The sequence below is a fragment of the Rhea americana genome, unplaced genomic scaffold (genome assembly GCF_003343005.1).
Source record: "Rhea americana isolate MKP2758 unplaced genomic scaffold, rheAme1 scaffold_33, whole genome shotgun sequence".
NCBI lineage: Eukaryota > Metazoa > Chordata > Aves > Rheiformes > Rheidae > Rhea > Rhea americana.
The window spans coordinates 3830616-3899660 of record NW_028186457.1 but is presented as its reverse complement, the minus strand read 5'-3'; the positions used below and the strand labels follow the sequence as shown (position 1 = coordinate 3899660).

The window sequence follows — 69045 nt, the reverse complement described above, 5'->3', positions numbered from 1 at the left end:
AACACACAAGGCTTGACTTTTTCCCTCCAGTGAAAAACAGATATTTTAATAATTAAGCAGTTTCATAATGTTTGTAGAGGGAAATGAAAGTTTATTGCTTCTGCTGTTTCCATAAAGCTTCTGCTGTGGGGGCTTGCAGCGTAGAAGACTTAGTGGAAAGGAAGGAAAAAGAGTGAGGGTGTTGTAGGGGGCAAAGGAACAAATCGCTAATTCCCTGGATGATATTTACAATATTTCAGCAGGAGTTTGGTTAAAGAAGGAATGAGTCAGGGTTTGAGGCCTCATTTTGTAAATCAATATTTATTCATGCAGGGACCTTGGGTGAGCATGCACTGGACTGTGGTTAAAAAGAGACCCTCCAAGCCTGACCCAGCGAAAGCTGGATTGTGCAATTCTGACTCATATTTTAAGATTCCTCATGCTCTAATTTAAATCAATGGGAATTTTTTTTTACTGACGTGAATGGGAACAAGATTAAGCCTTTGCTCCATTGTGATTTCCTTGAAGAATGTGGGACTAGGGTAAAGTTAGCTGATGCTTGTTAGAAGTAAAAAGTTTGGCCTCCAAAGGCAAGCAGTCACATCTTCCCTTTCCTTCAGAAAATGTATGGGAATTAAGAGCAAAGCATTTATTTTTCTTCTCTAGACAGACAGAAATTTGGATTAAATGCCCTCAAAGTTAGGAGGATTATTCTGCATTTGTACCCAAATAAGAGAAAATCTAATTGAAGACAGAGCTAAGAGATTTAAACTGTGCCAGCTCTCTTAGAAAATGTTGAAATGATACAATATGGCTGGGATTGATTTTTTTCCTTTGGATGCTGCAGATAGACCTCAGTGAAGTGTTGATGCCTGCTATGTAAGTGAGGGAGGACTGGAGGGTTAAAGGTAACTGGTTTGCGTTTGGGAACACAGAGTGAAAAAAGAGATACAAAGCAGGCGCAGCGTATCGCATGAAAGGCAAGAGCAACACAGAGCTACTGTTGACAGCTGTACAGCAAATGTAAGAGCCTGGTCCTACCCCTTACACAGTGGGAATACTCTGCCGCCCAATATCATGTGGACTGAAGTAGGACATGACATGAGTGAGGAACAGGAAGGAATTTAAATCAGTTAGAATCTAAGAAATATTGCTAAAGGATAAAATTTACATTTTCTTTAGTATTAGGGTTTTTTGATACCATAATTCCACACAGTGGGAAAGACCAGCAAATGCCAAAGTAAAAAGGTGTAAGTATTTCACATTCAGTAAAAGTGAGGGCAGATCCCAACAACTCGCCTGCCTGATACATAACTGTTTGTAAAATGCCCCATTCTCCCACTGAAAGTCTTGTATTCCGCTGCTACGGGGGTGACTTGCCTGCCTGAGGACACTGGCCGGGTGGCTGCCAGGCATGAGGTCAGGTGCAGCTGTGCTAGCAGATGGAGCCAGCTGTTCAGCTACATCTCATGACAGTGTCACCTAATGTATCTCAGGTATTATCAAGGTGGGAGAGGGTGAGCTATGTCTCTGTTAGGTCTTCTTCTATCCCGTCTCTGCTTCATAAATGTACACTCTAGTCTAGAAAAAAGGATACTTAACTATAGAGCAGGGAATATAGGAATAAACCYTGATTTAGTTGGATCAGCTCTTCTTCTCTCCATAGAAACACAAAATGATGCAATGCTTTTACTTATTTTCTGTAATTACTTTGCAAGTTCATTTTTCATTGCCTTTGTTAATATTTCATAWCATACAGAAGGAGGCACACATCTGGCAAGAGTGCTTGAATCTCTGTGTAGCACGCTGTTACAGCTTCTCCAGTGGCWAATCTTCTTCAAAGAAGTTTGATGGCATGACCACAGAAAAGGTTAAGATGTTTTAAGGGGTGGGAGCACCCATAGGTGGGACTTGAACTCAGGTAGACCTTATACTGACTTGCTTCAGAAGAAAACTTAAGGTGGAAATCCTTAGATATAGAAGAGCGCTGTAACAGAGGGTATTATGAACTTTCTGCTGCAAATCGGGATGGATAAGGTGACAAAGCTGTAAGGAAACACAGGTTCGCTTGCCTCGCAGCCTTGGTAAGTGAGATGATGCTTCAATTGCACTGCCAGATGTCAAAGCAATGGCAGGTTACCAAGCAGAGATAAGTAATGCATGGAGGGGAGGGAAGTGTCAAGTGTTAGCATGTATGAGCATCACAGAAAATGTACTTGCTCAGTAAAGAATGGGTCCCCAACGGCCCATTTTGCATATGCACATAACTGCCTGGACAACATAGTCTGCGCAGGGATGTGCATGCTCATGCAGGCACTGCTTAGACATTTTCCTCATAAAAAGGGACTTCTGGTAAAAGAATATATGGACATGTCTCTGTAAGCATAGACATATATTTGGGATTAGAGGAAAGAAGGGTGGTACAAGTGGGCAACTCACAACGTTCACTGTGTTTACACTCCCAGCAGCTATGCAGTAGGAAAGGGAGGAGTGAGCAGGAGACCTGAGACCTAGAGGAACAGACTCTCTCACTCACAGTCACRTCGGTGACCTGCGGAAATAATAGAGATCACACAGGGATATCTTCTCAACCACTAAAGTTAGGTAGGATGGGAAGAAAGCYGTGCACAGAGATATTAAAGCTTGGGCAATGAAACCTTGTCCCCAGCAGGTCAGCATCTCCAGGCAGAAGTCCAGCATGGCCTCTCCCAGGTTTAGGAAGGGTCACCTCCATCACATCCTTCTGTCCAGCCAGTGTGGCAGCTTAAGGTGCTTAATAGCATTCATCCTCTTCACCTATTTCAAGAAATCCTGGAAACTCATTTCAGATCTCTATTTCTCTCCCCCTGCCAATACAGATGCATCTGAAAGTGATGGGACTGGAAGGAGAAGAGCATGGATGACTGTGCGCAAGGCTGTTTCCGAAAGGCAATCTGGCTAAAAATGGAACAGTCTGGTGTTTCATACTGCTAATTATCAGACGATAACATCAAAAAACTGGCAATGAGGAGTCTGATAAAAACGTGTTGAAACAGTGTGCTTTCATCAGCATAAATATCAATGCGTAACAAAGTAGTTAATCTAAGAGTGACTTCAGGTTATTTCTTTGGGATATYAACAAAGCTTTTGTGTCTCTGTAAGCAAAGAGATCATGCTTTTCGTTAATTATTAAGCCTTTGYTATGCTATGTTTCCTTTGCTATGTAGTCATCTTTGCAGAGAGATTATTGCAAAAATATTAGATATTTTGAAGCCTCATAACGATAACTATTTTTCACACCCTAATTACCTGGCCAAAATCATACCCTTCACTGAGTCAGTCTTCACTGAGATTAGTGGAAGTGCTCTTGATTTACAGAGAACTATGAATTTGCCAGCATGTACCCTGAGGAGAGACAGAATGCTATTTAATATCATTAGACAATGAGAAAGAGAAGCCAAAATATCTTTTTTCTGTGGCTTGACACTATTCCAAAAGAGGTATAACGTCTCTGCAGCTCCTAGGGCTAGAAAGGAGTGGTATTTTGATATTTGTTCCTTCAAAAATCTGGTGACAACTTTTTTTTCTAGGTGCTATGGTAGCTCCATATCCAGTCCAAAGTGTTTGAGAGTTACTGCAATGGAAACCACTCTGGATGGAGATGGAGCCTTTGAAGCACTTCCTTCGTCGGCAGTGTGGAGATCCTGGCAGTTTAGGGGTTAACTGAGGCCAGGGCTGCCTTACAGAAAGAGCTGGGAAGGGCAGCACTGAGGGGGCCTTGAGGAGGAAAGGGATTTGCTGTGAGTTTTATGATCTTTTTAATATAATTATGCCCTGGCAATGAAAGGCATGAAATGGATAAAAACACTGAGAAGCAAGAGCGTGGAGGAGAAAATGAAAACAGCAGCAGCGTAGATACGATAAGGATCCATGCCACGAAGCAGYGATACCAACAGCTAATTAATAGCAGCAATGCTATTACTACTGCAGCAGAGCCTGGCAGCTCGGATAGATGCTAACTGGGCTCCCAGCTCCCCGCCGTGAGGTCGTCGCTTCGTGCTCACGCAAGCGCTGCATGACACGCGCGCGCAGTCCCCAGGTGCCTGTATAGCCTAGAGAGTCTGTAGCTCAGGAACGTCACATGCAGGTGGCTAGCAGGCAGGATCAAAACCGGACCAGAGGATTTCAAAGCTCAGCCGTTCCTCGCAACACACGTAATTTGGGCCTCATAGAGCAGTTTGTACTCGGCTTGCACAGCTGTGAGCAGAATCGCAACTGCTTTAATTGCATTAAAAGCAGGATGGAACGAGGATCTTGCAATATGCTTAGCTGCACGGATTTGCTTGCCTAAAAGTAGAAGACAGTGAAGAACTGGGGCCAGAAGCCCTCTAAAGAGCTCACGATCTGCTGCCTTAATTAAAGACAGTATTGATTTGAGCAATAGCTGCTCGCTGGATGCTTGCCTGGCATGTGTGCGTTGCCTACGTGATCCCACAGCTGGACTGTCTTGTCTTCTCTATAAAAATACAAGCTGTCAAGGGATGCATTCCTAGATGAATCCATGGTGGATTGTGTTGCTGGGCGTTGAGGATGTTACACGAAAATAACTAAGCTCAGCTACTATCACTGCCAGGGTACTGAAAGCAGCAGTTAGTGTGAGTGATAGCTAGAGAGCAAAGGAGGATGAGCATGTGGAGGAAGAGCTGGTTCGAGCGGGAATGGGAATCCCAGCTTCTCCGTGGAGTGTCCCACTCCATTTTACGCCTGCCCTGGAGCGTGCAGCTTTGTTGTTCTTATATAGRCATTTTTAAAAGTGATTGACAATATGCTGTTTTCCCGGGACTGTATATGTGCGAATCGCACTCTCACTCTTTCCATGTTACACCTGAGGCATCTCATGGTGTCCCCACAGTTCATGCAATTACCCAGTGACAAATTCAAACACAGAAAAAAGACCCTGGTTTTCTGTGCCAACTGCTAGGATGTGCTGCCTTGTTTCAAGCAGTCAGTAAAGGCAGAAATAAGAATTTCAATCAATTCTTAGGAAAATTCTCTAGGCTTTTCTGCTTTGTATTTACTTGGATACCTCTGCAGCACCTCTGCGCTCTGTGCCAGCACGAATGCTTTTCCTGAAGTGAAAACCCACYCCAAATGGCTGCTCTCTCTCACACATACACACACATAAAATTATTTGTTTTCTACTGTTTGTCGCTTTCTGGGAAGAAGGGGAAGACAGTGTGGCTTGGGTAACAGCAGTCAGTCCAGAGTTTGCGAGATTTCCAGGGCTAAGCAGAAGCAGAGTTGGAAAMCCCCCAAAGAGAGCAGCGTGGTGTAGCAAAGGGGACTGGCGGCGGCTGGCACAGTGGTGAATTGACGTGAGATGAGARTCACAGCTTGATGACTTTTTACCTCTTAATAGTTTCCATGTGAGAGTGTGTCATAGAAATGGATAAATAACAGAACACAATAGAAACCACTACTGAAACCAGTAAGTACCAAAATGATATGAGCTGCTGCTGTGTGATTTGCCCATGAACATGAACTGTGACTCTGCTTTGCAGGCATGAGAGCATCTTGCATGTGGGAATGTCAGAAATTGAATCTTATATCTTTTACATAAAGTATTTGCTCTGGAGGAGCTACTGCTGTTATTCACTCAAAAAAATTGGAAAAATACCCTATATCTTCTGACTGCTTGGTACAGCTTAAAACTGCCTTTGAAGGGCTCTTAGCAATATGTTACTAGAATATTATACTTCTGAATAGTTACAGCAGCTTTACCTAGTACCAACATTAGTATGGCCATCAAAAAGTTCRTCATGTTCTGTATTTCAAAGCTCCCTCTCCCACCCCGAGGTCTTAGCCAAACATCAGACACCAAACACCAGTGACCACACTGCACCTTCTTGCACGTTTCTCTGCTGTCTGGGAAGCAGCACCCTTTCCCCTCCTTCACTCGTTCAGATTCCCCAGGGCTGTCACCCCTTCCTGCTGCTGTAACAAAAGTGGTACAAACAAAGCTAGACTACCCCGAGCTTGCATCGAGACTAACAAAATTATGCTAATGCATCCACACAAGAAGTTTTCCGRTAGGAACCGAGAGGAGCAGGAATACGGAGTGCATTTTTGTTCTTTGCCGGATAAATGTGGGGGGATGAGGAGGATATCAACAGGCAAAAGGAAGAGGAGCTTTTCTTTCAAACATGATCTGTAGTTACATTTTGAACAGTAGCAGAGCCTAAAGCAAAGAGCCTGAGCCACTAACCAACCCGCTCAGTGCTCCTCAATGCAGATGCGTCAGAGCAGAGTCCAGAAAAAAACAAAACAAAACAAAACTCACACATCTGATCAGTCCTGCACTGAATGAAAATTGTGGCTTTGGGATCCAAGCAGCCAACTGATTGCTGGTGCCTTGTATCCTGGGCAAGCRCAGGTGGAACCCCTGCAAGGTGGGTACCCCTGCACCCAGATGCTACATGTACCAAAACTGAGGTACAAATAGCTTTATTGTCCATAGCTACTGAGAATATGGATGTTTTGTATGTGGGAATATCGCTGCATATGGTAAGAGACCTTAGATAAACACAAATTTTAAATAATTTTTGCTTTAATGACATTTAAATGCTATAAAGAACCGTGGAGGAAATAAATAGAAGAAAACATCTTAGGAGGTACAAGAAAAGCTCGCTCACGTTTGATCTGTCTGTTGTAYGCTTTGGAACTAGTTATATTTATTTACAGCACAATCTAAGGCCCACTAAAGTCCGTGGGAAGTCTGCCACCAGCTTTGCAGGCAGCAGGCTGGTGCCTTGAAGGGGTTGTCCTGCGAGCCCGCTCGCTGCCTTCSCTGCACAAGGAGCCACTAATGCGTGCCCTTTGGCTGCCTGCTGGGCTAAACCCATTTATCCGAACCATGACAGCATAAGAAGCAGTTTTAGCGATTAACCCAGTTTTGCTGCCATAAAATTAATCAAGCTGCTTCTTTTTATTTACTGCAAGAGTCTGTTAAAGTTTCCAGACGCTCAACTCCAGGGGAAATAAAAAGGATGGTGGTGGGGGGAGAGCGTTTTGCACATTTAAAATGGAGTATTGTTTTCGTTTAAGAAGCAGGAGGGGGAGAAAAGACGACGACTGACAGCCGGGCGGCCCCCGAAACAGAAGAGGGCTTTGTTTCTGCCAGCCCGGCCACGGCGCCGACAGCTGTCAGGTCGGCCTCTCCCGTGCGGGCCCGCTAATAACATCAGGAAGAATCACTGTGTCCAGTTCAACAGGGAAAGGCTGAACACAGTCATCAAAGCAGCATATGGGAGCTGAGCCAACAGGTTGGGCCACGTCCCAGGCTGCAGATATCTGGAAATCAGGGTCCAGGACCAGGATCTCCCTAGAGATTCAGGAGCGTTTAGATATTCTGCACTTCTGYGAGGTGGTGGAACTAATCTTTGGGGAAATTGCAATGTAAGAAACCTGTCAGATACTACCRAGAAGCATGGTTGGAAGGTACGACTTCTCTTTGATGTGAATTAACAGGGTTAAGTGTGTGCTTTGAAGATCAATTATAATCTGGAACCATGATGCATCCCATCTCCCGCCTGCTAATCCTGGCCAGGGGCAAGGACCAGCAACTCCTGTCAGCAAACCCGATGCGGGYGGATGGAGAGGCAGGCGACTGAGGAAGCCTTAAACCAAGGGCTCAGTTCACATGGAAAAGGCCTGAGCGCCGCTGATCCGGGAATGGTCCAGGGGCCTCAGGCAGCCGMGAGTTAGACAAGCAGCCAAGTTGCCTCACTTTCTCCCTCACCGCCCTGTCCTGCTCCCCTCTCGCTGACCGTGCTGCTGGGGACCCCCCAAACACAGAGCCCTGGAAGGGCAGCACAGCCCCAACCCATTTCATTAGCGATGGCACCTTGTTACTGTGCGTTGTCCCTGGTGTTTCCTAAACCACAGGCCACATCTCCTTTCTCCTTGAGCTCCTAGCAGCCATGAGAAGCTGCTTAAATATATAAACAACTCCTTGTCCACCAAGTTGCAACTCTACCGCTGTTGCCAACTATTTTGGCATATCGCTTCCACCAGCCCAGATGCTCCAGCTCTACCAGATCACCCTTGAGCTCATCCAGGGTTATATTTCAGTTGGGGGACTAAGGGAAAAAAAACAACTTAGGAAATGCTACCTTGAAAGCATTAAGCTTTGTACTGGTACCGGGACCTTTCGGAGGCGCTGCGGCAAGCAGGCAGAGGCTGGTCGTCCTGCCAGGCTGTGTTACATGGGGCCAAGCAGCTCGCGCTTAGGCAGAAAGGCCAACCTCAGGCATGGCTGCGGCAGCACTGGCAAATGGCATAAATGCAGATAATAGTCTAAGTGGAGCAATGGAGCAGTTAATAGCCYGCTTTGATTTGAAACTCTGGAAATGTGGAAAACAACTGGCTTCAACTCTTATTTTATTCTGCCTCCATTAGTAGCAAGTACCAGCAAAACTAATTAAGAYAGCCAGAAAGCAGCTTTATATGTAACAGTAACTGGTTCTGAATTGCTTGGCAATTTTAATAGTTTTCAGCTGACTCAGGCAAAAGAGGCTTTGTGCTACAGAAATGCTGAAATGAAATGAGCACAGAAAGGAGACAAACATATCATAGACCTTCCACACTTAAAAAAAAAATAAAATAAAAAAAGAGAAAAAGCATCCTTCTTGCAAGGGTTTTCAAGTACTATCTGGGTGTCCCAGCGGGGAGGAAAAGCCTGAGAAGGGTACCATTAGCTCTTACGAATTCTTCATAGGAGTGACAGACATTACAGCAAAAATGGTTTGCCTGAAAGCAGCTGGGACCCTCTCAGCTTTTGTACTTTGTACTGCGGTGCAGAAGCTAATGAGGCAACAGAAACAGCAGTGCCTCATCGCCAACATAAAAGTCATAGGCAGGGGAAAGGAAAGGTCCTGGTGAAGCCCCGGATCTTGTAGGAGCGAGTCAATTGCCCAATAGGGTATATATCATGAGAAACAAATAAGRAAAGATAAAATGTGTAATAGTAATTGAAAAAGGCTATCCTTCATTGGGTTAAAGCACGGTATTTTTTGCTGGAGGAAGAAGTCTGAAGTTGTCTTTTGGGGAACAAGGAAGTTCTGAGCAGTACTGAGATGTGAAGCCCTCTCCCCCTGAAATGCCCCCTCAGCATCTTTTTTTGCCTCTTGGCAGGTCCAAGCCGGCACAAGACATAGCTGATTTGATGCCACACGGGTGCTGACAGCTGGCTGCCACCAAGCACTCTTGCTTTTCCCTCCAAAGAGCCTTTAGTAATTTTCTTTTCCCTTGAGCCATGAGGTTTTCTGCATGGAGCTTGTGGGAACATTTTCTCTGGAGGCCTCCATCCTGCTGCCTGGTTTGTTTATGAGGCCAAGAAATTCAGGTTACCGTGAACGGATAGAGGGATGGACAGAGGGACAGCGCAGATGCAGTCTTCTAAGGGAGCTATGTTAAGAAGCTGGGATCCTATATTTACATACACCTGAAAAAATAAATCTATAATAAGAGAAAAGCTTCTTTTTAACTAGCCACCAAAGAAATATTTCTGGAGGGAGATAAGAGATAGCAAATTGCTTTCTGTGAGTCATCAGAGACCAGGCAGGTGCCCTCAGAGAAACAAAACACATTTCTACATGCTCAATTCCCCCTTCGGGGGACGCGTCTTCCTCAGACTGACATTTCAGTTATGTTCAGTCCCTGAGGCATTTCGCAGGAAAACACAACAACATATTTGCTTGGGTAGAAAGTGCTGAACTTTACGTAGATGACATTTGGAAACACAGAGAGATCACGACTGGCAGCCCCAAACTGCTTTGAAGGAAGCGGAGCTGCTGGACTCAATTATGTAGAAAAGTAAGTTTGGTGTAGCAGAAACACCACGACAGGGGGAAGAAGTTAGCGTGGTTATATTGCACTAACCTCGGCTGCGAAACAAACTGGAAGTTTGCAGTGAAGTTGCTGAAAAGGAAGGAGCGAGAAGATTTTTTTTTTTTTTGCAGTGAGAAAGGCTCTGTGRGCAGAGCTGTGTTTTCTATTACCCAAAGCGGCCATCAGCGCGGTGGAGTCGGAGCCTAACGAACGYGAACCGTAGCTCTCAGTGAAGGTTTTAAGAAATCTGGGCTGTTTCAAAGGCCCCCCGGGCTGACAATGAGCTCAAAATGAAAATATCCATCAYGCATTTTAGATACCGCTTCGGTTAAGCGGGCAGAAGCTTCGGCASTGTGCCGGGAAGCGCCGGCCGGGGTACGTTACTGCTCATTAGCCCCGGGAGAAGAGCCGGCGCGGAGGAGAGCGGCTCCGCATACGGATATGCTGCAGGTGGGAAAAGGGGCCGGGGCYGCCTCTGCCCTGCGCTTAGCGTGGCCGGCCCGCGCGAGAGCACCGGGGAAATCGTTCGCCTCATGCTGACACCGGAAAACACAGACGCGCGCTGCGAAACGGGGTCGCAGGGGAGCTACGGCGATGCGAGGGGACGGCCGAGCCGAAACCCCGGCTCTTCCCCGGCGCTAGCAGGGACACGCTTCGCTCTGCGGCAGCCAGCGGCCTCGYGCGGGGCGCCGGGGCCGCGGACGAGACGGCGGCCCCCGAGCCTGTCCCCCGGGAACTGCCCTCGCCCGAGCCCGCGGGCCGTCGCCCCCATTTCCCCCGGTCTCGGGGCCCGAGAGCCGAGGAGCAGCCGTACCGGCAGCGCGCTTTCCCGGAGACCGCGGCCGCAGTCGAGTGTGCCGAGCTGTGAGACAAGTCCGCATAAAGCACCAATTTCTCACTCGGCCTCTCTCATTTCCAAGTAGATCTTGAAATACGTCCTCGTCCCTTGAAAAATCTTCCCTCCCGTCTTTTTCCCCAGCCGGGGGGTGCAAATGGATTTGCGAACCTTAGTACATCGTTTATTGCTGCTGTAAATCTGGGGCAACGTGCACTATCAGATGTGCAGGTCTCATTTATAAAGCAGGATTTACGATTTCACCCCTTAGATCTGCAGATGGGTCTTACTGTGATTTATGCTTTTGTGGTGAAGGACCATATATAAGAATCACCTGATGTTATCGAGGGACCTATTCTTTTTGTCCCTTATCTTTCTTCTCAAAGCAGAGACTACTTAATCTCTGTTAGCTATATACTGAGTGTAGTGTCCTCTGTGATTTACCCATATCCCTGTTTTCAGTATTATTAGCTTGTGATGGTAAAACTAACCCCATGAAATACCCACAGCACATGCTGACTTGCAACTACATATATAAATTATAAATGGTTTTTCAGTGACTGTCAGTAAATAATTATGATCTTTTTAAAGGAGACATTGCACCAATATTAACTGAATGCTAGCATCAAATGGAGGTACAAAACAGGCTTTTTGGGTCCTCTGAGATCAGATTTAGTAAAGTATTTAGATTTTCATGATTATTGGTGAAGACTAAACTGCAGTAGCCTAAGTTGTAGGGAGCATACTTAATTCACATTTCTCAGAAAGGTGGAGATGAGATTTCTGAAAATATACAGGCATTTAATTGCCACAGATTTAGAAAGCAGTCAGGTTTCAGAAGATCTCACCTGGAAAAGCAGAGGGACACCTAACGAGGGTTTCAAAWCACCCCATGCATTAGGTTCCCATGGTTTCACTAGATCTAGGTACCTAAGAGGTTGTAAGGAAGCCACTAGGTTTCCCCATACCACTTTCAGTGCTGATATACACTCAGAAATCAAGTTGATAATCTATTCTTCCTTGAAAGGTCATGACTTCAGCTCCTGAAGCTGTTTTGGTGTCTTACAGTCATTGGAATCACTTTTGAGGGCTTGGGTCTAACTGTGTAAGCCTGTGTCAGCTATCTGGTTTTGAAGGTCGGCAGCAATTTCTAGGAGATGCTGCAGTGATTGAACAGGTTTAGTTACTCTCTTGCGTACTAGTCACCAGGCGAAGGCCCAAATGTGAAGATCCCATAATGCATCCTACTGTGCAAACGCTCCCTCACCTTGTAGCCTTTTGACAGGCAACTTTTTGACTCTTTTCAGCCAAGGAGGAAATTAACCCTTGGCTTCCTGCAGAGCCCACCACTAGGAAAATCACAGAAAATGTGGCATTACAACTGTCTTTCCTGCAGCTGCAAATGTGTGATGTAAGAGAAGAACCTAATTCTGTTCAAGGCTGTCTCTGCACGAACATGCTTTTAAAGCCGTAAGGCTTGGCATCAGGTACCACAAAGCTAATATATGGGCAAGCCTCACGTCTTGTCGCACATTCATCCAGATGGACATGATAATCATAGAGCAACATCCTAATTCCCCCTGTCCTCCTTCCCTCTTTTCCCCCATCCATTTCTATCTCAGCAGCAAGAAGGGCTCCCTGCGTAAAGGTAGGGGCAATGGGTGATTGCAGAGAGCACTTTCTTACCTCTGCCTCTCTGAAGCTTTTTGTCTTCTAGGAGAAGAACTCACCTGGCTTATGGCCATGCTTGTACTTTGCTTGTTGCGATGGTGACTTCTCCTTCTCCCACGGAGAGAAACAGCAGATTTCTGGAAATAAAGATGGGAATCTGGGTCATCTAAAAGATTACACAAAGTACGTTGGGGGCTTGGTGGAATGGTTTGCTTAAATAAAGTTAGCTTCAGGAAATTACTCTCGGACTTGAATTCTGGTTATTTTTCACATCCACACAAAGGTATGTGATGTGCCAGGACTTTGATCTTAAGCACTGGCAGAGAACCCACAGAGGGTGAGATGTCAGGCATCAGGCTTAAGCTTTTGGTGAACTATACATGGATGCTATAAAGTCTTTTTAGGAGCTTGCAAATGGCCTAATCTGTCTGCGTAGGCACAGACGGTTTGTCTGAGGTATTCTTAGTGCATGCCTACCAGGCTGAGCTGCTGCAGGGATTTAGGGAAAGGAATGCTAAACTTCTGGATCCCGAGCAGCTTTAGATGGGTTTTACGTGCTGAGCCGCTCAGCCTCGACAGGACTAGGGCACTCTGATTTGTAGAAGTCGCAACAACTCTAAACATCTGGGGAGCTTTAAATAGGGAGGTGCTGTTGGCACTAACACATGTTGGAAGCCTGTCAAAAGCTGAACAGGGATTTTTCAAGATCACAATTTTAGATTTAGGCACCTCCATCCCACTTTAGGTTTAAGTCCTTTATGGGATCTTGCTCATACTACTTAAATTAACTTCAAGAACTCTTCCCTTGTTCTATGTCTGGGTCCCTTTTCCAATGGATGTTCCATGTGCTTTCAGGCTGACAGCCTAAAGCACCCCAATTTAACATTCTTAACTGCTAAGTAGCATATATTTTTCATCAAAGCAAGTACAATTTTTGAATGAGATCTATATTCTTACCAAAGTTTTAGCTTTCAGCTAGTCTTACCATTTTCATTTATAAAGGTGCAAGCAGGGTTTTTTTTTTTAAGGATAAAATTAATTTCTTCTTCAGGCTCCTATAATTCAAAAAGCAATGCAAGAACTACAAAAATAAGACTCATTCTGGCGCTTTTTGACTGTGTGTGCCTATTCTCTCTCTCACACACAAAATTTAAGAACAAAATCCTCAGCCCCAGAGGAGCATCCGAGATAGCAGAAGCGTGTAAGAACAAGGTGTGATGCTCAGTGTTTTGTGACTTTCTAAGTAGGCCTAGAAACATTTACAGCCTTAGCTAATCACATTACATTGGCTTAATTAATGGGAAAAGCCTGTGTTAGAAAGCTGACAGGTGTTGATAGATGAGTACAACTGCCCYGGCTTCCAGCAGCATGTGTGGGTGCTTAATGGGATGACGGGTGGGGAGGGGGGTTGGGGGGGGTAAAAGGGGTGCAAAGCAGAGTGCAAATATGCTATATACTATGTAGATACAAATGTATAATGTATACGTACATACTATATGTATACACTATATGCAGGCAGAACTCCAGAGACTAAGCGCTAGCTCTAAGCCGCCTTTGTGTTTGCTGTGGTCTGTGGCTGTGCAGAGCGCAGCTCATCGCTGCCATCCGACAGATGAACCTTTGGCTCCTCAGCGTTGTCCTGAGCCGCTTGCACTGGCCGGCGAGCCCAGGGAACAGCCGTGCCCGCTCCTGACACAGCCCAGTCTCGGCCCCACGCAAGAAACCCAGGGATGCCCAAGGTCTCCAGCTCCCACCTGCTTCAACATCACTGCAGGCTGCTGCAGCGCCTTCAGAGAGCCTTATTGCAACGAGGAGCTGGCTATAAATAAAAGCTACAGGAAAGGAAAAGCAGTAGTGGTTTCCTAGGAAGGGGATGAGAAAGCCTGCTGTGGGCAGCATAGAAAATCACCTGTGTCGTTCAGGGCTTCCCCTGTATTTAAATCAGAAAGGCGGTCCTGTCTCTTGAYTAACTGCTCCACTCCTGTCCAAATGACCTCTTACATGCTTACCTTGTAGCACACTAGCCTGAAATACGTGTAAGCAGCTGCCAAGCCAAGCAGTCTGATGGGAATAGAGCCAGTGGTACATAGCTTCATACATCGTCCCCTATCGCGTCCTACTCTCACCCATCATGCTACCCACTGCTTCTTGGCTGTTTTCTCCAGCAAATGGACTTCATTGGTATAATTTGCGTGAAACCCTGCMGACTCCTGCTATGGCAGCAGTGCAGTTTCTCTCTCCCCGGCCTTCCTTCCACTGCTTTCTTCCAGCCTTTAAGTTGTGCAGCAAGGCCGATTAGGAATTCCAGCCAGGTAGAAAGTGAATATACAGTAGCGATAACAGCCAGCGATGTGATTGATGAGGCTTGTACAAATGCTACTGGCTTCAAAAATGGTGTCTGGGTTGATTCCAGAAACTGTGTCTAATTTCAAAAGGATCTTCTGAAAAAAAAAAGATGTTTAGCAGCACATGGTACAGCAAGCAGCTTCCACAGGTTACTCCATTCCTGAAATATCAACCATTTACTAGCAGTAATGCGTGAGAGCACTAACAAGCTCTTTCACTCGTACTGATCCTCCTGCACATTTCCTGAAATAGGGATGAGGCTTTCTTCTGTGAGCTTCCCAACAGTCAGCGTTGGTCTAAATATGATTTTAATCAGTTGCAGGTAGTGGGAATCCTGGATGAAAATTAAGAARAATTGAGAGGCTATTCAGCAGAGTGAGAAAGTACACACTGGATTTCCTACTGATGTAACTGTATTTGTGCAATTTTTTTCTGAGGAAGCGAGACCTTTTCTTGCGTTTCTGTCAGCCTCTGATTTTTACGGAAACTCGCTGGTGCGTGCCCTGATATGGGGCTGTGCATTTATTCACAGCTTCTACATAGTCAAGCCAAAACCTGTCATCCCCTATCTGTCCCTCATCAATCAATGGCCCCTCAGTACTATCCTGCCCCGGCCCCTTCTGCCAGCCAAGTCAGGAAGGGAGCTGAAATGCTGCGGACAGGCGTTGACCCGGATTTACCCTGGGAGCAGGCGAGCCCAGGAGCGATGGAGATGAATGCTGAGCAGGCTTTGGGGAAGTGTGTGCAGACCTGCCAGCTCTACACAGAGGCAGGTGATGAACTAGTAGACATTTGGCTCTTTGCCAGCCTAGATTACTGGACGTCCAGAGACCCCGAGCGAATGCGGGGGAACCCGGCATCCTGGGCCCTGGGARACATCAGATGTGTCTGGGATGCCTTAGACTTCCCCCACAGGCATGGAGACTCTGCTGAGCAGCTGGGATTGGGATGCTTTGAACCATGCTTTTGAGTTAACAAGCTGTTAGGGTTATGTTAGAGACTGCAGTGGGATCAGGAGAGCCCAGAGGGGCAGGGTGAGAGCATAGGCAGACCCGTGCAGGGCAGGGGAGCCAGGGGACTCCACTGAGGTTGACGCCAAGGCAAGCACTTGCACAAGCCAACCTGAGCCAGCTAAACGAGGTGTCCAGGCCAGCTCAGGAGTACAGTCTCTTTAGGCCCTTGCATGCACCATGGAGGGACGCAGGCTCTTCCAAAGTCCAACGCACAGCTTGTGCTTCTCAAGACAGGAGCCCATCTCCCTGATAACTACAGAGAGACCCTGGTGGCTCAGATTCTCTGCTTGCACCTCTAAGCCAAAACCACAGAGTTATGCACTGTGACAAACACACTGAGCCACGAGGGGAAAATCATCATATGCAGGTGGTTTAACAGATGCCTGAATGGGACCGGACATCCTTGGCATTAGGCACAAGACCCCTAACACTTTACTGGAGCAAATTCTGGTGGCCCAAACAAGAACTGTTTCCTCCTAGGCTGTACCAGGCAGAACCACCACTCCTGGCCATTTCTAGCTCTTGGCAGTATTGTAAAATATTATTTTCCTTTAACCAAGTGTCTGAGCAATACAGTGGGATCTGACTGGCACCTACCACCTTCAGCCTGTTTCCTGAACTGTGGTGCAACTGCTGTGTGACTCTGGTGGATCAAGACTCTGAGCACCATTAAGAGCAGTAARACATGAGGCAGCATAAGAAGTCTCACCTCTTTGAAAGCTTTTGCTCCTTTGAGGACTTCTAATTCTTTGCCTTTAAGGTGGGGGAGCTCTTTAGCATCAGTAGGACTCTCCAAACAGGTTTACACTCTTCTGGGTGTTGACCATTCTTTTATTTTGTAAATACCTAGCAAGTGAGCTGCAGCTAGATGGGTAGGTAGCTATCACTGAGATTTCATTTAAGACCTTGTTGCAGCGATTCATTAAAAAGCCCTGGGGAATTAGAACGAGGGTTTTATTTTAAAAGCTGTAATCTCTAGGACATTCACAATGCTCTCCCAAGCAAAATTCGTCACAGCCGGCGGCTACAAAGCAGCCGTTCTCTGCTGTAAGCCAGCTCCAATGCATTGTCATAATTGACAACAGATTTTTTTTCAAGCGACACTGGAGGAGGATTGGAGGATGACAGCACATGGCTGAATAAAATTTTAGTTAGGGAAATATAGGAAGAGCTGACTCTTCCCAGAGAGCTTGGAGCTCTCAGGCAGGGTTTTCTTTWGGTGTTTGAAATGGGATTAAGCCAGGAGGCTCATAGATTTACTGCTGTTTGTGCTTTGGTCCTTTATAAAATCAAATAAACCCAGGTCTATTCTGAAAACACTAGATTAAGACCTTCAAATTTTGCAGGGGTTTGGGCAACAGTGCACGTCCCTGTGAAGGCCCTGTGTGCACCAYAGAGGCTGGAAGGACGGAGCGAGCCCACCCCACTGGCCTGTGGCTTTCCAGCATGGTCAGAAACGAGCTTCTTGGGCTTGCCATGAATGCCTCACTTGGCAGGCACAGGGGGATCTCCAAATTTGATTGCAGAGGRTGAATGATGTCTCTCTCCCGCTAGTGTTTCAGATGAACAGCGTTACACTCATTTTTGTCTACTTGCTGCTTCCCATCTATCTATAAACTCCCACTACTCATCGAAATGACCAAGACTCTTCTTTGTTCAAATGAAGCCCCTGCTCTGGTGCCACCTTACAGGCACAGCTCYGAGCAAAATGCTCCAGCTAATAACAAGCCTCAAAGAGATGGAGAGTCAGTGACAGAAAAATAAAACAGAGACTGCTACAGAAAGGCAAAGCAATAAAGAAAGGGTCTTACACCTGCTGCAGAAGGAAGACAGAAGCTAGAGATGGACGAGTGAAAGGAATAGCTAGGAGAATTAGGAGCTGAAAGGGAGGAGAAAGATATAAAAGGGAATACGATCCAAGTGCTAATTTGTAGGGTGCACGTTTACTCTTGCATGCTGCAAAATACAAGTGCTCTACTTGAAAGTATCCTGCACGAGCAAGGCTAAGCAATTTTGTCCATAATGGATGCATTTGTTCTGCACTTCGGCTTATGTTGTAATGGTCTACCATAAGTCTCTTAAGCATAACTGAATGTATGTTTAAGTGAAATGGTTTTATGAGGGGAGCAGGTCAGATAGATAGACTACAGCCCCTCTGCAAACCACGAACTTGCTGCACTGGCTCAGCAGATGTTGCCTGCGCTGGTTCTTAGAGCTCAGATACATCTCTCTTCATTTTCGCATGGCAAAAACGTGGAACACGCGTGTTAACAGGCTGCCTCTGCAACTCACCACTGCATGTCACTGGTATTATTAGCTGGTCTTGTATTAATAACCCCAATGAAGACAAGATCCTTGACTGAGCAGGGTACTGCGCAAACAGAGCAGAAAGCCAGTTCTCAAAGCAGAAGAACTAGCAGCGCTCATAAGGCAGAAAAATAAAAATAGGCTTTTATTTAAAAAGGCATAAACTGCTGTGATTGATTTACCCACATAGGCGTCTTTCTGCCTGGTAGAGAAATGTTACTAGATGAAGACAGGAATAAATTATGTAGCAGAATTGAATGTTTTATAGAGAGGTCATTTCTTAATTGAAATTGTCCAGTAAGAATGATGGCGATGATTTAAGGGATAATTGCAGAATTGCGTGCCTTTTYGTATGGTCACAGCTGGAAAAGCTGGTCACAGCTTTTCTGTCAAAATCATTGAGTGGAAAAGCACTGKTGAAGCTGACACTTTCTGTGGCGTATGGTTAGTTCATAGAGTAAGTGTCCAAGTCTGTTACTAGAAGGCTGAATRTTGCAACGTTTAAGTCACTTTTTTYCCCCTCCTTTCACAGTTATCTGAAGGAAAAAAATATCAGATTTGTATTTTGGCTTTCTTGAAGACTGTGAAYGTTYTTCTGCATTTCTCTTTGCTGCCCTCCCCTGTATGCTGGCTAAGAAATGAGAAACATAGAAATTGAGCAGCTACAGAGYGCAGCCTCTCACCACCTCCGAACGGACAAGGTGCTTTTGCAGTGACTGAGGCGCCTTTGAAAGCAACAGTAAAAGCATCTTTTCTGTGGAGAGGCACAAGGCTCGCGGGGGCAAGAGCCTTTAACGACACCATTATCTTCCAGGCAATTAGGCCTGGCTGGCGCGGCGCAGTGCAGCATTGGTACAGCCACCGGTTTGATTGCACTGAAATGGCTTTGTGAAACACAAACTGCTGAGACTTCTGAACAGCRTTAAATCGCTTTTAATCTCAAACCACCAGCATGGACAACACTGTCCTAACACAGGCAGAAACAGAATTCGCAGCCATATTTTTATTTTCTCTTTTAAAAACATATGCCTGGGAGCAAAATTCTCCCCTTCACTGTGTGTATACATGATCTGTGCAMGTCTCGTTTCTCTTCTAACCTGCTGCTGAAGGGGGGTCGAGCCTGCCAGCTGCGCGTGTTTGTTGTGCATTATGGATTACGCTTTAATGACTTACCCTAAGCCTCTTGGGCACAGATGCACGGGCGTCCAACTGTCCGTGCATTCGGGCTGGTTTGTGGGGTAGAGGGGTCAGACAGATTATCCCGATTTCTCCGCGAGGGAGCTGTCCAGGAATTTTAATGGCGCTTTCCAAAGCCTCCCCGCTCGCGAGGTGTCCTTAACGGACAGTAGTCCTGGCTGCGAGCGCTCCCTCTCGCTGCGACGAGACGCCAGCCRCAGGCTCCGCGAGGAGCTCCCGGCTAGCTGGAGGCACAGGCAAGGCAGGACCCCYGCGCCGGGCTGCCAAAAGCCCGGGGACCTGTTTCATTAGCCTGGAAAGCGCCTTCAGAGCGCAGGGAGGTTATGGGGGTCATGCACTCRTGCCTGCTGCCTTGCAAAGAGACTTCGGTATGAAATTTCACTTTAATTAACGCAGTGCACCGGCTCTTAATAATATTCCATCAAGACACCTGGTAAAAGCACGTTAGCTATGGTTTCATGTTGAGGCACAACTGAGCAGAACCCCATGCAGAGCTTGGCCTTCGCAACGTGTTTTGCTTCTGCATCTCCTCCAAGCTCCTGATTAAAGGAACTGTGGGACTCCGGCGTAAGAGGGTGATGCAGCCCAATCCAGAGCCTGCTCAACGTACAAGAAAGGCTCCAGTTGGCATCCGCCGGCTCTGAAGCGAGCCTCTGAAGATTCAGACATCCATACTGCGCTTACGTACCAGGTGCTCTCGGTACTGCTGCTGATCTATAATCCTGAATACAAAGCAGCTCTCATGCTTTGTTCTAATTTTGTTTGAAAGGCCAAAGTCAAACGGTCTTTATAAACCATTTTCTTTTGGCTTAAACTTAGAGCTTTTTTCTCTCCTAATTTTATCTCTGCATAATTGTTTGTTTTAATACTTATTTGATTATCTTCCCAAATTAACGACAGAGCAGCAGCTTTCCAAACACCATATTAAATRTTCACATCCAAATGAGATTTTTCAGCCCTTTGTTTTACAATGATCTCCTGCAGTATAAACATGAAGTCTCGAAAGATTTTAGTTACTCAGTGTGCACTAGGCCATGATTATTTAACTCTAATCAACGGGCTAAGAATCTTTGGAAGATTAATGTGTTTGGAAAAAGTTTGTGAACCATTTCAAATCCTCTGTTTTGTCTGAGCCTGACTCCTGCACTTTTCTCTCACTTTGCTCTCTTTTTAGGGGGGAGAGGGGTAAGTGTCTGAATAACAARTAACAGCAGTAATAATGAACATCCTCCACTAAAAAATTTCAAAGCAAGCAAAGATCTTGGCTTTACATTCTTGCCCTTCAAAATTTTTCACTGTTGTTTCCCAGGCAGTTTAACTCCCAGCCTTTGCGGAGAACTAACACAGCAGACTAAGATGTTTGGAAAGCCTTCTCTTGCTGCTTATTTATTCCTCAGGTTATTTTATGCATGGGTTTCTAAAAATCACCTGGTGGTGCTGCTGGCAATGTCTGCACCACCTCTAAGAGGAAGGGTCCTGAGAGCACATCCGCGTTCCCAGTTACTCCAGCCACGGGGGGGCCGTGAGCTTGATGCAGCCTTAGAGGCTGCTCTGCACTGGGGACTCAAACCCAAGCCTGCACCACCAATTCAAGGCACTCTTCTCTCTCTCCAGGGAGGAGCCCCAGCTCCATCCCATGTTCACAGGATCTGTTGTAAGCGGATATTGCAGAGAAGAGGCCACTGGGTAGTGAAAGATGCTGTGGTGGAGCCCAGCTGCCTCTCTAGGGACTTTTTTTCAACACTGCAAGCCCCACACTGGCCGTAGCAGGGGGAAACCCAACTGAGACTGTTCCTAAGGTTGAATAAGCTTAGCTTCGGTGAGCAATAAAGTATAGAAAACATAGGCAGTCTTCTTCACYGTAGTGTCTATCAGGCTGATGCTAACCACTGCCCAAGGGTAGAAGCAGAAGGTAGTTTAAACAGCAGMGGCGTCATTCACATTATTTTATATGGCCAGTCCTAGAAGTCCTCTCAATGTTAAGAGGAACGGCCATTCTGGCATCAAAGAGGATCATTTGTTTGTTGTTGCCTTAGGACAACATTGCCGATGGAGTTGTTGTTATTTTAAAAATAAGCATTACCCTTTGCCCCTTGGAAACTTGAAACTGCGACCCAGCTGTGTGCTCGCATGGCTTACGCTGCATGCTGGGTACACACCTATACGCTCYCCCAGGCAACCCATCATCGATATAGCCATCGGTATTGGGCACGTGATGGAAGAAGCAGGATTCAAGCTTTTGTTCTTTAAGAAAAACACAGCAGTCACGTAAATAACTGCAAYGGCACTTTACAAAGAGTTACAAAACATTTTGTATTTTTTTCCTAAATTAAGTAGAACTTGTGTCCTTTTCCATCCTTAGTTATCTTCACAATGTGATAAGCTGAACTGCAAATTAGGAAGAAGATTGATTGTTTAGGAAAACAAATTGAGAAACCTGGGAAATATACCATTTCTAGAGGCAGCAAAGATCTGGTAGATATTTACAGTATGTATCAGAGACTGATCTCACAAGATAGCGGTCCTCAGACCCCTTCTTTCAGCATTTAATGTTTATCTTCAATTAAGTCTATGCTAATTATAGTTTCTCAGCTTGAGGCAAATTGAGTCCAAGCCCAGCAGCGCTAGGTGTCCAGACATCTCACAAGCTCCAGCTCCTTCTTTCTCCACATTGCAGACCTCTGTACTCTCATTTCCGCAGCCCTTAGGAGGAGACGTGTTGCTTCCGTGTGCCCAGACTGCAAAGTTATGAACGCGTTTCTGAAAAATGCTTTAAGATCCTTCAATGAAAAATCCTTAGTGCCACTTAGCTGTTCTTAGGGGAGCAAGTACTGTCTGAATTCTCCAAGGGTATTTGTTACATGCAAGAATAAAACCAACAAAAACCTAGCAGAGGCTCACCTCTGACTTTAGGGAGTTAATATCCGTGGTGTGACACTTTTGCTTTCCTCCTCTCCTGCTGCATACATCCTCCTCTCCACGCAACACCTTCTGCCAAGGATGTCCAGACACCCACGCATCAGAGCTCTAACTTTTCTAGCCAAAGGGTGGTAGAGGAGACAAGACAGACACTTCACCTCGCTAGGCAAAAATGTGGGAACGAAACTCCGCGACCAGCTCTGTGGAAAATTCAATRCCAGAAATCAGCTTAAAGCTCTTCTCAAGGTTTGGAAACCAATATGAGGGAAAGGCAGGAAGTTCCTGGGGGAGGGAAGGGGAGCACTCTGTCCCCAGCGCGCACCATTGTGCTTTGTTCGGCCTCCACAATTGTGTGAGCAGAGCCTGGTGCATCAGCCTTCACTTTGAATTTCCTGCTTTTTGTCGGTTTGCATCCAGGGACTGTTGTTTCAAACACAGCTTTTATTATGAAGCTTACACAGAAGAATGCCCAGCACCATGAGCATGTGCCCGGGCCTTTCAGCAGGTTCCCAGCACTAAGGCACCAGCTTTAAGGGGACACGGGCTATTGAGATGCAAAGAGGCRTGCCGAATACCTTGCTTTCAGACTGGTTAGGCAGCCTTCTCTTGCTGCTTATTTATTCCTCAGGTTATTTTATGCCCAGTTTGAGCACTCTGCCTGTGTTGTCCATGCCCTGGTCTGCACAATAGAGACCTGAGAGGAGGGATAGAAATCAGGCCAGAGAAATAGTTACTCCTGCATCAAGTCCAGCTGCTCTGTTAGGCTTGGCACTTCGCTCTGCCTCGTGACACTGCTGGTCCCCTTGGGATTTGGCAAAAAGAAAGCGTCCTGGATTCAAAACAAATACAAAAGCTCCCCCTAAACTGCTGGGCTGAGTGCAGATGGGATTAGGTGATTTTGTACTCTGCTCTGCACGCATTTCTTCTYGCCATACCCTTCCCTGTCAAAGCGGTTTAGCCCTCAGCCCTGCCCTCGCTGCTCCGGAGGGGCTCACGGGCTAAATATCAGCCTTCCTCTTCGCTGTCCCCCTCCCTTTCCCGGGCACCGCAGCGCCCACGTGTCTCTCCTCCTGCAAAGTCTCATGCCGTAGGCAGCTGTTGGCCTGCCTGATCTGCTGGCCACTTTCATGGCTTCTCAGAGCTGAAGGGAAACCGTCGCAATTTGCCACAGCGGTGGGAAAAATCAGATACGAACATACCTCACGCTGCAGCTCCTCTCCACTCCCCGTCCCGGGTCCTGCACACCCAGCACCATCTCCCAAGCCTGTGTTGTTGCGTGTGTGCTCCAGGTCTTCACAGAAACCTGTAACTGTGTCTGTGAGATCACTTGTGAAACATTTATTCTCCTCGCATGTGTGTGGGGGGAAGCCTGCATAATATCGATGGGATCTCTGATAGCCAAATATTGAATTATTTATAGCCTAATTGTACAAGCAATACCCATAAGAACGCTTTGGCTGCAAGATGCAATTAATGCRTTATGCAAAAAGGGTGACTTCTGTTTCAGGCTTTGTTTTGAAGCATTGGTAGGTCCCTAAAAAACAGGTGAGGTCACTTTACAGAAGAGAAGCGAGAATACACACAGGCTTTTGCAACTTTCCTCATGGCAGCACTGTAAAATAAGAAAGGGCACGAAAGCCTCTCAAATCACCATGGGTTCAACTAGCCACCTAAAGACAGGCATGTAAAGCCATTTCAGATGCTCAGGAGACTCTCACCTGGCCTCTGGCTGCTGCTCCAGAAAGGCACAGATCTCCCACAGGTCCTGTGTTGCATCCAAAAGTCCCATCTTGGATATCTCAAAGTACCCCAAATAGCACTAGATCCAAGTGATGGCTGCCCTAGCACACCTGCCAGCACAGGGAGCTATTTCCAAAAACTTCAGCTCTCCCTGTGCAGCAGCATCCTAAATCTCCCTGTTACTGCAGTGATAAAGATGTAGGTGTAATGCAGCACTTGATACACTAAAGATCCTCCTTCCTGCCCAACCTACAGCAGGTACAGTAGCTTTGGCCATGGAAATCCAGGCTTTTTGCGCTGGATTTCAAGATGCAGAGACCATCTCTTCACTTCCACCTCCGTGAGCTTTTACGACAGTTGTCTCAATGCCTTGGATGTTTCTCTCCTGCCAAGCTTTTCTCAAGCCCTCCACATCSTTAGTAAATGAATAGCTGAAGCCTGACATGCGGAGTAGTCTGCGAGTTGTGCTACTTAAAATACTCTTATATTCTAATGGCTGCTTAACAGAGCTCTGGGGCAATCACTTCCTTCTCAAGCACTTCAGCTTGAGACCATTTGTAGTGACCATCCCTTGAAACTACCAGGGCTGAACAAGGCTCTGGGCAGTCATGTTTCCGCCTCTAGGATGGTAACAATTAAAAAAAAAAAAAAAATCAGAACCAGTATTATAATGCTGTCCACTCCAGGCCTAATAAAAAATGCTGCCTGCTCATTTCCTCTTAAGACTAGACACACAATATATGTCTAAACCCCTCAAGCCTATCCCAATTCACAAATTTGAGTACAGCTGTAGGTTTAAAAATTCAGCCAAAATTAATTTTGACAGATTAAGGAACAGAACATCACCCTGCAATGGCCTCTTGTTAAACAGAAACATGTGATTCATGCCAAGTAATCTCAGCCTCTAAGTTCTTGCTGCTGTTGTGCTCACCATCTCTGCTCTTTCCATGCTGAACACCGTCACCTGAGCATGGTTTGTTCAGACATACCCAGGCTCTCATTCAACAGCTTTGACAGTGATAGCTCTGGTCTTGGTTGAGACAGCCAAGAAACTAGGTTTGTAGGTAGCCCACCATCAGTAGGCATGGACAGGTTTGTGATTTTTTTTTCCCCTAAGACTTTTGTTCCATTTAGTGTTGGCAGGGCAATTAATTCCTCTGCTCATGTCACTCACATCAGAGGAAAATACATCTATTTAAGCCAGGTACTTCCTCTCTTTTCCCTTCTACCCCTTTTCCTTAAGTGAAGGGCAAAGGTAGACAGACCACAGTGCTTGTGCAAAGAATGCTACACATCTCAAAAGCCTGTTACAAGACAAGCTGGTATCGTTATCCCTGCTTTACAGACAGAACACTTGAGGGAGGAACAGCGCTGTGATTTATCTAAGGCAATGGCACATCTAGGAYGAGATCCCAGGCTGCAATTTCTTCCATAAAATTTTGAGAGGTGAAGTATGCCTTTACAATGCCAAAACTTATGTAGCTTAAGAAAATTTTTGTGTTTGACAAATACTGGTCAGTGCCTAAAAACAAAGAAAAGCTATTTGGTTATCAAATCCAAGTAACTGCAAAGTTTTATCCCTCTCTTCTCAACATTTTCATTTTCTTTGAAAATATATATTGAAAATAAGGTAAGGCTCTGGTCACCTCTACTCTCCGAACTGTCGTCTAGCGGAAGGGGAAACAGACTGCTACAAGATGAGTGAATGYAGGTTTTACCCAGGGGCTGAAGGTGAGGTTAAATCACTTCTACTACAAGATTTTTGGAAAACAGGCCCCCCACCGCATGCTTCTGAGATCTGCCCCCAGACTGGCCCTGACCAAAGCAGAAATGTCCTTTTCTGTTGGCTATTCCATAGGAAAAGTCAGCTACCACCAGCACACCTGGTGCTTTCTACAGCATCCGTAACAGCATCTTGCAACCCTGGGCTCAAGGCGCTGTGCACCGCAGGAGAGATGCTCTCGGTTTGGTAACGGACCTGGATGGGAACGGCTGAGTTAGATGGCAACAGGCTTTATGTCCCTTCACTATTTTGCGTACCCCAGGCTGCTTATAACCCTCACGATGTTCATTAGAGACTTGATCCCCACTGGAAAAAACACCTTGCTCTGAACCAATTAACACAGGAAAAAAACACGCCTGCTTTCCTCATTCGCTATTATGCACAGTGAGTTGCTCATCTGCTCTTCCCCCTCTGCCCTGTTATTCTGCAATATCTGCTAGTTGCTAAAGAAGCTGAAGAAACAATTAAGATGCTTCAGAAAAAGCACGTAATTTCTCCCATGTAGTGCTGAGCACCCAGCAGATGTGACTTAAGATACACACATGCTGTTTTCAGGCAAGCGATCCCAATGGTTTAGATAAAAACAATAAGGATGAAGGGCTTCAGCAGAAACCAGGTTACTTYCAAGTGGAATGGCTCTCGGGCATATTAGCAGCCCTGCCTGAAAACGCCATCATCTTCTTGCATGAGGGATCGCATGGCATTAGTTGTTCATAATTAAAAAAAAAAAATCAAGCCACRAGTCAGACTAGACAGGGATTGTGGCTGGAAGACAATAACAGGATTAAAGCAAGTTGTTTGGGTTGTAAATATTAGATACCTTGTGATTTGCTAGAGGTTGCCAGGGCAGATAAATGAGATATCTRCAGGGAGATCTCCACCCCACAGAAGATAACCAAGTCTTAAGAGTCAGGATTTTACCTTTATGCTTTCAGGCACCTCAGTTCAGCCAACAAGGAAACAATTTAGTGGGAGAAACCCTGTGATGTGTTGGAGCCAGATCTTAGCTGACACAGAGTGTTGCAGTTGTACTGGAGCATATGGCCCCTATCCAAAACAAGAGTCCATGAAAAATATTTTTTCAATATCCCCTCCCTAATCCATCCCCAGCATCTGCCATCACACGAAAGAGGACAGAGACAGTTGAGGCAACGTTATGCTAAGCAGCCTGTTGAGATCGCTTTAGACATTTGCCATCTTTTGGTCATGAKGAAGGATGACAAATTAGGAAAACATTTTCATTAGCTGCACTCACCTGCAAAATAATCAGCCAGCCGACTCCAGTTCCTCATTGTTTTACACGGTGGCCTGCAGAGTCAAGAAATTAAAGCCACTGGCAAACAGATCACACAAAGCAAATACAAACAACTAAGTTTGTGGTGATCCACCATCTTGAACATACTTTCTGCACCCAGTACCAGGATTTTCCGCATCCAGACACACAAATCTCAGGCATTCAYGCTCTGCCAATATTTTAAGCCATGCCCATAAAGCATATTTGAATAGGATTCAAACTGATGAAAAGCAAGTTGTTACTTTTAAGGGGGGTTGGTGACCCAGTGAATTGAGCTGATGGCTTCAGTCCAGCAGATGACAATCTATTAAATTGTGAAAAAAAATTACCACCACAATTCTTAGTGCCAGCAGAGGTGCAAAAGAAAACGTGGCGCCTCCAGGATATGCAGGTCTGTATTTCTGGTGTTACAGACAGCAGCCTGAGCTACTGCAGTGTTTTTTTGCCTTGCCTTTTCATAAAGCATAAAGATACTTGGACTCTACTGTTTTCAGTGAAACATTTTAGATAYACTAAGCTCATGAAAAAACATCCTACTTGAGTCACTTTGAAAACACCTCTTCAAGTCACCAACTTTGAGGGACAGGGAGCACGGGGAAAGAAATGAAGAAATGCTGAGCCAAAGCCCATACACTTTTTTTAAAAAAAAARGTTGGATGAGCCTGGGAAAAGCAAAACAATTCATCGATCCCAGAGTGGCTTTGCAGGGAAAGGTTAAGGAAATAATAAAGAAGGATTTAGGTTGCACCACTTTMCGTATACTTACGAAGGAGAAATCCAACACCCAGATAACAAATTCGGGTCAGGTTTTACTTCCTCTCTCCTCCCGTTTTACCCCTCAAAGATGCCRTACTCTTCCATTTGTAAATTATTTTAATTTAAATACCTCCAGGTTAACAAAATGTCTTAACTTCGACATGCCCCAAATTACAAAACAGAAACAAAACCTCGTGACAAAGGGTAAGAAAAAACAAACCAAACCAGAACACCCTCCCCCCGCCCCGCGCCYGAAGCTCCTTCTGCGCGCCGGCGCTTCTGGCCCGCGAGCTGGCCGCCCTCCAGAGTCTGACACAATGTCTGGAGCGCCCAGAGCAGCTGGGATTCATTTTCTTCCTTCGCATCTATGCACTTTCGTATGAAGTCGTGTTTTGGCAYCGCCGTGTTGAGAGAGAGAGAGTTCAGTGCAAAAAAATCCAACCCCCAGCCGTGTTTCTCCCCGACCCAATGCTCACTGAGCAAACAACGGGGAAAAAGAAAAAGGGAGGGGGAAGAGGGAATAGGGGAGAGAGGGGAGGAAAAAAAGAAAAGGGGGGGGAAAGAAAAGCCCTTTCCTTCCCCCACACATGCACACACGACTGTACCAAACGGGGGCTGCTCACGGCTGCTTCTAAACGGGTCACACGGAGAAACGTCTGCAGATAAAACCAACGCTTTTTCTTCCTTTTTTTTTTTTTTTTTTTTTACTTTTCTTTTTTTTGGAAATTTTTTTTTTTTTTTTTTTTTTTTTTTTTCCTTTTGCTCTTGTTGTTGTTTCTTTTAAATAAATCACGGCGGAGGCCGCGGGAAGGAGCCGGCGCCGCGTCCCGGCCGGGGGCGCCCGCGGGCCGCATCGGGGCCCCCCCGGGCCGCCCTCGGTCACAAAATCGCGCACTGCAGTTTGTGGGAGCCCGTGGCTCTGTCCCCGCGCCACTTGGTCTTCTTCTTTTTCTTCTGGCTTTTCTCTGGGATCTGCTGCCTGTCGTGGAAGACGGAGAGGAAAAGCAGCGGGTGAGACACAGGCGCTCACCGGGTTGGGGCAGACATCATCTGTGCGCGCAGATGTATATTTAAACATGTATATACGCACACACACAGGTAGGTACTTCCACACCTGGAGATGTGCATATATATATATATATATATATACATATATATACACACACCATGTATACATCTTCACACACACACCCCCCTCGGTATCCACGTCTCTCCCTATCGTAGCTATCTTCACGCGCCCTTCCTCACCCTGCACAGCCACGGCAGCAACCGCCGCCGTTCTCAAGGCAGGAGGGAGAAGCCAAAAGCAACGACCAAGGGTAAAGGTGGGACGTATGGCGGGATGAGGGGGCACTTTGTCCCCCTCCCAGCCCCGGGTAAAGGGCCACCCGCCCCCCTGCCCACAGGCTGCTAAACGCACCCGGGAAGCAGGGAGGCTGGGGAAGCGCCGCATCGCTTACCAGGGACRGTCGGGGAGGAGGGCGAGAGGCAGAGCATTTAAACGCGGGCTCGACGGCTCAGCGCGGGGCCAGATCCGCGCTGCGCTGACCCTTCTGCAGCATCGAGTACACGCTGGCATCGGGGGAGCCGTGCCTCTTTACGCCAGCCACTCACCTCGCCCAGAGTGGCAAATCCAGCAAAAAAAAACGTTTTGTAATTCAAACACCCCAGACAGAGTCAGCAGACATAGATTTTACTGCAAGATAAACCGTATGAACACAGGCAGCTTCCTTGGATTCACAGAGTCTAAATAACAAACTTGGAACTTTTCAAAAGTTAAAAAAAATGAGCCACTTTTGCTATGTAATGTCAGACACTAAACTGTTTAGAACAAGTTATTCAAATCAGAATGAGGCATAGCTAGGGAACAAATTATTATTATTTGGTGTGTGTGTGTGTGCGCATGTATCTATCTATTTATCTATTTTGACAGCCTCAGCCACCAAATGCTTGCAATAATATGAAAAACTTAACTTTGAGGCTCAAAACTAGAAATCAGGAATAAAAAAATATTTTAAATTAATTTGTATAAACACRAAGGAGCAGCAAGCTGCTTATAGCATTCTGGAATTATTTTAGAGATCCAGAAAACCACGTCCCGCACGTGTTCAAGATTTCTACTCTGACAGTGTTTACATAAACACAGCACTGTTGCAGTGTAAAAGAGTTATCATGAAATTTAAAAGATCTGCTGGGTGGATACAAGAACCCTGCTCTTTTCTAGATTACTTTCAGACAGTATGAGCTCTTGCAAGGAACTAAACAAACTGGGAATTGGCCAAGTGCAAGGAGCACAGATGCTGTCAACCCTGCATGAGAACCCTCACCCTGCAAACACACAGGCTATCAGGAGCCTCTGAATCCGTAAAGCACTCCAGAAATGACACGTTTATTAGGGAGCTATATAGATTTAAACTGTATTGGGTAAAGCTCACTTTTTTTTTTTTWWWAAAAAAAAGCACTGTTTGGTGGGTGATGGTATCCCCCAGCTGCAGACAGTTCTGCAGTTTCCAAAGACCAAGCAAATTTGCTTTGCAGCAAGCGATCAGGTAGCACGCACAACAGCTCTCTGTTCTCTGACTTCACCAGTGTTCAACTTTTTTAAAACATTTCTGGTGCCCATGATGCCACAAAGGGTCTTGTCTGCYGGTAAAAACTTTCATAACTACGAAGGGGACTGAAGTAGATTACCTGTATCTGAAGCCATAGGGTGCATTTTCACAACTTGAACTTAGTGAACACATATCATTAAAATGCTGCTTCTGGCCTGTGCCTGTCTGCAGTGACACTATACAGAAAAAGCGAAACCATCTTTTTTTCTTTTCTCCAGAATAGTTTATGGTAAAAGCTTGCTGTAACACAAAAAGCAGTATCTAGCCAACTAATGCTGAGTTACAGAACAGTTGGGAAATAGCTTGGGACATTTCCAAGTCAGCTCCATAGTTCTCCAAAGATTTTCTGCCCCCTGCTTTTGAGATATGTGGGAAGAGTGGGCAATACCATCTGCTTTTGATGGAGGCTGACTCGAGGCTGTGCTGAGACAGTCACAAGTACAGGAACGCCGTGAACAAATGCCTCCTGGCTGAATTGCCGAGCGAGSCCCTTGGGCTGCGTGACGGCGAGGAGCGCTACCTCAGGTCACGTCTCCAACAGCACCTTCCCAACATGTGAAAACCGAAGGCCCACAAAAATCTGTCTGACAGCCGGTGTCATAAAAACGAAGCTCCTTGAAGAAGATCGGAGGTTCCTGGCGGAGAAGCGGAGATGTGCGTGCAGCTCCTCTCCCGGGGGGCAGYGGCCGGGCACGGCGTGCAACGCCAGCCCCCCGACAGCTGGGGGAGCAGGGCAGCACCCAGGGAGCGAAGCGAGCTGCCGAAGCGAACAAAGGCAGCTCGTGCCAAAACTGCAAACAACTGGCTGCTGTCTGAGGAGGAAACCTGYGGCTTAGCCATTAGATCATACAGAATGGCTTAATTTTTTCCATTTAGTGGGCAGAAAATGTTAAATGTAACCTACAAGATTAGAAGATAGCTGGTTCCTTTAGCCTCTGGCAATGCATGACCTCAAGACTACAAAGCTATGAAAACCCAAATTACTAGTCCCAAGCTTTAATACTGTCCTTTTAAAGCTGATTGTTATAGTAAGTTTTGTACTGCTCATTGGCTAATGCAATTTTATCACGGCCACAGTCAGTGCTCAAACTGCCTAGCACTGTATCTTACAAAGGTAACTAAGTGTTACTAACATCCATTTGCAGATACGGAAGAAAGTTTAATAAAACCCAGAAATCCCCACCCCTAAACCAAACCACCTCTCTCCCCTGCCACCCTGAAAGGTGATCCACTCTAGGACACCTGAATCATCAGTGGGCACTAATGAAGAGTTTACAGCTTACCTGATTACTCTAACGAGATCATGGAAGGCCTTGTCAACATTCAGAGGTGGATCCTTGGCACTAGTTTCTATATAAGGAATCTGAAGGACAAAAGTGAATTACAAAAGATGTTAGGAACAGCTCACGTGTTTATAAGCAAACTAGTTTCAAAATAAATACCCCAAGGACTGCAGAAACTGAGTCCCAAAGAGACTGGAGAAATACAGGTACATAAAGTGTTGTCCTGACACCACTATCAACAACTTCATGCTCACAGTAAGGTCAGCAAGTGCTTACAAAAGATACGGAATAAGTGACATACAAAACAGCTGCTACAATGAAGTTCCAGGTTTTAGGAAGAATGATCACAGACCTCATTAAGTCAGATGCTCTTTTCCACTGAGTGCTGCTTGCAGACACGAAAATAGCTGAAGGTTGCTGAAAGACTAGCACTTGCCAAAAATTCTTGCTTGCCACATTTTATTAGGACTACTGCATGAATATTTCATGACTACAATTCCCCTTTAGTGTAAAACGATCTTCTCCTTCAAARCCTGACAACCAGATGGGGCCTTCTAGAGTGCTTGTCCAACGTGCTGGCAGATTTATAAAATTGCCTTCCGATAAGGTATTTTCATACGTGGCCTTTCCCGAAGAGCGTGCCTACAGACGAGTGCAACGTGTTACGCTGTTGTCTAGGTGCACTGGCTCTTACAGAAATTGTCTTCGCTGGGGAGGTGAAGGAACGAGCATGCCCTGCTGAACTCCCCTTAGAAACTTAGTGCAGTTTGCCCTTCAGGCATAGTAAGCCGCCAAGAGGTCTCAGGCTTGTTGGCATTTACCTTTCCCTTAAGTTCCTTCTCCTGGAGCTGCCGCCTTCCTCTGGGTGTTTAGGACTACGGGCATTTAGAGGTGATTAGCGGACTATCGTGYGATCTATACCAATCTGAGACCTATTTCTCGGGCTGAACTACAGTATGAATATTGAAGAGCTAACACAGCAGGCCACGTTTATATAGGCTTTACAGCCCTGTTAACTTCATCACCTTTAACACGCTGACTTCGTATGGACGGACACGTCGGGGTACCACCTAACCGCTTCCTCTGCCCCCTCGCCCTGGGAGGGYGTGCTGTCTGCCCCGCGTTTTGAAGGTTTGCATTTCACACCACGCGCCCACAGCCGGTACACACGGCTTCGCGATGGTCACAGCCTCGCTGCAGTCTGGCGTGCAGCAGAGGTTCTAGTTTCAGCGAYGAACTGGCCCAGCTGAAAGGAAACTGTACAGCTCCTGCTCTGTAGCATTTGAAATAGTAATTGCAAATGTGTGATTATAAGAGAGATACTCTAATTCAGCTCCAAATGAGTAGTGAATTCAATTTTGAATGCCTGAAATGGGACTTACAACAACTGATTAAACAATCCCGCAAACTTACATTATGTTTTGTTGCCATTTCTCTTCCCTGCTCTCTGGTGATTTTCCGTAAATGCATTAGATCAACTTTGTTTGCCACCAATATCATTGGGAAAGACTCTCTGGAAGAASAACAACAACAAAGTTATTAGCAGAATACAATAAAAAAAAAAACATTCAGTGGAAGTTTCACTTTCTAATACTGCCATCATCTAACATTTCCAGCTCCAGAAATACCACATAAAGAAATATATATATATAWAAAAATCACAGCAGCGCTAACACTGTGCTACAGATGCACGTTCATGTTACCTGTGTGAGACATTTAGCTTGACAACCTGCGTGCGTGCATACATTCACCTTTATTTTCAGGCACTTCAGGAACTTAAGAGTTGTCATTTTTTCAAAGTCTCATAACAAAGTCTCGTAAGATCCAACTGTATGAAAAACTACAGCATTAGTCTGTACCTGTAAAAAGGCATTAACTTAGGCACAGAGTTAGATTCTGGGCAGGAAAATGGGACTCTTACAACAGCTAAGGCTTTTTGCTAACCATGATCTTGGCAGCTGCTAGYCATTGCCAGGTTAAAAGGCATCTTGGAGAGCCCTTTAGGACAGTCCTTAGTGAAGCTCTGCTGAAGAAAAGGAATTGCGCTTGGCCCTTGACTGCAAGAGTGGAGGAGGAAAAGACAGACTCTAGGGGCTGGCACTTYGGAGGACACCGAATAGGGGCAAAAAAAGAGCATCGCCATCAGTTGTTACCCTAACACAAACTGAGGGACCGGCAGTGGTAGCTGGAAGGAGGCTGCAGGGAACTACAGAGTCTTGCTGAGTTTCTGAATGCCATTACCTATCTTCTTCCGCTTCTAATAATGGAGCCAAAACCTGACGTCCAACTGCCTTTTTGTGCCAAAASCATCTAGCTCTGTAATAATGCTCAATATTTCTTTATCAGGCATATAAGCGATTGCCTTCAACCAGTGCCTAAAAGGTGACCCATCTATCCACAGCACATGATGTTTAAGGCTTTCCTGATGAGATGCATGAGCCAGGTCCTCAGGTGCTACAAATCTCCTTTACTAACTGCTAGTAGTGATACTGTCAATTATCACTCGATAATTGTGATATTTCACCATTTTAACTGCAATATTGTTTTCTTATCTTTAAATCCCCCTAAAGTGATTCCAGCCTTCTGCTTTAACAGAGCTTATTTTATGGGTGTAAGGACCAGCTGACCATACTCATTTCCGTGTAAAACGCTTCGCTGAGTAACTTTAAATTTTCAGAGAGTTTGTGTCATTTTTCATCGAAACAGATAGGGGCTCCATCTTCTCTCTGGCATGTTGCCCCAYTGCTCTGCACTGCAGGAATACACGGTATTGCACTCTGCATTAGAATGAGTCTCACAGTTATTTGTTCTGATAATTTGCGTTTAATTATAAAACCTGAGTGTTGATATATCTTAACTCTGATTATTCTGGAGCAAAACACTTGCTTGTCTGAATTACTTAATTTCTTCTGGCTTGTGCACATTGGTAAGTGTGGACACATTTGGACAGTGTGTCTCATTTTTTTTCCCTTATATCAGGCATAAAACTCGGTGGGCACTTTGTTCCCTGCTGTGAACTGTATGACCGCTGGCTGGACAAAGCTACTACAGCTGGAGATTTTGCTATAATTAAGGATACAGCAAGAAACGGGATGAAGGCTTCGAGCAACTCCACTGAAGAAACAAACTGCAACTTGTTTATATGTGAAGTCACCAAAGCTGCCTGCTAGYCTGAACACCTTAGCTATGCTTTGTTCCCAGCTAAGTGCAAATCTGGCAGGATGGTTTCTCGATTCATGCTGTTACTATTGCTGTGATCTGCCAAACAATCTCAGATTTTAGATGAAACATTAAACCCCTTGCTTTATGCTTTTCAGTCGCATTGAGCTTGGAAACAAAAACAATTTTACCAGCCTGTTTCACTTCCTGGTTCTCACACACTAACTGTTATGTTTTTAYGGGTATGAGGAGGGGTAAAAGTTTCAGTTCGAGACAAAACAATGAATACCACATCTTATTTTCATGAAGTTTGATAAAAGCAACATCTGTTCAGGGCAGGTTACAGGAACCASTGTCCTGTCCTCTTTAGCTTGCAAAGCCAGATTTAACTGCAGCCCAAGCTAAGTTGTCCGTGAAGAGAATGTTGTCCATATCTAGGAGGCAGTCTGAGTAACTGACATTTTTGTTCGTTTAGATGAAATCAAAGGGTGGGTTTTCCTTTACTTTTCACCCTTGTGGGCTCTGCTTTGGATGCTTTACTGGAAGAGCTGTCAGCTGTGAACCTCACATGATACGAGTCCACCCTTCCTGCGGGGAAGTTATTCAGAACTGTGAAAGGAAGCCAGCAATGAGGACTGAACCCTCTAGTGGCTTTGCTTGATGACTTTCATAATTAAAAGCCATTATGAACGGAAAAACTAAGTGTTTTAAAGCTACAGACATCTAAGGGCTTAATTCACACTCCACCCAGTGAAACTAGATTAATCTCTTGAACTAGGATGGGGAGAGAGTTATCTGGTTGATAGCCCCCGAGTTTCCTTTTCAGCCTGCCAGGATGCATTTGCTTACCGTGATTTAACTTCCAGCCCTACCTTCTCCTATGTGTTTGCCAGGAGATTACTGAGGTGCACGTCCTGCTTTWCCCCCAGTCACGCAGAGATGGGTATTACAGCTTGTTCGTTCGTTGAAGATGAATGCTAAAGAGCGCAATGAGTTAACTGCACTATGCCCCCAGTTAAGAAATACACTCTCTCCTCTGTTGGCCTTCAACTGACATGAGGTGTTTTCTCCTTGAAGATGTTTGGTTGCAGCCCCATATCATGTAAGGCCTTTTAAGGTTTGTTTGGCATATACTGAAGCCAGGGAAACCGAGGGTGCTGCCAGGACACACACAAAAAGATCAGGCCTGAATAAATACTTGCTGACTCTCTGCAGGAGTTTCCTAAGTGCTGTGATGTGCCCAGAGCATCACTCTTCCTTATTCAGAGCCAAACTGACTACTTTCACGGGAGTGTTATCTTTCCTTTTCATCCTACTGYTAGGAGCACTCTGGCTAGAGTTTTTCCCTTCCAATATCATTTTCACTTTCTCATGAGGCCCTACTGAACTTGTTCATATAGAAAGCTCTAAATGCTTATCAGAAAATGTAAAATATTTCTTATTCCCTGTATCTACGTCTAAAAAACAGGCACAGAGCATGCAAGGGTTTGTCCTGAGACACCTAGCAKGTTGAAGGCAGAGCAAGACATGCAACCTCCCCATACCGTGTTGCCCCCACAGGGGTGAGGGAGCACCGTTGTCTGCAGCACCCACCTGTCTTTGACTCTGAGGATCAGCTGGTGGAACCGGTCCACATGTTCAAAGCTGGCCTTGTCTGTGACAGAGTAGACTATCAGGAAACCATCTCCTGTCCTCATGTACTGCTCCCGCATTGCGCTGAACTCCTCTTGGCCTGCAGTATCTAGAACTAGGACAGAAGAGATGAAAATTTTTAGTCATGGCTGCTGTCACTACTCTGCGTCCTACATCGCATTTCTACCTCCACTGGCCTTGGTCCTACTGAAGGCTGAAAGATTTGAAGAAAGTTAAGTCAGATAGACAAGTTAGTTTCTCATTACAAAGTGAATGGTGCCCCCAGATCCCCACACATCACTCTGTCATCATTTGACAGAGAAGAAGAGGACTACGTGGGTTTCACTTTCCTTCAAAGCATCAAACCTGACCACTGAACTTAGGGAGGGGAGCAAGTATGGCTCAAAATATCTTGTAGCCCTTGGTCTTGTCCTCTTCCAGCTTTCTCTGATGCCCGCATGGAAAATCCCAAGATTGGAAGAGTAAGTAAACGCCAGTTTAAATGAAAGGGACGATCTAAAAACTGTACAGCATAGTAGAGCTGGGAGATGCACGTACATACTACTCTAGGTTATTTTCCCTTTCTCAGTACCTGGATGTTATTTCCAAACAATTCTGTGCTTTCAGAGCAAGATGGTAGAGCCTTGAGGGGCTCCCCTAAATATTTAGCTAGCTAAAAGAGAAGAAAAAGCTTTAAATGACTTGTTTATCCTATACAGTGGATGCGTGCCTGTGCACAGGCTTGCATTACAAGGCAGCCAGTGAAGATGCCTAAACCTAGAACCAAACTTCCTAAACACTCCCATTTGAGGAGGCATCCCAGGTGGASCGTTACTACTGTTGCACAGTAGATTAACCTCTTCCCTAATAYGGCCCTAAGTCACTGCTTCTCCACTACTCTCCCTAACAGGGGGTCCCACCAGCTGCAGCACGGGCCACATCTAACAGAAGCTGCAACTGCCTTCTGGATAAATATCACATACAGGGGCACATCGTCAGTGCCAGTTCTTGGGCCTCAGCTTAATGCAACTCCAGGACCTTGGCTAGCAGGAGGAAGGTAAAAATGACTACAGGAGTTATCAGCTTAGGCTATGCCAATACAAACAGGGCATAAACTCAAAGGGTATTGGCTGTTCTAAAGTAAATTCCCATATGCATCATTTTACCCTAGAGGCAAAGGCAGGATCTTCTGGAAGACTGGGAACATTTTAACTTCCCAATCTGTTTAGATGGATGGGAAAACTGTTTCCATCTCTGCTGTAACAGTCATATTGTAGTATCTGCTGCCCACAGGTGAAAGGGAAAGCCCAGGGAACTGGTGGATAGCAACTGTGCAGCAGGTGAGTACCACTGACAGAGCAGCACAGTTTTACACAGGTTTTTCTAGTCTCAGCAGATCCACAGTGTTAACAAGATGCTCYCTGTAGGGACAGGTACTCAGGCTGCCTTGACTTCCAGTTGAGGCCAGGATAAAGCCCCCTTCACCGCTGGTGCAACTTGCTGAATCAGCATGGGTAGCTGGCTGTGCTAACATGCCAAACGTACTATACACAAAACCATGCCCCACAACTCAGCCCATGCACTACTTACACATCTACAGGAAAGGCAGCTATGCTGGAAGACTCGGAGACCACGTTTTGTGATGGCCAGTCCTCCAAACTTTCACTGTATTCATTTGTTTCCCATAGCTGTTTTGTCATGCAGGGCTGTTTCCTGGATTGTCTGCAATGGGAAGAGCTTCCAGATGCTTGCAAAGACCCAGAGCTTTAGGCTTGACTGTTGAGTAGCTGAACTTGCTGAAAAGCCATGGCTGTAATTTTGTAGYCTTTTATGCTGTACACTCCTCTAAACCTAGAGAACAAGGTTCTCAGCTCAAAGACATACAGGCTAATCTTAAAGAAGGTACAAAAAAGGGACAGGGAAAAAAAAAGGCAACCCACACACCCTGTTTGCACTGGTGATTTTCTATGCCCTGGGCAGAAGAGCTAGCATGGAATAAGGCCAAGACCATGTGGCTAGGATGGAAAAGGAAATTAATCCTTGCTATCTACCCAACATGTAAAGAGATTGGGCTGTCCTCATCACTCTTGCCCCAGGTGGATGCAATGTCAGGGCAGGGCTGGCAGGTCTCCGAGCTGACRCCAGCACATGCTCCCGTCCCTCTCAAATACACATACGCAACCCTTGGTGATGCTCCTGCTGGGGGAATCTGACTGCCTCTCCAAGGAGCATTTGAAGAACCCCCAGCTCTCCCATTTCTATAGCACCCATAGACCCAACCCCAGCTCCTGTCCCCTCACTCCACGAGATGGCAGGGCCTGGGCACTGCGGTCTGAAGTTACAAGGGCACTGGGGGCTGTATGCACACCAGACCAACAGCACAGCGCTCTGTTCCTGCCTCGCCTGGATGTTTGCCATGGCATCGCACTAAACACAGGCAGAGCTGCTGCGTCAGCAGCTGCTATTTAAAGCTAATTCACTTACAGCATTCATAGAAAGGCAAGCAAGCCCAGGCAGCATTCGGCAATGGCACTTTGGAAATAAAAAGACATGCAGCAGTGGAGGTTAAAATTAATCTCAAATGAGTTATTCATGCAAAGTTAAGGGTGATGTGGTTGGCCAAAGAAGTCCCTAACTTCCAGCAAGCTCTTCTAAAAATAAAAAACCCCAATCCTAATAGTTCTATGCTATATAAATTGTGAAAAAAAATAAGGAGAGAGAGTTATCTGGATCCTCTGTAKGCAAAATGAGACCATATCCTGGAAAGTATCAGCTCTGAAAAAGGGTCAGATGCAAGCAGCTTTACTTAAACTTCTGGTGTAATCTTGTGGCATAAAAGCTTCTGAAAGGTTCTTGCATATGGCAATGGGGAAGTAGCAAGCAGAAAGGGGGAGGTGATTTTACTGGCTTTCCAAAAGGGTTAGAAGATTTGGGATTTTAGCCAGCATTCACCTTCTTTCAAAATGTCAGCTTCTACAGATTGGATGCCAGAAGACATTGAAATATCATGAGCAGAGAAAATTGYAAGCACCCTCTTCCTCTGGTACTCTTTAAATCAGCTGTTACCCGTTACAGGCAGTTGCCACACTGGCACCACATRAAAGCCAATGTGGAAATAAGCCTGGAACAAAGCACAGCAAGTTTGTCCCTACCTCAATTCTTCCAAAAACTGGAATCAAATTCATAGTCTGTGTAAGACATAGAACAGGACTTCCAAGAACAAATTTGGTYAAGTTCCCACAAACCTGACCAAAGAGGAAGTAAAGAGGCACATTAAAGAAAGCGTTTGGGTGAGCAGTGAGGAGAGAGAAGCCAGTGACTATGTCTGAAGTAGTGACAGTCATTCAGTGAAGGCAAAGGAAATGTCATTTTACAGAGCTATCATGCAACCAGTTGGAGAACAAACTGCAAGCAATTAGGTTAAGAGCACCCAGCATTGAGGTCTCTGGCTGCATGGGTAAGAAGAGGCTGCTGAGCAGCAAGATAGCTTCCTTCTCCACTCTTCAGTGGGTGTGACCACAACTGTCCTGACAAACTACGCTAATTGAATCCTTCTTCATTAGAGCTTTACACCCTCTTTTCCTCTTAATCCTGATGGCTTAGGCAAGAGCTTGGCTCTTGGCTTACAGAAAGCACTTCCAGGCAGCCAGGCAATCGCTGTAGCCCAAAGCAGMAGCACTTTGTGCTTCAGGTATGAACACTTTTTATATGGCTCTGTCTCTATAACTGAGTGTTTTCTRAGTGCCCATCCAGGGAACACAGGCATGTAAACTTAAGACAAGGGCAGAGACAAATTCACTAGGAAATCTAAAGCATTGCACTACTTTTTCTAGATATCAGGTTGGATACATTGAGCTCATATTCAAAACAGCCTTCCCAGCCTTAAGGGAGTTCAGATTTGGTTGTCCAGCTGAATTCCTCTTCTCTTTTCATACATAGCCAGAATTTTCTTCCTATGCCCTTAACTGCCCGCCAGTGTAAAGTTATGTATAGAGATCAACTCAAAGGAGCATTCTCCATGGCACCTAAGGAGCTGAAGACACCCAGAAAAATAYTGTAGGCTGGACACATTTTTCATTACTCAGCCTTTGGGCTTAACAACGCAAATCAGAAGCCAGTGGCCCACTCTAAGAAGGGACTCGCACATTACTGCAACCAGTCACAAAAGCAGCTCTTTACGCTTCTCGAAGAGCCTTGCCCCTTTCAGCACCCAGAAATGTGGCTGTGCCCCACAGAAAGTCACAGCCAGGAAGCAGTTGTTTGYGCCCACCTCAATCTCATGCTCAGAAAAACGAGCACAATGGGTATTACCTGATTTGTGCAGGTACCCTCTAGTGAAATCCCTTTGACTACGTATGTGCAAGCACATGTGCAAGCTTTTAAGTGACTAGATGGGTCCTCACACAGATAGGAATCTGGGGTTCACAGCTCCAGGGAGAGAAGCAGCACAGAGGAGATGGACTCCAGGCACTTTCTGCTTCCTCAGTGACTTCTTAATGTGAAATATAGAAACAGTCCCTGGAGCAAAGAGCAGAACTAGGAATGTGCCACTGTCGGGGGAGTACTGTCAGCAGCAGCTCACGGAGCCAGACTCCTCTTGGCTTTTTCTCTGTCTGAATGTTGCTTTTTGCTCTGCACAGCAGCTCTGCTTCAAAATGTGAGGCCAGGAAGAAACTCTGTTCCTAGCTATCCTGCAGCTTAGCAGTTAAGGTCAAGTGCAAACTTGACATGAATTGACAAGTCAATCCGAACACTTCCAAGCTCAGGAAGGCCATCACCACAGTCTTCATCCTCCTGGACTTTTGCCCTGATGAGGCGCTCTGTGGGAGATGGCAACCTCCTTGTGCTTCAGCTGAGGAACTGGCAATTTAGGTGCCAAGCAGATTGGGCTCAGGGGGCTCCTAGTTTTAACCTATATTCCCATACACCGAATCACCCCCAAGGTGTATCAGAGGTCCCCACACCACGAGAAAGGAGAGGCAAGCACTTGGTCACTTCGATGCTGCTGGCTCCTTTGTGGATACGGCCGCACTGCCCTCGGCATATGAGYCCTCCACAGGGAAAAACATGAGACAGGGAAACACTAGGGCTTTTGTGAGCTCTCATTCTGTGCCATAACTAAATACACAGATGTTATAACATGGAAAACCCAAGTACTTGAATCCTTGCCCTTTCTTCAGGGAAAAAGAGAAGAGGGGCCTTCAGAAAAGGGACTTCCACATCAATAAACAGAATAAAGATGTGAATCCTTAAAGGAGTTTTCTCTAACAAAGGGCAAGTATTCAAAGCCCTGTKTTTTCCATGTTGCAACATCAAAATTTTCCTGGCAGTAAAAAACCCCCCATAACCCRAAACTAAAAACCCTCTTTCAAGGTTGCAAAATCCAAACAATTAAGAGAGGGAAAATACTGTACACACACAAATAAGAGAATAAAAGTATAAACTTAATTTACATTTTAATTCTTTCAATGACGCTACCCGAAGTTTAAAGAGAAAAAGAAAGCAAGCCGCAAACCAACCATCTGCCTGCAAGGCTACAGTGACCTTTGATCTCCCTCTGGCCTCCTGGTCGAATTATTCCCAAGCTTCTTGAAGAGCAAAGTAAAAAAGCAGACAGCCTGTCCTGAAAGGACCAGCAGCAGAAACTCTCTGCAGATGAAAGACTTTGTGGAAAGGATAAAGAATGAGGGCACAAGGGGAAGGATTAGCACTTGCCATTATTCCCAGGTTACAAACAACAGGACTGGGGAGGTCCAGCCCAGTGAAAGGATGGCTGGGGATCAGGAGAGGAGCTCGGACAGAAGAGGAATGGGAAAAAAAGGAAAATTTAAGCTTGGTAATAGAAGACTTCTCAGAAGTGAGATGAGCTAGAAATCAGACTAATGCAAGAAGTCCCCACAAATAGACCACATAAAGGAAAGGCAAATGCACAGAGCAACATGAGCTGGTTTTCAAGAAGTGACCATTTTCATCTCTTTGATTTTCAACTTGTCCTAGCAGTAGGATTAGAAGCAGGATTAGAAAGAGAAGGAAGGGGAGATGTTGCATCTAACTCATACTGGGGAAGGAGCGTGAAGAGGAGATAACTTCCTTTCATCCAATCTATAGGCAGAATTGCTCGCTTCTTCTACCAGACTCTACTGGATCAAGGATCAAGCAGCGCAGTGACTAGGATCAAGCCCACTAAGTGTTCAGCTCTGAGAGCAAATAGGGTAGAAGCTCAGTTTCACCAGGTCAAGCCCAATTCATCAAAAAGCCCAAGGCATGTGTTACTGACCATTTCATAGTCTCCTTCCCTTCTCTTCCCCACCACCTTTTTATCTGTCTATAGCTTATAAACCATAAGAAATTTTGAACTGTTAGGAATTTTTGTCATATCAGTGTATTCCCCTTCATCTTCATGCCCAGATTAATAATTCCAAACTGCCATATTGCAGCCATGTAAAAAGAAATTATCTGCTAATTACCAAGTTAGCCCGCACACAGAAAGGAGTGTACAAAATTAATGATAGTAACTCAACTGGAGCAACAGCTAATCAAAGCAGATTAACCCTGGCACCCAGTTAATTCTGACCTGGTGTGTCCATACAGCACCTGCGTGCAGCTGCATTTAACCAAACACATCMCCACACTAATTGCAGCAAGAACAGCAGGAAATAAGTGAGGATAACATATGCAGAGAAAATTAGAGGCTGATCTTAAAGCCTTGTTGGGGAGGCAGCATGCTAAAAACCGAGGGCTAGCCACATGCATCCGTCATTTGAGTAAAGTGCCCTGTTCTCCTCTCTGTGACACTTGTCCTCCAAACACTGCAATGACAGTCTTATAAAGCTGGCCTAAGACCACCAATAAWGCAGTTTTCCACTCAGTACACTGTATGGTTTTGGACTTGAACAAATCTGGGAACTATCATAGACATTTTTGATAAGAAAATAGAGAGACACAGAGACCTGCCCATGCCAGAGAGCAAATATATAATAGAGGAGTTCGAATTTGGATTTGGCTCCAAAGTCTAAAATCTGAAATAAAAGCCTATTCCATTTAAGTCTACTTTCAGTGAGAGATCTCAGCAAAGGAAAAAAAAAATGCAAGTATGCATTTCATCTTGCTGCTGGTTAGTACTATTGAATAAGGGCGGGTGGAGGTCTTCATGGAGAAAAGCCAAATGCTTTATGCAAGCTGGCTAGCATGAAGGCTTTTTACAATATAATGTTAGGATGCTATTGCACATACTAAATGCTAGAGCYGCTTTGCACAGAACTGCTCAACCAAGAGCCTGGAAGAGGGGGACTGTGTTTACTTTTTCTTACTCAAGTTGTTGAATGCTGATGCGTTTGGTTTTTTTTATTACTATTTCTGCAAACTTAAAAACTTATGAAGCCCGTCACTTGAGGCTTCACTAAGTAATCTCATCTTCTGAAACTAGTTCCTGTTTGGGAGCAGGCAGAGTGAGGCAAACGGTTCTTTCTTTTCCCCTTTCCTCTGCCCATCAACCACTGGAAGAAACATGTCTGTAAAGGATTTGATGGCAAAGGACAGCTGGACAGCCTAGTATTTATCACGATGCATCTTTATGCTTTCCATCATGTGTCTCCCTAAATTTATATCATTTATGACTCATGCAACCATGTGCAGCCATGACAAGAGCAGCTGCTAGAGTATATGGTGGCCTCTGAGAGCAGGATGAGCTCCAAAACCATGAGATCCAAAACATCTGACAGAACTGTGGCAAAAAACTCATGTGACAGTCTTTATGTCCTGTTTCTACTAGGCAGATGGTAACAGATCATATGCTGTCCCAAACAAAAACATTCCCTTYCCTTGACCTGAATGTGATTGTTCAAAATCTCATGGAGCAGGAAAGAGAAGGAGAAACTGCAGTTTTACTTCTATAGTTGCAAGACATCTGTGGGCAGAAGAGCTCTGAAATTCAGAGAGATTCCCAGCATGCCATTCATGGCCACAGCTGAATTCAATTCAGCCTCAGTAGAGCTGTTAAACTCTGAATAAAAAGGCTTTTTCATTAAAACAAATGGTTAAATCTCTGCTCCTTGGAAGAAAGCCCCYTTTTCCACTCCCACCTCTGGCCATTCCTCCCCCCCAAATAAACAAGAATTCCAAATATTCAGTTAAAGAAACATTTTTTTTTCTTCCAAATCATCTACAACGAACACACTCTTTTGACTAACACCAGTGTGTACAGCAGCTGGTAATGTTATATCAGAACATGAAGCACACCAGCAAAGACAAAGGTTGCTCTTTTTATAGGGCTGAATTCTGGACAAAAGAAACATATGAGAGAGATTTCATTGACAGCAGGATCTGTTCTTTTATAGAATGCTGACATTTAAAAAATAAAATTACATAGGTGCCCTATATCTGATGGTTAATTGAGAACTGCTATTACTGATGCAGATAACACCATGTGACATATTTAGGCACCAACTTTGCAAACATTCTCCCATATCAGTGATCAACTAACAACATATTTAAATGAACAAACATTGGCAGGATTAAGGGCTTTTAAAATACTAAGTTTTTTTTTTTTTTTTTAAACAGACTTTGTAGGGACATTTGTACTCCCTAGACACTTCTGGTCAATCTGTCTCTTGCAGTACAAAACTACTAAGTTGCAGTTTTAAGGAATATAGGGTTTTCCCCCTACCTGCAAATCAAGTAATACATGTATTTTGAATGATAGGAGGTGAGAGGTGTTACAATTCTTCCCCACCAATGGGTAACATTTTTGATTAAATGTTCTTTCTGGTTATAAYCCTAACTCAGTTATCCACTTACTCTTATTTCCCAGGGGATGAGCTGAACCGCAATGAAGCATCATTAGCAGTAGCCATCTCACAACCGTGTAACACTTCTGTTGTGGATACCTCCCCCCAGATGCCATTTGCAGCCTGGTGCTGGTGCACAGACCTAGTCTACAGTTCATGTTGTGAAGTTCTTAGTTTGCAAAGCTGTATGGTGGCTGTTTCCTGGTGAGGTTTAACTTACTATGGCAAGTCCTCATGCAAACAGCAGATCAGAAACTATACTCTAARAAGAATGTGGAGAGTTTTTCACCAGATTGGTGCAGCAAATTGAACTCAGCATTATTCAAGAGGAGAAAGCACAGAATCACAGAGATTTGAAAATAAATGATACTGTACTTCTCCTCCTCTCAGTGCTGTTTGAGCATAGGGCAGCCTCCCTAAAGGCTCTGCAGGCGAACTGTTAGAGGTGGCCAGAGTGGCGCACAGCCTGTCTACATAGCAATACCCAACCCTTTTTGCTAGCTGCAGAGGGCTGAAAGAGGCACTCCTCAGTTACTCTGAGGACTGACACTATATCACGAATCTGAGGAGTCTGGCAACTACTACGCTAGACAATCTATAGCTTTTCATGCTCCTGCAAGAAGCAATACTATGCAGAACTGGAACCACCACACCTGGAAGCAGAAGCTTTACTAGACCACCAAACCAAACCCAGCAGCTCATAGGACCATCTGCACTAAAACTCCAGAGAGCCTACTGTGGACCAGGAGGACCACAGGGGCACAACATGGTATAAAAGGCACTGAAGTCCTTTTGGGCTTATGTGCAGTTAGAAGGGRAAGAGTAATGCAAGAGGAGCCTGCTCACCATCAAGAATTGCCCACTGCCCATCTATTTCAGTGTGTTTCAGGTAGGAATCTTCAATAGTCGGGTCATAGTCTGGCACAAAAATCTTCTGGAAAAACTGAATGGTGAGAGCGCTCTTCCCCACACCTCCATCTCCGACCACCACCAGCTTGTACGTTGGGAGGTTCTCGCTGGGAACGGCACTTGTAGCCATGCTGCCGGTATGTTAAACCTGCTGGAGAAAGAGATCATCTCAGATCACTCGTAAGCAATGAAAAGATGGCAACTTGCACAAGACRGTCTTTTCACCCAGGAACGCAGGGGCAGGATTGAAGGGAGTAGGCCAAGGCAAAGCACCAGGGTTTACCTTCTCTGGTCCTGCATGCTGACRTTCACAATCCTTTTGGTCAGAAGGGCAACATCTATGCTTCCAACCACCACTATACCATAACCCAGATGGTTTACTTCTAAGCAGTGCAGGTGGCCTTGCTGCTGTGGCTTGTTCACTCCTGTCCCCATCTACAAGGATTACTAATTGCCATTAAATGTGTGTGGAAGTTTTATCATCTGAATACCTTTCCAACAGGGACTGAGCCCTCAGAGCCATGCCAAAAATCACCCTGGGTCAACACAGCTGTCAGTTTCCAAATAATTTCCAGTTGCCAGCGACCAAATCCCAACGAGAAGCTGGAACCGCGCTAGTCCTCATTGCTCAACACAGTGTACAAGCAAACATTAAATAGAGCATTACATTCTGGGGCTGGGCTGCTGGGTGCCAGATCTGCACGCAGAAGAGGCTGTGATAAATGAAACTGGAGCTAAAGGTCTGGTCCGGGCTCTGCRGACAGACAAAAACGCACTTAACTTCTTTCTTCTCTCTCATTTTAAAGTTTGAGAAACAAAAACAAGAAACATGTACAGCTGGCAGCAGGCCAGGAAATACAGGTGTTTTTTGTTTTGCTTTATTTTTTATTTTTAAGCTACACTGGCAGGAAGGCTGGCTTTTGTGGCTAGGACACAGCCGTGCGAGTCAGGAGACCAGCTTCTCCTGCAGTGTGGTCACAGATCCCCTGTCATCTTGGGTAAACCACAGAGGAACTGATTCTTTAAAGGAAAAAAAAATATATACCGGGTGCAGCCGGACCGCGACTCTCGGGTGCGCGCACTGCCCAGGTCTCCGTGCCGAGAGAGCAGAAGAGGCAGCCGCTGGCTCAACCGGCCGTTCCAGCACTCAGTAACACAACCGCTCACGCCAAAGGAAGCTGGTGAGCGGTTCTGAACGCACGCGTGGGAAGGCGGCTCTCCCGCCCTCCTGCCACGCGCAGGCGACAACGACGCTTACACAGGGAACGCGGCGGCCACCTCCAAAACGTTAGTGCCCGTTCCACTTTCTGAGAGGTTTTTGCAACCGTCCACCCCAATTTTGATAAGGCTCAAAAAACGCCGATTCATTTCCTTTATACCAGCTCTCTTCACGGAGACCTTACAGTGCGGGCAGCAGCTCCGGACGATGCTTCTGCGAGCAGCAGCCCATCTGCTGGCACCTGCCATGATCCATTTTGGTGTCGCTGGTGACCCTCTGGTCCCGTTGCAAAGTCTCGCTTGGGCCCAAGCTGACAGGTGGCGGCAAGAACCGGGCTACTCGGCTCTACTCGCTCCCAGGGGATGCGGAGGCAACTGCCTGCGAGGCTGCAGAGACGCTGCGGTGCAGCCTCCCGGGTGCCCYGCAAAAGCGACGGCTTGCTGCACCCAAACTGCCCCGGCCCGGGACCCTCCCTCCCTTTCCAACGGCCAGTGTTACTCATTAAATGGGGGTTGTGGGGAAAATCAGAATTCACTGTGCTGCYGGGAGTGCTTCCCGCCTCCACAAAGCTGCCAGCGACCTGATCTCTCTGCCCGCTACCCCACGCGAGCCTTTGGAGGTTTTCCTGCTAACTGCAAAGGCTTTTCTTCATTAAAGACTCAACTTTTTCAACCTCCAAGACTACCAAGAGAGGCCCATGCCCTCAGAGGGGCATGCAGGCTCTGGAGCTAAGGCAGCAGGCCACTGACTACTCCCATTTTATTTAAGCCTACAGTAGAGCAAAACCCTTTTTCCAGATATTGTTTCATTTTGCTACTTCACAAAGAAAATGTTTAATTCTTCATTTCCAAAAAGGCACAAAAACCAATGTGAGCCATTTTCTGAAAAAACATAGCCTCATTAACAGTTTCATTCCACATAGAAGAAACCTGACCTCAACATTTAGTTTCTGGTTTCTCTAATCCCTTCCTTCCAAATCACTATTTCAGTTTAATTCAAAAATCATTGAACCATAAAGACACTTTTTACCTAGTATGCTAGGAGGCCCCTCTTTCTACACATGAGAGTCTATCCCTTGAGGAAGTGTCCTTCACGTCCTTTGCCAGCTCTACTAACCAGCTTTTCCCTCCCAACACATTCCCAACCATGCAGGCAAACACACAAAAGGAGATAAAACAAAAATAGCTGCGAATATTCAAATTTGAGTTTAAATTTGACTTGGGGGAAAAAAATCACCTCAGGCAAAAATARCCCAAGGATTTCTAGCTGCAACTCCAAAATACACCCGCCCAAAATCTCGAGGGTCAGCAGCAACCTGAACCWTGCCTTGAGAGCTACGTTCAAAGCCTTGCGATGCCCAGTACCAATATCAATACCAATATGACAATGAAACTGGAATGATTCACCATGCTGTACACTTGCGCTTCTTCCTGTCCACAAGGTGAGCACCAGGACACGTTTCTTTGCTATTTCTTGCTTCTGATCACCATATTATAATCACACTGTTGACAACTGCCAGCATAACATTCCCAGCTGCAGTCACAGTTCAATGCCAAAACTGAGAACACCCTCAGCTTTTTCAAATGAATCTCCTCTCTTCCTTCCTCCCCAGCACCATGTTATGTATGATAACAAGGTGCAGCTTGTGCCCAAGGGACTTTTGCAAATACAGGAATAACTTGCAGAACGCATACTCCATATGTTGCACAGGTTGAACACCTTGACTTCTAGTGAAAATCATGTACTGGACATTTCTCCTTGAACCAAATTTAAAGAACTATTCTTCCTGTAAACAGAAAACCTTCTAAAAGTGAGAAAGAAGGTTATCACACAAGTGAGATCACTGAGGCTATTAAGATCAGCAAAATCTCTTGTCCAAGTTGAGACAAGTCAAAACTTTCAGAGCAAGCAGAAACATCAAGTCACCCTTTTTATAAGCTACGTTTAAAGAAATTGTTGAGAACAGCATTTCCATGGCAAGCAACGGCGGCTGGACTGAGAGAAGAAGATGAGGCACCTGCTGACCTCCCCACCTGGGTTATCCAGTGCCCCACCTTACACCTAAAGTAGAGCTTCTTGTTCTAGTTCTGGGGTGCATAAGTGACTTCCCCCTGTTTACACATACAGCTACAGAAGAGGAAGCAAATGAACCCTCAAAGTCTCACAAGACCACACTGTCAACAAGCAGTGTGCTTGCCTGCAGGTTTGCAGGAACCTACGAATTTCAACAAGACTGCTTGATTTTGCTCGGAAGACCAAATTTTCTTTCAGTGCAATCTTGCCAGGGTCAGACACTCTTTCCAAGCTCCTTAGGACAGAGACCTTGGACAAAACCTGCTCCCAACCCCTGTGCATTTGACGGTAATCTGCTTTGCCTGTGGCCAAGATTTCGCCCCTTTTTATTCACCCTGAGGAGCACCTGGGCGTCAGTCACCCTGCCTGTCCCCGCACAGGCCCTGTGAAAGAGCAATTGTGCCCATATGGTAGGAAAAAGGCCACAAATATGAAACAACATATCCAGTTTGTACAGAATTGTTGACCTCATTACAAAACCACAAGCTACTGCTTAGTGGACAAGTGTTACATTTTTGCAGACATTTAGCAAACCCCTTTAACTCCCTTCTAAGAAGCCGCAAGCTTATCTTGCATTAAACACTTCCCAAAGTACCATGATAATATTTAGCCCATTGGACAAACTGTGACTTTGCCCAACATGCSTATGAGTAGAGTCAGGGCATTTTGTTCCAGTTGTCTGCAAAAGCTTAGTTAAACAGTAGAAGTCACCAGATTTAAGAATGACACAGCTTGCGGAGCAGCAGCCAGAACTGAACTTGGGGGCAGCAAGCAGGTAGGGAACATAAACAAACCAAGTGCTGTAAGTTGGTTTGTTGAGTGCAAAACTGTATTTTAGGTGATGTCAGCGTGTGTGGATGAAAACTTCTGTCAGAGTGTCAGGAGGCAGCAGAATTCAAATGTTTCTACAAGGCCCTTTCTACGGCATCAGCAACAAATTGAGCCAAGCTGCTTTGGCCCCTTTGCCCCGCGCTCAACGTGCTGTTAAACAGCACCTTCCTCCAAGCACAGCCTTTCTCTTGAGGCCACGATGGCCTCCCTAGCAGCACTCTTCAGAGCCTGCAGAAGCCCATTACTTAGGTCACTTAAAACAGAAGAGCTTTTTGGGGGTTGAGATTGCATGAAAACCGACTGCTGAGGCAGCCGCCAGACTGCTCCGATTCCTGAAGTGTTTGTTAAKGAGCTTTATTGTGCACTCCGAGCCCAAAAGACACACTCGGACCCAAAGCCAGTGAAACATCTTCTCCAGACTTCAGTAATTCTTCTGAAAACAGTCTTCCTGTTGAGGTGGCAGCTCCCATGCTCCTAACATGCAAGTACGGAATACAAAACCCTCCAAAATTCAAATACTTCAATCCCTCTACTCCTCCACCTGCCCTATCCTGATAATTAAAGGAAGATGACAGCTTGTGCATTGACTAGATTATAATCCACACCAGCCAGTAAATCAAACCTTAAAAACAATATCTGCCACCTGCTAGAAAACATTAAACACTCCTGAAGGCAYGCAGAACTTTACACAGGCTGGTTATGTTGCTACAGGCAAGTGCACAAGACTCGGGCTGATTTTCATGCTTTTTTTGGCAAGAGTACTGACACAGTCCTCAGAAAGGGAAGGAAGGCAGCAAGGATAAATGTGTTTGCTGTAAATCTGATTGCAAGAAATGAAGCACAGACCTTTATCTATTGTCTAAATACAAAGCAGCATGTGGTATTAAGCTAATGAGCTCTGATGAGTATCATCTTACAATTTATATAGTTGTTTATTTGGAAGGAGCCAAAAGAAAACCCATACCCTGGGCTGATGCACGCTGTCAGGGCCGTTTAAGTCATGGGAAGTAGGCTGATTTATATGGCTTCCTTCGTACAGCACGCCAGTAAGATCCCCGTCCTGACAACATAAGCTTGAGACACTGAGCCAGTTAGAAATGTGGCTACTTCTGGGGTAGATGGCAAAGAAAAGGAGAAATGCTGACCCAGGAGTGTCACTGAGGTTGAGACCTTCTCTGCAGGAAGGAACTCTTACTAGATATAGGAGCAGAATGAACGGTATAAAACATTGCTTATTTGTCTGCAAGTGGAGTTGGAGGGGAAGGGCTGAGCTAATCCCTCAGAGCAGCCAAGGAATATAATATTTTCTCCACTGAGGGTGGAGAAAGTTTTCACAGATTTCCAGCAAATCTGTGAGACTGGACCACCAAGCCCCATCAGTCACCACAACACAGATAGAGTGTATCTAATTCCCCTCCTCACCATTGCAAAACTCATTCTGAATATAAGCGGGGCAGATCTCAGCTCGTGTAAATCATTACAATTTCTGCTTGTCTGAGCRCAGGCGTGGCTGTGTACCACCATAACAAAAATCTATCTCAGATTTTGGACACACTAATGCACATATACACGATTCCGGTCCTGTTCTCATGGAGGCAGAGCTCTCGGGCCAAAGTTGTCAAAACAGGTAAATGAGTGCAGGTTCAAGCCTTTGACTTGCAGAGGGGGAGGTTAGTGCAATTAAAGACCTGGGCTCCTTCCCCGAGAAGCCTAACATGACAGTGATTTACCGTCTCCACGGCAACATGAGACACAAATTGCTCATTTCTGTTATGAAACCTTGAGAAAGCTACAGCAGGGTCTGTGTGGGAATGCCCAGCTCCCTCCTCCTCTGCTGCACCTTTCCAAGACCGACATTTTCAGTAAGTCTGCATCCCCCCACCCCATAGTAACAGGTCAAGATTTAACATATATTTATGCTGACCAATTTGACCTGCCTGCAGCCAAGGAAATTTGCCTAGGGTTGCCTTGCTTTGATCCATGGATAGTTCTTCACATTAAGCCTGGCCAGAGCTCTGCATACCTGAAGACACCAACCTTACCTGAGAGGCTGAAAAAGACTGTATCAGCCACCGAGTCTCTGCCAACTACTTCTACCGTTGCAACTAATAACTCTTCCCCTAGTCGCAGCTCACTTGGTTACTTCCTTTTAGCCAGCCAATTTGCAAGCATTAGCAGCTCCATACAATGCCTCCAGGGCTGAAACTCTGCAAGATCTGAACACTTCCCTCTCTGTTTCTGTTGTAGGCTGCTGGATGGAGTGCTGCAACCACCACGACACACCCAGAGAAGCTAGCCAGGTACCAAAATAGTTCAGCCTTCATGTGTCACAGCCAATCCCTCAGACCAGAGGTCCCTGAAAAYGCTTGAAACACAGCACATGCCCTTTTGGAGGCAGCTGCCTCCCTAGAGTCATGCTGGTCAGAGCTGAACAAGCTTCAGGAATTATTTCCTCACATTGGCACAACTATTTCCCAAACCTTCAAGAGCCACAGAACCTGCAGGTGTATGGACAACCAATATCAATTATTATTAAATAKAGATGATTAACTCATAGCCAGGTTTCCTCCAGCCTGTTAGATTTCCTGCCCAGCCAGTGCCTCAAAAAGGATGCACAGAGTGAAAGCTGGACTGTGTGATAAGTTAGTATGGAAGAGATCAGTCGTGAGCGAAGGCAGTGCCTAACATCCTTTATACTTCAGGTATCAAGCAGTTCAGAATCCCAAGTGAAATTTTAACTCTGAGATTTTCTAATAAGAAAAATCCTACCAGGTGAGAGTGCTCGCAACTCCTATCAGCTTCCAGGAGATCTGATGGAGCCCAGCACCTAGCAGGACCTATACAGAAAATTACAGGCACTTCCTTTCRGAGCAGTGATCAAAACATTATCAGAGCACTATTAAAGAAGAGAGAAAAGAGTCATAAATCGACTGTGGTTTAAAAAATAAAATCCTCAGCCCAGAAATTAAGATCTGCAACTGGACAGATTTCAAGTCTGGGGGATGTAGCTGTGGTTCTTAGAAGCAGTGTCTTGACTTCTCCTCCAGGGCAAAAAGATGCTGGACCCAGAGGGCGGTCCTCCCTGAACTCCTCACTGCCGCTCCGGGCCAGCCAGACCTCTTCTCTCTTCTCAAMCCAAGACTACATTGCCTCCTCCACTGCACAGATGCTGCTCCGATTTACAGTGAGAGAAAGAAAACTCACCGGGGGAGTAACGAAGCACTTGAGATTCACGCAAGGCAGCTAAAGGCAGTAGCTGCCTGATGAATCCTTGGTAGTTATTTCAGGAAACAAAATTATAGCCTGAACGAAAAAAAATAATAAAAAAAAACATGTCACAGAGAATTAGTGGAGTGGTAGGCGGCTGCCCCCCTACGCCCTCCCAAATGAATTCTTAGGTGGTAACGACAAGCCCTCACTGTAGGACTGAGCTGTAACAAATGGCAGCAGCTTGCCTTTGGCCTGGCTGGGCTTGAAGGTTCRTTTATATTTACTTTTAAGCATGTGCTTGTCAGTGTTCTGATCTATATGTAAATAGAGCACAGTGCTCATCAATCATCTTGACAAATGTCATCTGAAATGAGCTCTACTTCCCTCCCCCCCCAAGTCCTCCTCCACCTCCCACAACTACTCCATTAATCCTCAGTGTGTTTCTCTCTATGATTTAGTGCCCTTTTCAAAATATCTAAGAAGATTCTTGTCATTCTGACAAGCCAGTCAGATGTAGAGGCTAGATATTTTTAAAAACATTTAAGTCAGGTTTGGATCATCTGCTGAATTGCAGCACTGCTGATAGCGGTTTTGTAGGAGGATCCAGATATGCAACTTGGAAGCTAACAGAAAGCTCCACAAGAGCCATTCCTCTATCAAACTTTGATTAAAAATGAATGATTTCAATTCAGGGTTGTCCTCCTGAGATTGTTCCAACTCTTCAGCAAGAAATGAAAGCATCCCTGCACGTTAGACTAGAGATGGAGGAAGTAGATGGCTCAGCCACCTGTACTTCCATACTTCTTGTGCAGTTAAATACAACATCCCTTTCCTTACTCATTTATTTCCAAAGCTCTTGGGAGACATCAGGGGATGACAGGTTCCTATATTACTCTTGAAAATTCTTTACTAGTGAGGCCAGGAATGCCTCTCCTATGTTATCATAGRAACCATGAAGCTGACCTAAACATACTGTAACAAGAAATCAGATAGCCAAGATGTTCTCCTGCCCTGCCCAGCTAGAGATAACACAACAAGAACAAGCCTGCCATGGAGGAAGCGCACTGCAGCTCCAATACTGCCCTTCCTGCTCGCACAATCCCTGGAAATGGGCAGCTTCCCTCCTACACATCACAGCTTGCTGACACACCAATAAAAAGACTCAAAATCCACTGCCCTCGGTAGTCTCTCTAATGTGTCACACTGCTTAGCAAGGTTTCTAACGCAATAACCTGGGCTGCTGCAGCCCTCCACGGTTGGCTCTCATGCTATGGTCATGCAGACATCGCGCCATGCAGAGTGTGGGCAAGGCTAAGCCAAGGCAGAGACTGCCCGGCACCAACACTCACTTTGGACATGTTTTATGGATGGAAAGGGTGCAAGGCCACCTCATTCCAGTTACTCTCCTCACAAATCAATGAATGCGCTTGGCTCCAAGTTTGTCTTCCAGTCAGGCTCAGTTTGGTATTTAATGCTTTTTACATCTCTACTGCTGCTACCAGACGTCTTTGGGGATGTAAATAGCTTTTTAAAGACTCCCTCACCGCCCAGCAAACATGCTCTGCATCTCTTCAGGCAGCTGTGAAGAGTTGAGGGTTGGAAAGGTCCCTGGTAATAGCATTTTCACACAGGGATGGATGAATCCTGTGAAGTCCCAGGATGCTGCTGYCTCAGTCTTTGGGGGCGACAGAAGAGGACACAAAGCAAGAAGAGGAGGGATCTCAGGACTATTTCCAAAACTCTGCTCTACTGCAAGTCTCCAAAACTTGACTTAAGAATACATACTTTCTAGGCAAAAGCCTACTGCTATCCATACTATGGTAAAATGCATACGGGACCAATGCTCCCTTGAACCACCTGCAAGCTACAGAGCACCACAGATTTTTTGGCAACACTTTAAGGCCATAGGCAAAAGAAAGCTTGTTTGGGCACTCTGTGCATTTTACCAAACAACTCCTGAGTTGAGGGTAGTCCTTCTGGTTACCTGCAGATCATTTAAAACTCATTTACAGATACAGAAGAGTGCACAGTCCCCACCCTGGCTAGTCTGTGACATTCAAACGGGTCTGAAGTTTGGAGTTTTAGTAGAGCTTTGCCAACAAGGACTTAGAAGACAAAGGAACAGCTATCTCCAGTTTACAGACACTTGGCTGTTTTAAAACAGTTTAAAACAGAATTTAATGGCTGCAAGTCCTAGAACTGTGTGGAAGACTCTTTTCTAGACATTTTCTGCATCAGCATCACTTAGATTCCAAAACCTCATCACTGGACTAGGACCCATAGGGTCATTTTTTTCAGGCTCATCACAATGTCCGCCAAGAGCATGTGCCTATTATTTACGTACAACATGCTGGGGAGATGACTCCATACTTTGCAGATTCAACGTGCTTGTTTGAAAGAGAGTCGTGGGCAGAGCTTAGGGTCAGCTGTGAGCATGACAAGGGTGAGGAGCAGCACCCTGCTGCGCAGTCACATCCTTTACCCCATACACAGCAACATGTGTCTGTGCCACAGCTCTCCCCACAACCCGAGCTGAGGACACAGTGAGATACACCACCAGCATTCTACCACAGACCAGGCTTACCCTGGCCCCTCTCCTTGATATCCTGGTGCTGCTCTCCAGCTCCCTGCCCTGCTGCTCTCCTCCTGCTCCTTTGCAGCTCAGAAAGGCTCTCCCTGTGGCAAAGGCACATTCTCAATGCTCAGATGTTAAACAGGTGCTAAGGAAACAGAAGGCAACTATCCAAACCATCCTTGGGCAACAGACTTTAAAAATGCATGACTCAAGTCCACACTCCTATCAAGCGCTTTTGCCCTGCCAACACCTGAGAAGAACAGCTTGCATGGATGTGAGTTGGCAGCAGAGCTGGGCACAGCTCCCTCTGCATGYAGTGCTGGCTTTCTCTTGGAAAGAGAGTTAACCAGGTCTCAGCATTTACCAGTCAGCACTGCTTAGAAATCTGAACAGTCAACAGCAAAGCTGAAGTACTATTTAGGTGGCATGGCTGGACAATTCCATATATTAAGAGAGCAGTAGCCCAAGGTCAACGCATCTTAGACACCACTCTACAGGTCAATTCACCCAACTTGAGCCCCTACTACAGCTGGTTAAGTTAACTAGATGCTCTCCCTCTGCAGTCAAYGCAAAGAGAGACAAATGTCTCCAGAGGGTAATTGAGAGCAAGAAGTAACTTTGATTCAAGACTGTGCAGGCAGGCTGGGGACATGGGTGGTGGGGACCACAAATCAACTTCAGCAAAAACCCACATTAGGGAACACTAAGCCTTTTTTCCTTCCAAGTTTAATCTAAATCCCCTTGCCTCAATTTTTAAGTCTTTCAACTGGTAGTAATGTGGGAGAGTATATATGTGTGTTCATTAACGCTTCCATTATGCTCCATGGTTTGGCAGGTGGTGCTGCATTATRGATGTAAACAGTGCCAGCAAATGAGTCTACAGCACTTCACTAGATTAGCATGCTATGAAAAGTCATACCTCAAGAGTCTCTGGCACTCACTTAAAGCACCTCAGATGACTGAGGCAACAGCTGGGCTCCAAACACTACTATTCTGTGCAATCACATCAAAAATTCACTCACAACTTAAAAAAAAAAAAACTCTATTAATAAAACAGAATCCCTTCTATTTGCCAATTAAAGGGAAAGGGGGAGGCCTACCTCCTATTGCCCCAAAGCATCTTTCCCATACTGAACTGTAACTTCTGGTTTTTCCACATATAAAGGTTCTAGCATCCCCACCAGTGAAACACACCATACAGTTACATTGTTGTTCTTATTATACTAACAGATGTCCAGAAACTGTGGGGTCAGGTTCCCTGCAGACAGCTCTCCCAGAGGGATAAGACGCACATAGCTACCCCAACCACCTGATGACTACGTAGTGCTACGTGTCATTACATGCACAACCGTACAGTGTGCCAGCTCCCATGAGCCTGCAGGACTCCTACTCTACCTGGACAACAGGAAGAGTCATCTTCCAGTAACACCACGTGGAAGTGTTACTGGAAGATAACCAGACAGAGTTTCTGAGGCCAGGCTCACCTATGCTAGACTACCAAGGTCAATGTGAACTACTTTCAAGGAGGAGTCCCTTGTTCTTGACTAGTTCTGCCAGGGCATCGTTTTGGTTCAGTTACTCTGCTCTCCAGAGGATTAGCAGAGGGTAAACATATGTAAACACATTTCATTGCTTTGATTCTTACATGAGTTTTAATTCCCTRTAGACCTCTGAGGATAAATTTCATAGAAATGCTTAGGCTCCGCCTTCAGTGCCTACAACAATCTATTTTTCCTTCCATTCATCATATAGCTAGGATGCCCAGCTACCCTGCTCCAAAGTCATGGCAGAGCAAAGACATTTCTCCAAAATACTGGGATGCAGCCTTGCAYTGCTCTGACCTTACTTTACCTCCTAGCAAAGTCATATGGTCTCGTTTGCCATCCCTATGTCTGTAGGGTGCCATTATTTTAAAACATCACCAAGACAAAATGCTAGTCTTAGTCTTAGCAACTCAGCTACATCTCTTGTGTATCACATTTTAAATATCAGGCTCATAGAAAGAACAAGAAATTAGGATCTGGCCCTTCTTTGAACTGCTGGGTTCTCCTACTAACACATATTCACTCCACATAGCAGTCTTTTTCATATGCTTCAGTACAGTCAAGGACATTGTAAAAATAAAATTTGAACTGAAAGATAACTAGAGATATCCTTATGTTTTATCTTGACCTTGTGAGCTTGAATAACATGAGATGGCTTCCCCTAACAGTGTCCTGACATATTTCTGCACATAAAATTCTATTGAAAGCACAAAAGCATAGATAGGAACAGCATGGATTACAGTCACTTTAAAAAAAATAAATAAAGTCCCAAAGCATTAAAGGCTGGTAAGGGACAAGATTATTTTCATCCTGCCACAGCATGTTTCAATTTAACCACTGCATCTCTCAGCACTTTTGGTTTATACTCTTTTACCACATAGAGACACAAGTTTAGAATACACCCAGCCTTATGAAGGGGAAATGATACTTTGGGTCATCAACTTCACGCGCTATGTCCACTCACCCACTTCTTGACAAAGCTTTTGAAGTGCACTGGTCTTAAAACAGGAATTAGTTCACATTAGCCTGGGGTCGACAGGGCTTGAAGAGTGAAAGCTCTAGTTTGGGAGGCATTTCAGGAGCTTGCTGGGGCCAAGCACCTCCATCAGCAGGTCTCTCCCTCATCCAGTTGCTAACTAGGAGGCCCTGCCCTGGGCTGCCTGCCTCTCCCCACCACAGAAGGCCAGAAGACATCTCCTCACAACCTTCCCCAACTCCTCTTTTCCTGCTCTAAAGATGACAGACCTCCACCCACCTCTTGAGTTTGGAAACCCTTCACTGCTCTCACGATTCATCTTTGCCCCTTCCTGCTGCTCAGTTACTCTTCTGTCTCTTGCAAATCTTCCCAAGCCCATGCTAACTAGAGCCACTAGTTAGCCACTATTTTTCTCACGGCTTTTAGAAACAGATGAGAATGACCTCCAAACCAGAGGATTCCTTCCAGTGTTTGGTGCTGCTAAAGAAATTATTCTTACACAGCACAAAATCAGATCAGTTCTTTACACTGTTCATGCTTGAAAACATGATTTTTTTTCTCCTTTTCTTCGACAACTTAACATTTATTCCCATATCCTTGTGAGGCTAGTGTGTAAACAACAGGGAGTGACTTGCTGTGCTCAGGAGGCCTTAGAAAAAGAGTTGTATTTCTCTGCCCTCCCAGATCCAGGAAGCCACCCTCCTGAGGTTCAGAGTTTCTGAAGTTCATAATTTTAAAATCCAAGGAATAAAAATGGGTTGCCAGAGATCCTTAGTAACACAAAAGTAGCTAGATACTGTTCCATTATTAAATAACTCAAATCCCAAATGGTTAATTAAACAGACTTGCTACACYGCAAAAAGAATAACAAATTATATATTCCCTTAGCAAACTTCGCTGATTAACATGAAAGACTTTTCATGCTCCATAGGCATTCTATGCAAGCCAAACTTTAGAAGATAGACTTAATACTCCATAGGTAAATTTCATGTAACAAAATACTCACAGCTCACAGAATAGGGCTAATGCAGCATCTTATCAGCCTCCGTGCCGCATTAAGCCATACTGCAGAATGAGCAAAGGAAATGATGCTCAACAGAATATTTTACCAGAGCTTTCAGTATCTTCTTAGACAGGACCAAACCCCAGGAAAGCAAATGGCCCACTCAGCTCCTCATGCACACTGTATCTGTTTGCAGATTAAGTTTAAAGGCCTTGGCACATGGATAAAACAGAGAAGTCTCTCCCAGCATTCTGCCCTTGAGCTACAAAATATTTTTTGAAGCAAAAGCTGCAAGTACTTATTCAAGTCCACCTAGGCACTACGGCTCATAGCGACCTTCACATTTTCAATCTTAGAGTTACAGTCTTCCACTCAGCCACCAACAAGGTGGAAGTGAGGCAGAGTGGGCACTGGATGGGCTCAGGCAACGCGTGCCTTATTTGCCATGGCTGGTCACGTCTCAGGTGTAGAGCTGTGGTTATACAGGGAACTAACAGCTAAATCATTTGCTACTCTGAGAGCTAAGGCCATACATATTTGATGTGCTGTTTCACAAAAACAATTTGCAAAAGTCTGGGGTTTTCCCAGAGCACTGTGGTGTGTCTCCTCCTCCTCAATTAGCAGCGGACTCTTGTCCCCACCTAAGGCCAACACCCATAAAACCAACTCCCAGTCTGCCCCTTTGCGGCTTGGCAGGAAGCCATCCTGAGCCAAAACAATTCCTTTGGTGACCTCCACCTTCATTGGCCCACAGTACCAGTTCAGTGAAAACCCTCGATGGCTTTTTCTAGGATTGAACGCCATGATTCCTACGTAGAGATAGATGTCCTCCACCCAGCAAATCTTGTATTAACATTGATAGCTCTAATGCATCTGTACAAGTATTACACAAGGTATCGGTTATACGTTTTCTGAAGATCACAATCTCTATTGGATTGTCAGTTGCCTATGCAGACCACTCAAGAGCTATTTAGGTATGTTAAGTACAGATGATAGACCTGATAACAATGTCTGGATGCGCCTGAAATTAAATTCCATCTACATCCTGTTACTTTACCTCATTCTGTACCCATTTGGAGTACAGTACTACTGGTAAAGGAGCTTCTGTCACAGCTCACAAACTTAGAGATGAAAATGCATCCTGCCAGTGCTAGATCATTTTTAATTTAAATGGAAATGTGAATTTAAGTCTTACTTATGAACTACACAGTCAGAAAAGCGGTATGATCACATAATGTGTTACAGTTCCATTCCTAACTTTACACACACGAGTTTGAACTGCTTCAGGAACCCATACCAAGGCATTTCTAAGGCTTCTGAGCTCTTGATTTTTAACCTTAAGCTTTGCATAAGATCAGTTAAGTGTGAGGAATATACGGTTCTGTTTGATTTGCTCTTTTGGAGTGACTGGGCGCCTTAAGACATGTGGCAGTGCAGAGGATTCTCACTGTAGCAGGAATGGCCATTAGCATCCTTTTAYGTTGGGCTGGGTGGGTCGTTGTTCCAGCTATAGGGTATCGGACTCCCTGTAAGATGTTGTGCTTTCAGCAAGGCAAATAACAGATCCCTATTCAAAACCTTTATACCGCCTCTTTTGGTGGCGAGATAAGGAAGTATTTGGTTCAACAAACTAGCCCTAGATCATTACAGACTTTTCTGTTTTCTAGCATATCCCTCAAAATATACTGAAGGAAGCTTAAATAAGCTCAGTTTCATACTGGTATAACAGATTCTTTCAAAACAAAAAAAAATCCCCAAACCACTATAAGCCTGAAGATTTCACTTTGATTATTATTTTCAGTTCTGTTCTGCAACTCCTCCTCTCAARTAAGTAGGCAAAGCTGAGACTTGGAGTGCCTGTAAAACGCAGATTTGGTAACAGACGTTCGCCTGAGTTTGTTCCCACAGCTTGGCACAAAGCCCAACTCCATCCTCTCTTCTTGGCCTACCTAGTAGAGAAGTTAAAGCCCCAGCCCCTCCTCTACCTGTGCTCAGAGCTTAGCCATGCTGGTAGGCAGACACTTGAGAAGATTAATTCATTGGTGCTCTCAAGCAGACCAATATTTCATTAATGTTAAGAGACTTAAAAGGAAAAAAAAGAAAAAATGTTGCACTTAATTAAATGCAAGTCAACTAAATTCAATAGCATCGTGACATGCCATAAAAGAAAGTATGCAAAATGTGGCATCCCTGTGCCCCTAGCTGGCTCCAAAAGGAAAGCAGCTCTGGCAGTTTGCACTACAGCAGACCACAACCTTATTTCTCTCTGGGACAGCTGCTCCTGCAAAGGGCCTGGCAGGCTGCAACGGAGGCACAGGCGGTGCCTGCTCCCACGTACGCCCCAGACACTGGAGCTGTGGTGGGATCGAGAGGCAGAGGGATGTCCCTGCCCTGCAGCTGAGGCCGCGGCTCTCCAGCAACTGCAGCAAGGGCATTGCACAGCTGCAGCCCTCGGCTCAGCAAACTTGAGTCTGGTGCCACTTGCATCGAGGTCTGGGGAAGCTGATAACACCGAGCACTTGCCGGGTTTTCAAGGAGAGCATTTCACTGTAACTAGCACAATCTGGGCCTGGGATAAGGCACAGCATGTTTTACAGCTGACTTCAGTGGGCTTTAGTTTGATCCGTAAATCCTCTAAACACTTCACAGGAGTATTACTCAATTCCTGCYGCCTTCAGCCTCACAAGAGGTAGACATAAATATTGAGCATTAGCACTGTGCCCCATGACTCATTTTTTCTCCTTTTTAAATATAGCATCCCATAAATGTGAATACATTCTGGGAAATAAAACCCACATTGTTACTGTTCACCATGCAAAAAAAAAAAATCATTCTGCACGCTGTACAAGTTTCCACCACCCCTCAGGAAACACTTTGGTGTCTCCTCAAGAGGCCCAACACTGAGCAAAAGCAGTTCTTTGTCGGGTAGGAGACATCTCCCAGGCAGTGCCGAGATGCAGCACAGAGGAGTTTGCAGCGCCCTTACCCCGCATAGGTCTCTCCTGCTCCCAGCCCCATCATCCCCACCAGCATCCATCCTGATATGTCTGACTCCAGCAGAGAGGCAGAAAGCTTCAGTGCAGTCAGTCCAGCCACTTTTAGTAACCCTGTCAACGGGAAGGCAAGCAGGGCTGGCTCTGGGCACAGGAAAAGCAGGGGTTTGCCAGGGCAGCAGTTTTGATTGCTGTGAAGCAGCCAGTGCCACATTTGGGAGGCTGGGCTTTCTGGAGAAGCAGCGGTKACTCCTCAAGCTGGAGAGACACCCCTCAGTCCCCTCATCCCCCAGGTATGCTTTTCCTTCTCTATTTCTCTCTCCCTCACCAAGCCTGAACCTTCCTCCTCTGAAGAGCAAAACTCYGCCTCTTCTAGCCAAGGAAATGCCCTGAGCTGGCTCAGAAATGCCCAGAAGGAATCTGTTGGAAAAATGGATCAGAGCTAGGCACTTTTCACAGCAGCGAGATCCAGTTTCACTGCTCTCCTGCCTGCTCACCTCCAGACTTTCCYATATAAGCTTTTGTGCTTTCCTGAACTCCCCAACTGCAGAACAGAAACAAATCGTATGTCCCTATATCACAGGTATGATGCAAAATAAACATACTTAATCATTAAAAGTGTTCCAAGAGTGCTTGAAAAAAAATGTATCACAAGTACCCAAGAGTAATTTATCACCTCTAACAAAGAAAGCTAAGACTGAAAGCAAATTAAGGTCTTAGCTATGCAAACATGAATACGACAACATGCAAGACTGTTTGTTTAATCTATTTGCTTCTTCTGATAACTACGTTTGTTCTGGTGACTCAAAGTGTTCCAGTCTCAAGTTGCTTGCAGTCAGCACCCCAGTTTGCATCTAGAGAAATGCACGTATTACTCTGCCCACAGTGATGGCCAGGCTGTCTCTTGTCTTCCTAGTTGTCCTAATGACATAGCTGAAAATACATACATATGCCCAACCCTGCTGTCAGACGACCAAAGAACAGACATTTTAAAATCCCTGACCTCTCTAGCAAGAGTACCCATTAGAATCTATTTTCCATAGCATTTTTTCAGATGCTTTCTTCAACCTCCTTAGTTAATACCTGAAATACGTGGAGCAGTAGAGCTGCCACACTCATCTTAGAAACTGACATTTTAAAGACATGATAACAGGAGTCTTTTGGTAAAACTTCCAGGATTCTGGGAAGCTTAAAAACCTGATTTAAAACAGTGACTAAGACTCTTAAGAATCTAACTCCCAAAGTCACATAGGTAGTTTTGAATGTGTTACCCTTTTAGAGTAATTATGCTATCAAAGTTCCAGTCAAAAGCTAATGAGCATTACTAATATATGCCAATGAGTGAGCTCGTAAATGAAAGACCTTCTCACTTTATTTATGCTCCAGTAAATCAGAAAGCACTCCAAGACTTACTTACACATACGAGARCAACGGAACTGACCCTAGGAAACACTTAGCTAGGTTAAAGCATACCCCAGGGAGCAGGCTGACTGTAAACTGGCTGTCAGCAAAGTCGCAGTGGGGGCTGATGTAGTTCTGCTCATTTTCATCTTAAATGATGAAAACTTGGATTAGTTTTTTGGTCTTCAGCAGAGGAACACCAGGTGCTATGTGCTCCACCATGTTTGATTACTGCTAATCACCATTCAGGTGCTAATAGCTCTCAGTAAGTCCTCAGTCATGCCCTTCACTGAACCAAAGACTAGGCAGATGCAATCACGAGTTGGCTGGSGGAGATAGCAATAACCAAGCACGAGAACAGAGGTGAGCAAACCAGCTGGAGGCATTTCCCTTATATTTGGGAAAACACATGGATTTTTCCCTCCATGAAATGGGGCACGATTTCATAGCACCCCATGAAGAAACGGGCCACCAACTTACCATCAGGTAAGTTTATCAGGTTAATACAGGAAAGAACTGTTGTACATTCGGAAGYGAAGCTTTGTGTAAAACTAGGTGAACAGAGTTTGCAGCATTAAAAAAGGCTTAGACAAAGCAGAGAGTTGAGAAGGATGGAGAAAGATAAGAGAAYATTAAATCCATTTTTAACCACACTGCATAAAGTTACATATTTGGTACAACGTTCTTTCCAAAGCAGACCTTCAGAAAAAGGTAAGCAACTCACGGCAGGCAAGACAGGCATCACGTTATCTGGGGGCAGGAGAAGGGAGTCAGCACACTGTTCAAGCAGTTCTTCGTAGAAGTAGAAACAGAAAGGTGTTCAAGACTAATCTCAAGCCCGAGAGTTGGGATCAATGGCAAAAAAAACTCCCAGAGGTAAATGCAAATGAGGAAGGTCAAGATTTAGCCAAAAATTGTAAGAAGTCTCGCTTGTAGAAGGGCTGAGCAATTCCGTGGGCTGTTTCTGGCCAGTATTCAATCAGGCACAGGACAGACATAACAGAAAAGGGAATCCAATCCCAAAACATCTCAACTATTTAGATGTCTCCTGAGGCACCTCAGCATTTACTGCTATATTTATGCTCCCAACACACCTCATGCAGAAGAAACTTTTATTATCCCATTTCAGAGAGAAGAAATATGAGTTCAGTGAGAGGCAGACTCGCTGTCAGAAACAGGTATAAAAGGTGCTGATTTCAGCCTAACTGCCTTTGACAGAGAAGATATTCGGAGACAAGTTTTCCACCTCTTCAGTGAGCTCCAATTGCTCCCTCTGATGTAATCTATACAACTGCGCAGCGCTAACCACCAGTTATCAAAGATTTAATGTCTGAAGCAGTAATATCTGCAGGAGGGTCAGTAACAAGTACTATAGCAGACTACCTAAAATAACCTCCCCTGATCCTTCCTCCACCTCTTCCTTCAATCCTTACTTCAGCAGATATCCATCTTATTTATCTGTAGTTACTTCATGATTTAACAGCAGTCAGTTCGCCACATCTCCGTGTAAGCTTTCCATATGTATTGCTCCCTCACTGACATTTTCTCACATATACATGCCTGGATCAGCAATTGCTCCACTAAATTCTCAAATAGAGAGTAAGGGTCATAAATCTCAAAAGGAAGCATGCCAAGAAATCCAGCACCTGATGTTACAGCTGTTCGTTTCTCCCCTCTGCTCAGAAAGAGCCAGTCATAGCTTATTGTGGGTATTATTAAAGTTTATGAATCTGCTCTAGATTTACATTAGATGTAAACCATCAGCATGTGACCACCGGGCTGCTTACCTCTAAATACTTGATATTCCCTGTGGGGAGGGAAAAAAAAATACAGGCAGTGATGCTCTAGTAGGACAAGATGACTGTATTCTCCCCTCTCCACTAAATACTTTCTCTGTCAAGTCTCTTCTGTAAGCAACAGCAGCAGAAAGCAGCAGCAACTCCATGAAGRAGTGGGCCAATGTTCCTCCCATCTGCCAGTCCCACGCTCATTCTGTTTTCACTTGGACTGAATCCTCTGAGCCCCTTCTGCTCTGTATTTCATTAAATTTGGGTGCCTCAGAMACCAAGAATAATACTTGTTGATCTTTGAAAGGTCACCTTCAAGTATGTTTTGATATCTTTTAAGACTATTTCTCTTCCTCAGGACTGTTTACAGCACTGTTAGAAGCCTGAAAATGAATTCCGTATATCCCCTACTGAACCTGTTCCTTCAGCCCTGATCTACTCAGTTACAGCAGTAAAAGCTCCTGCAAACACCAGTCTCTTACCCCTCTTTGTTCCTGCAGATATATGTTAATATTCTCCATCTCACAGGGTAGAGCCTGGATTCCCCTCTGCGTTGAGGGCTGTGTATACCCATGCTAAGTTATGATCCCTTCCTCCTACATACAACCAGCACATGTAAGGGTGGAAAAAGAGATATGCAGTCACGCAGACGATGCAATGCTGAGGTAAGACAGGGTAGCTACCAACCACAGAGGCAACACTGTGCACCAGAGCCCCAAACACATTTTAAAGACTGAGGAAGCCAGAAGCAGGGAGTCACYAACAGCTTCGCAGTAGCAGTAAAAAGCAAATAAAACACGGGGAAAAAATAGACCAGTCCAGTTGAGGTCTGGATTCTAAAACTTTCAAAGAGCAGATTAATTCATCTTAATGAATTAACCCACTCATACCAACAGGCCAGCATGGAGGGCCCGTTTTGCAACCAGGGAAGGTAGGTAGAGGCTCTTGGTTTGAACTCACCACAGAGAAATTTCACACCTAAAGAGCAAAGATAAAAAGGAATGGGCAGAAACAGAATGAAACCAAAACAGCTTTCCTCAAAGAGYCCTCCAAAATTAAGAGCAGAGGAACACAGAGTTTCTGTCCCAACAGTCTCAGCAGCAAAACACCATCAGGTGGCCACAGAAACCACATGGTATGAACCAAGGGGGCCATGCAGGTCTTGGGCACAGGACCCCACTTCTGTTCACCATTGATGAAGAGCGCCGAGGAACCTGCAGCATATCAGCTATGGTAACGATTCACCATATTCGTTTGTCCTATATTTACCTGTCCTTGCACTCTACTTTGCCAGTACCACCACCAGCTCAGGTGCAGGGYTTATCCTTGTCCTCCTCTGCCCAGTCCCAAAATGCCAGCAGGTGTCTCTCAGTGTCAAAAGGTGTGTGAGGAGAAGGAGAGATGCAGCCCTCTAACGGCTGGATACTCTAGTTTCATCCCTCCTTTTCAGTAACCTCAGTCCCTCTTTAAGGAAAAAATCCCAATCTTCCCCCCCCCCCAAAGCTTCCCCAGTAAAAAAGGCAAGCTTTGTTTCTTTAATTCTTAGTTCCTCTGCAAAAAATCTTGAGCTTATGAAAACACCCACCAAAAATGTCAACAAATAGAAATTGTTTTTCACATAAATTCTGAAAGCAGATGCTGGGCCAGCTCCATTCCTGCTGTAACTCCTCTGATTCAGCAGTGACACTASTGGGATGTTTAGCCCTCAGCAATCCAGGCTACTCACTGTACCATGCGAGAGATCTCCTGAAACAGGAGCACAAAAATCAAAGAAAAGTCTAACAAGTGGATGCAGAACTATATAAGATAAAGAACTTCAATTTTTTATAAAGTATCTGTACTATTATTTAAAGAGATACTAGTGCTTTTATATCTTGGTGCTTATGTACCACAGACAGAAATCCTCTCTCAGGTAGGCTGTCCAAAACTACACTTTTCTTTCCTTCTTTCTTTCTTTCAAAGCTATTGCTTCATTGTTTCCTTGCTGCACCTTTGTCGTCTTCTCTCTTACCTTCCCCTAAAATATTTTTACAAAAGCAAAAACTAACAGGACACTAACAGGACACTATCAGGACACTTTTGTGATAGTCCTAACAGATTCAGAGCACTAGAGAAGCACCTTTCATAAATAAAAATAACTGTACCTTTCATGCAGTCTTAGGCCTTTGAAATGGCTTTATCCCGCACACAAGACCTGAGCTAACTCGATAATTTCATACCAAAATACAGAAAGGTCGTCTGCACAGAAGTATGACTGCAAAACCGGTACATTTGTTATTGGTGCTATTGTATGAACAGTTTCCACATCAGACGCAAATAGATTTTTTTCCAGTAACCAGCATCCCTTTAAGCCTGTCACTAAAATCCTGACTTTAGATGACTCATAAAATAACTAAGGAATAGAGAGCTTAGATTTTCATACTTTTGTAACATACGGCAACTAAAGTGGAAAACTTCCAGTCAGTTTGTGCCTAAGAGTGCTGCAGTCGCCGGTACGAGGGGAGGGTCTCACGYGGGCCCCGACTCCACCGCGGGGTTTGCTCCTCTAACAAATCCCCAGCCTCTACCCCAAACAGCTCGCAGCGTAAAGTCCCGATCATTAAATCAGATTAACAGAGATAGTTGCTATACCAGCCTAAGACCGCCAACRCACAGGATGCTGAAACTGGTCCATCCACAGTCTAACTCTAACTTACTCCTTAACTTTCGCTCGGCTTAGCTTTATGCATTAGTTTCTCTGCCTGGGCAGCAGAGATTTCTACGCAGTTTCCAGAGCTCTGGAGCCATTGCACGGGGGGAAAGAGAAAGTTGCAAGTTTTCTCTCTGATTACCAGTAATCCCAGACACAAGAGCTGAAAACTCCCAGTTCTTCAGCTGCATTTCAGTATTTTTCTTCAAGTAAAGAAAAAAATAAAACATGAAAAGTATCCTCTCCTCATTCCTCTGATAAAGGTAGCATCTGCATCTTTCTTTCAGAAGTCTGGCAAACTAATAAACCAATGAAATACCGAATGACACTAGAAGCTTTCAGAAACTATCTAATAGCCCCAAATCAGTTCTAACGCAAGAGAAGAAATCTTGCGATGCAAACACCAGAACAGGAACGCGGTGCTAAGGAGATCATTGTGCATATGAACGTGCTGGAGAGGGGGGAGGAAAGACCCAAGCGCCACCAAAGACACGCCAACTCCGACAACCCCGCAGGCTCATGCCCACCTTTCCGTAGGCAGCGCGGTCCCGGAGGCCCCCTCCCCTCCCCACCAGGCTCTCCGAGGAGGCAGAGGCGCAGCGCACAGCCCGGCCCTCTCCCATTCTATTTTTAAGCATTCACCAGAGAAAGAAAAG

General features: G+C 45.3%; 1 protein-coding gene across 2 annotated transcripts; it reads right to left on the bottom strand.

The window, feature by feature from the left end:
- Positions 1-27806: 27806 nt before the first annotated feature.
- MRAS (muscle RAS oncogene homolog) lies at positions 27807-53509 on the bottom strand. 2 transcript variants are annotated; one of them, XM_085310987.1, is made up of 6 exons: positions 53416-53509; positions 46026-46239; positions 36355-36508; positions 33016-33115; positions 31603-31682; positions 27807-28686 (listed from the first exon to the last, which is right to left on the bottom strand). In XM_085310987.1, exons 2-6 carry the CDS (start codon positions 46216-46218, stop codon positions 28587-28589), a joined length of 627 nt encoding a protein of 208 aa, XP_085167113.1. In that variant the 5' UTR covers positions 46219-46239; positions 53416-53509; the 3' UTR covers positions 27807-28586. The 2 variants fall into 2 exon arrangements, with proteins under 2 accessions (XP_085167113.1, XP_085167114.1); XM_085310988.1 differs by having other exon boundaries at positions 46026-46236.
- Positions 53510-69045: the final 15536 nt, after the last annotated feature.

Coding starts and splice junctions, on each gene's coding strand:
- MRAS (XM_085310987.1), bottom strand. CDS start 46,218: ATGGCTACAAGTGCCGTTCCCAGCGAGAACCTCCCAACGTACAAGCTG. Junction 36,509..46,025: donor GCAGTGGGCAATTCTTGATG/GTGAGCAGGCTC, acceptor CTTCTGTCCTAG/TTCTAGATACTGCAGGCCAA. Junction 31,683..33,015: donor AAATGGCAACAAAACATAAT/GTAAGTTTGCGG, acceptor TTTGTCCTTCAG/ATTCCTTATATAGAAACTAG.